The 57,560-nt window shown below is 49.3% G+C and overlaps 1 protein-coding gene and 1 non-coding gene across 2 annotated transcripts; both read left to right on the top strand.

Annotated features, from left to right (window-relative positions):
* The first annotated feature begins 9,793 nt into the window (after positions 1–9,793).
* LOC131924092 (IgGFc-binding protein-like) lies at positions 9,794–46,240 on the top strand. The gene is made up of 19 exons (XM_059279316.1): positions 9,794–9,848; positions 13,687–14,036; positions 17,556–18,126; positions 18,847–19,451; positions 22,758–23,325; positions 25,357–25,949; positions 26,906–27,488; positions 27,591–27,790; positions 28,981–29,122; positions 32,134–32,471; positions 33,017–33,590; positions 35,251–35,867; positions 36,379–36,922; positions 37,829–38,400; positions 38,724–39,297; positions 40,437–40,636; positions 43,336–43,719; positions 45,734–45,990; positions 46,080–46,240. Exons 1-19 carry the CDS (start codon positions 9,794–9,796, stop codon positions 46,087–46,089), a joined length of 7,737 nt encoding a protein of 2,578 aa, XP_059135299.1. The 3' UTR covers positions 46,090–46,240.
* A 5,131-nt stretch (positions 46,241–51,371) lies between these two features.
* On the top strand, positions 51,372–51,477 carry LOC131902862 (U6 spliceosomal RNA). The gene has a single exon (XR_009377144.1). It is a non-coding gene; the product is annotated as a U6 spliceosomal RNA (small nuclear RNA).
* Positions 51,478–57,560: the final 6,083 nt, after the last annotated feature.

Raw genomic sequence — 57,560 nt, 5'->3', positions numbered from 1 at the left:
TTCACAAAATAATACTTTAAAAAGAAAAATTAAGACCAGGCGCAGTGGTGCATGCCTTTAATCCCAGCACTTGGGAAGCAGAGGCAGGCACATGCCTGATCTACATAGCAGGCTGTGAGATCCTGTCTCAAAAAAAAAAAAAAAAAAACTTTTTCAAAAATCTTTTCAGTTTGAATTTTCAGAGTTAAAGAAAACTTCTAAGAACTGCCCACACTCTTAGCCCAGATTCTCTTCACACATATGTGTATGATTTGCATATTTCCATAATATACCAAAAATTCTGCTAGAATTTGTATGTGGATTGCATTCGGGAAGACTTGGCATTGTAACAATATTGGCGCTTCTGATCTGTATAATGTGATAGGCCTATGTAAGCCTTTGATTTCCATTTTTATTCTTTTTTCCCTTTTCTTATTTTAAATTTATTTATTTATTTATTTTGGTTTTTCGAGATAGGGTTTCTCTGTGTCGTTTTGGTGCATGTCTTGGATCTCGCTCTGTAGACCAGGCTGGCCTCGAACTCACAGAGATCTGCCTGGCTCTGCCTCCCAAGTGCTCAAATTAAAGGCATGTGCCACCGCTGCCCGGCTCTTTTTTTCCTTTTAGTATACAGATTATCCATGTAACTTGGTACACTTACATCTATTTCACTTTCTTAAATAATACCTTTATGAAGTAGCTACAACCAATCTGTAACAACTAATACATATTTCAGATTCTATTGCTTTTTATTTAGGGGTTGGGGGCGTGTGTATGCCAGGGCACATGTGTGCAGGTCAGAAGATAACTTGTGGGAGTCTGATCCTTCTGCCATGTGGGACCTCGGGGTAGAAGTCAGATTGTAAGGCTCAGTGGCTAGTCCCTTTATCCACTGGTCTGTCTTACTGGCCCAATCCATGGGCACATATTTAAAGTGTACAATTTGGTACAGTTTAATATTTTTATATATACATATCAACAGAATTAAGATGATAAATATATCTTCTACACTCTAATGTTCTTTTTATGTCCCTTTATATTTTCCTTCTACCTTTGAAACTACACCTTAGAAATTCATATAATTAAATAGCATGTGCTCTTTCACTCAGTCTAATTATTCTGAAATTTAATCATATTATTGTGTGTTAACAGTTCATTTTTATTGTTTAGTATAAATCGGCATTGTATTGGTTGACAGCTGCTGACTGTTAAAGCAAAGCTGATAGGGACCTGTTGGGACTTCAGTCGATGCTTGATGAACTGTGAATGTATAAATATCAGCAAGTAGATTCCTAATGCCTCTTTCCTTTGCTGTCTTCAAGCACTGGAAACAGGTATACCACTACTTGGACTAAGAGAGAATGTCCAAATAAGTAAAGTGAAAGGTGAAAGAGAGACATTACATCTGACACCACAGATCACTGTAGCTCTGACACCACAAAGGATCTTCGTAGATTAGTATGAACAACAGCATTGGTCTGAAAATTAAGTTTCTAACACATCCTACAAGGCCAGCATGCCACAGATACCAAGCCATAGATGACATGGACACAATGTCTAGTTACTTTTCTTGTTGCTGTTTAAAGAAATACTTGATAAAAGTGACTTCAGGAAGGAAAGCTTTATTTGGGCCCCTGGTTTGAGGGAGTGCAGTCCGTTTTGATGGAGAAAGCACAGTAGTGGAGTGTGAGGTGGCCAGCCACAGTGGGTCCAGTTAGAGCAGAAAGAGGTGAGTCTAAGACTCAGTCCACTTTCTCCTCTGTTCATCTTTGTTCAGCCTGGGATCTCAGGCCATAGAATAGTGCCATCTCATTAGTAGGGGGTGGGTCTTTGCTCAAATGAAACTCTAGAAATACCCTCACAGACATATCCAGGAGTGCATCTCAGCTGATTCTAAATCCAGTCCACCTGACAGTGAAAATTGACGGTCTCAAGTCCTCCCCTTGTCAACTTGGCACCCAAAACATCACTTTTAAATCATAACATTTCATTTTCAGCTCCTAAAAGTCTCATATTTATCTCACAATGAAAAATAAATTTAGATCATCACTAAAAGTCTCCAAAAACTTAGCAGTTTCTAACATTTACTCAAAATAGTAAAGGCAGGGCATCTGCTGAGACTAGGTAATTCCTTAACTCTGAGCATCTGTTTTACAGAAGTTATCTACTTCCAATATACAATGACATGGTAAATATTCCCATCCTAAAATGGGGCACGCACGGGGGGGGGGGGGGGGCGCCTTGGCTCATAGCAAGATAGAAATCCAGTAGAGCAAACACCAAATCTTAAGCTTTATGCCTGCCATCTTGGGCTCTTGGTAGCATCATCTCACTTCCAACAGCTGTAGGTAACCCTGTTCCTCCAGGTTCGCCACTTGTAGCCAATGTGATGATATCCACCCCCTCCATTGGGCCAGTTTCATTCCATGACTACAACTTTCCTGGAGAGACATTCCATGGTCCTAGCATCTCCAATGTCCAACATTGCAGCTTAGGTTTCACATTCACTACCCTACATAATGGAACTTTTTGCATTGAATCTGACTCTGTCACACATTGCTTGTGTAGGGTAAAAAGTCCAAGCTCACTTCCAGGTTTTGAAAACCCACCAATTCCCACTCTGGAAAACTCCACTCCCAAGAAACCCTATACAAGGCTGCCTCCCACTCAGTTCTCTGCTGCTCATCCAGGCAGAGGCAGCCACCTTCTTGTGTCTTTCCCAATATATTTCTTGTGTGAGGTTTGTTGTGCAGTGAGACTTTGTGGTATCCCTTGGCTCCTGACTGCCAGGATACCTTTCCCTTCAGAGGTTCAACACTTGCATTGGGGAATCTTTCCCCTCAGAGCTATAACACTTACAGCCTGAACTTAGCAGCTTTCTGGAACCTTGCAGTAAGGCTCTACGATCCCATCACTCTTCTGTTTTTTGGTTGTGAGCCTAGCCTTGAACGGCCGAGCCGTCTCTCCACCCCGTCTTGTATTTTGCCAGTACCATTTGGCCAGTGCTGCCGTCACCTTCAGATATGATCTGGCCATCTTCCACTGCAGCTGTGGTCTGTGTACCTTGGCAACTGAACCTGAGAAAACACTTAGGTGGTTACTTTTGAGCAGAAGATCCCTTTAGCTGTGTTCTTAGCTCAGTCTCTCAGAAGGAGTTTCAGTTTTACACACAGGAGCTTTTTATAAGGTAGTTCTTGTCCTAAAAGCAGCTTTCCTATTATTACAGTGAAACGTTCAAGATTTCTTCTTAATCATGCTAATTTCCCTAACAATCATGACTGCTTTCTCCTCACCCTACTTGTCTGCAACTTTAAACTTGTCCATGTCCTTGCCTTGCCAAGAGCATACTTTTCATACCATTTTGCCCCCTTTGCTGATCTTTCTCACTGTAAACCTGGATACGAGCCAAGAGCAGGGATCATACACAAACTGAATGCTGTCTTGAAATTTCCTCTTGTAAACAAATTAGTCTATTGCTTTTGAATTCAGCCTCACTTGAGTTCCCGAGGCAGATTTGGTTTTTTAACGGGGTGTAACACATGGGCCTCTGTTCCAGTTTTGGTAGTTTTATTCTCCCTATGAAATCTCGAGCACAGTTTTCACTGCCCACCTTTTTGACATCATTCCAACACGAGCCAGAATATCCTATTACACTCTGTTATAGCATCGAAAAAGGTTTCTCTGTAACAGCCCTGGCTGTCCTGGAACTCACTTTGTAGACCAGGCTGGCCTGGAATTCAGAAATCCACCTGCCTCTGCTTCCTGGGATTAAAGGTATGCACTACCACTGCCTGGCTTCATCTAGGGCTTCTTTAAACTGTCTTCCAAACACTTCCACATTCCTGAAGAAAATCAGTTCCAAAGACCCACAAACCACATGATCAGGTGTGTCACAGCAACAGCCCCAATTCTAGGTACCAAACTTCCGTGTTAGTTACTTTTTTTTTCATTGCTGTGAGAAAAGCAACTCATGAAAAAAGTTTATTTATCTCACAGTTTAAGGGAGTGGTTTGTCACAGTGGGGAAGACATGTCAATGGGACCATGAGGTGGCTGGTCACATTGCAGTCACAATCAGCACATAGGGACATGAGTGCTGGTACTCAGCGTATTTTCTCTAGTCCTTTTTAATCAGTGTTGGTGGCTGCTAACATTTATGGTAGGGTCCCAGACTAAATAAAAAGGAATAGTTAAAACACTCCTTGCCAGGCGGTGGTAGCACACACCTTTAATCCCAGCACTCGGGAGGCAGAGCCAGGTGGATCTCTGTGAGTTCAAGGCCAGCCTGGGCTACCAAGTGAGTTCCAGGAAAGGCGCAAAGCTACACAGAGAAACCCTGTCTCGAAAAACCAAACCAAACCAAACCAAAACAACAACAACAACAAAAACCCACTCCTTAGTAGGCTGGAGAGATGATGATGGCTCATTGGTTAAGAGCATTGACCGCTCTCCCAGAGGACCCGAGTTCAACTCCCAGCACCCACATGGTAGCTCACAACTGTCTGTAATTCCAGTTCCAAGGGACCCAACACCCATGGCAAAACACCAATACATATAAAATGTATATATACAATGTTTATAATGTATATAAAATGTTTTGCCCCCTTTACTGATCTTTCTCACTATAAACTTGGATAAGAGTAGAGAGCAGTAATCATACACAAACTGATATATATGTATATAGATATATATGTATATAGATAGATAGATAGAGAGAGAGAGAGAGAGAGAGAGAGAGAGAGAGAGAGAGAGACCCTTAGTTGAAACATGCTAGAAATGTCCTCACAGACACATCCAGAGTTCTGTTTCCTAGGTGATTCTAAATCCAGACCAGTTGGCAATGAAAACTGATCATCACAAATCATAATAAAAAAGAAAGGCAGAATAGCCTGGTATGGTGGCAAATGCCTTTAATTCCAGCACTTGGGGGTCAAATCTCTGTGAATTTGAGGCTAACCTGGTCTACATAGTGAGTTCCATGGCAGCCAGGGCTATGTAGAAAGACCTTGTCTCAAACAAACAAAAGGAAAGGCAGAAGAAAGGAATACCAATATTCTTGATAAACAAATACAAAAAAAAAAAAACCTCAACAGAAGATTAGCAAACAGAATCAGACATCAATTAGATCATTCTAATTAGTATGACATGTGGGGTTAATTTCAGAGATGCAAGGACGTTTCAACATATGCAACACAATAAACATGGCACAGCACATTAACAGAATGAGTGGCAACACCGTAAGATCATTTCAGTCGGTGCAAAAGGGCATTTGACAGTTCAAAGGACTGACAAGGACTAGTGAGATGGATTAATGGGCAGAGACCTTTGCCACATAAGCCTGATGACCTGAGTTTGCTCCCCAGAAGCCACATAAAAAGGTGGAAAGAGAGAACCAACTCTCTGAGCTCTGAACCATTCGGAAGACAGCAAGAATATGAGAAAAGGAAGAGAGATCAAATTTTGGGAAAAACAAGAAGGCCCAACTTGACAAAAACTGAATGTGTGTCTGTACACTAACAATGAAAGCGTGGACTCTAAAGTTAAAAGCATACTACCATTTATAATTGCACCAGAAAAAGATAAAATTCCGTAGTAAATCTAACAGAATAAGTAGATTTGTGTTCTGAGAAATTTCAAAATACTGGTGAGATCAAGATATAAATAAATGGAAAAATAATGTTCATGGATTGGAATACTCAATATTGTCACAAGAAAAGGCCAGTTTCAAAATAGACTGTGTTAAAATTAAGATCCTTTTTCATTCTTAGGAATATTAAAAGCCAGATCACAGAGAAGGGGGGAATATTTGCAAAATACATAACCAACAAACAGTTTATGTTCAGACTATAGAAAGAATCCATACAGATCAGTTAGACAAGCAATGGAAAATATTGGGAAAGATCCAAATGGCCAATAAACACGTGAAAATGTGTTCAGTCTCACTGACGAGCCCAGACTGAAACCGCAGGCAGGCCAGGGTCTGGAGAGGTGGCTCAGCTACTGACAGCAGCAGCTGCTCTTGCAGAGGAGCCAGGTTTGGCTCCACCACGCGCACGGTGGCTCACAACCCTCTGGAACTCCAGTTCCAGGTCAGCAGGTCATACACACTGGGCAAGTTGAAATTAGTGCCTTAGTTTTGAGAAAATATTGACAGAATCTAAATCTTAGTCCAGCAACCTGGGAAATTTACAATTTGGAACGTCACACTACTTTCCAAAGAAATTGTGTACATGCACAAAAACATTAGCTAAAGTAAAAACAACCCAAATGTTCATAGATAACTATGTTTTCATAAAACTGAATATCATGTCACATTGAAAATAAAATATAGTTACTTGGGCAAAGAAGCCACTGATTAAAAGTAGATAATCACAAAACAAGACAAACATGATTCTATTTATACAGAATTCAAAAACAAAATAACCTATGATATTAGAAGCCAAACTAGTCACTAGCTTTCAAGAGGTTGGGAGCATGAAAAGTGTCTCTGGGATGCTGGAATGTTCTTGCTAAAGACTTCACCTGGCTTATAAGGACTTCACCTGAAGATTGTAAGGGTGTATTTATTTGAGGTGATTTAATGAGCTATATACGTTTATGGTTTGTTTACTTATTAATATTGTATCTTATTTCAATCAGATACTGGGAAAAATAGACTCATGGATCACATCAGAACAGTTGTCTATAAGGAAACCAAAGGAATGAAAAGGGAATATAGAGTAAATGACTAGGTATGTGGATGGCAGAGCAAATAAGCATCCTGATGAGTAGATGGCATAGAGCCTGTGTAGTAACAGCTCTAGTGTTGTGTGGTAGCAAATGTGGACACTGGGTGCAGGTCCTCGTTTTAAATACACTAAATAAAAAAATCCAGCTCCTCCATTACACTTGCCACGTTTCAAGTGCTCAGTAGCCTCATGAGTTCAACAGCTGAATTGTCTACCACAGGCAGAGGAGAGAAAGTGTCCATCATCATTGGACATTCTGTTGAACAGCATGGGCAAACATGGTTGCATTCTGGAGAAGAATAATAGAAAGACCATAAAAGGAATCTAAAAGTTACCAGCATTGAAGATGTGCATGTAGGAAACAGACCAAAGTATCACAAAATCCAGAAAGTGATATGGAAGCCAAGACAGTTTCAATGAGGAAACACTGATGTTTGATATTACAGAGAAGGAGCTAGAACCGTGTGGCAAGGAACAGATCATTGGAAAACTTAGAGCAGTTTCTGTGCATGTACAAGTCAGATCATGGGATCCAGAGTGTGAAGGAATGCAATTAGAAACTTCCAGCAAAACCAGACCTTAGCTGGACACAGTAAATCATTTGCCCTGTGTCCTGGCTTGTAGAGCCCAGACAAGTCAGAGGCTCCCCCAGGGTCTCAGAGGCTCCCCCAGGGTCTGGAATGGTGTTGCCTGCCTCATATATAAGGAGAGGCTCAAGGGTTCAAATTTAAACACCCTTGGGCTCAGAGGAAAGCTGTCGTGGTCAGGATGAATATGATTTCTTTGACCATAAGGAAGTGTCCCTGTAGGTTATTTCCGGGGTTGTTAGTGAGATTCCTGAGAATATAAATAATCTGGGGTAGGGCACAGGACTGTATCATAATACACACATATGCATGAGTGCGCGCACACACACACACACACACACACACACACACACACACACACACACACACACTTTGAACCCTGAAAGGAGTAACAGACAAGGTCCCAAGGAGTTACCAAGTTACAATGTTCATGAGACTTGCTCCACCACCCTGTTTCTGAGGCATCCATCTGCGGAGTGCAGTGATCAAAGGGTAGGTTTCTCTTTGGTTTCAGTCAGGGGAGACACTAAGGCTTAGAGGAGTGCGTGGAAAGGGGGTCAGAATTATCTCTGAGAACACTGTGCCCTGATGTTTTCCTCCTCACATCTCATTTCTCTGAGTGTCTGAAAGGAGAAGAGAGGTAACCACATGGAGTGGTTTGTCATCTTCGTTTAACATCACTTTCATCCTTGGGAATCCTGGTACCTTCTCTTTCCAGGCCGTGTTTCCCTCAGGGACTCTGCCATGTTCTCTCCTGGCTCTCAGAGGGGTTCCCTGAGGATACTGTGCCTCTGTCCTCCCCAAGTCCTCACTCTCCGGGACTCCCACCCCTTGCCTGCACCCACTTGTCTCTGCTCATCTCTGGCTTCCATCCAGCCTCCTGTTGACTCACTTCTCTTGCCTGATTGACGTGAGGGCCCTATCAGTACCAAAGCTTTATCTTCCCCTCTGAACACTGGCCCTGAGTGGTTATATGAGAAGTCACAGCCCTAGAGGGAAGATCCTCCACCCACCCAGGTGCACACAAGTCTGGGCCTCAGCGATAAGGGAGGAGGAGCTGGGAGGGGGTGTTGACAGAGGATGCTAGGCTCTGCAGCTGCCGTTCCTGAGGAGACTCCTCGGCAAACATTGACCTCCAAAGTAGGGATCAGGAGAGTATGGCATGGCCCATGAGACATGCTGACCCCAGCCTAGAAAGTCCACACCACCTTGCCTCTCACTACACCACCTGCCCCCATGCCTCATCTCAGACCAGGTACAGGGTAATGGGGAGGCACAGAGTCACTCAAAACCTGTCCAGTCAGCCCCTTCTAAGGGTACAAAAGAAAGAAGGAAGGAAGAAAAAGGGAGAGGGATGACAAAACCACAGAAAGCAGAAAAATTCCAAACCAAATAATTCTCCAGGAAGTGAAACCCTCAAGGTCTTGTGGAATCAGGAAATAGAGACCTCTGGCCTTTGTCACACACAGCCTGAGTTCCAGGCCTCCCCGCTTTACCCCTTCCCTGCCCCAATAGTTAAAGAACACCTCAGAACATCAAGGAGCCCAGCAAAGACATCCATGTTTCCACTTCCTAGGTGAGAAACCCGGGAGACCTCGATGGACTTGGGGTAAGCATGTTAGGATACACATCACAGGCCTGGGTCGAGGCCTCACACCCCTGCCCACCCGCAGACACCATCCTCCACTGGTGACTGGAAAGAATGTGCAATGGCTCAGCTTGGGATCGCAAGGAACTAGGGCCCGGATATGAGTGCTTCACTGTTGTTTCTGGCAGGGGTCAAAGAAAGTAATCTGGCCAGTGAGCCAGCAAACATGACTAGCTGCCACCTCCCATCTCGATTTCAAACCCTAACCACTACCCTAACCCTGCCCAGGGACCCAGGATCTCAACATGCTGCTCTCCAGCTGTCTCCATAAGGACGCCGCCCTTCCAGGACTGAATTGATCCATAAGCTCCCAGGGTGTAGGCACCAGCTGTTCTCACACCTCTCTCAGAACACAGGCTACAGACTCATCCTCCACCCTTGGCAGGTCTTCAGGGCTCCCCATTCCACCTGGTCTGAGAGCAGGAAGTTGGCATGATGGGCTTGTCAGGTGACCCAGGGTGTGGCCGAAGGAGCCAGGAATCTCCACTATATAGCCTAGCTTTCAATCTGGTCCTGCAGCTCCGGGACCTGCAGGTGAGAAGGACTGAGGTTCTCTGCAGAAGGGGGACAACTAACACCCTCTTCTGGATCTGGGTTTTAGACCACCTCTTTACCGCTACCTTCAGACCCCTGGCTACCCCATCCATTGCCTTTGATCCTGACCTCCTCATCTCATGCCCAGCCTCACCCCCCACCTCAAACCCATCTGGTCCTATCTATTCAGCTTCCCTTCCCACTTGAGCCCTCCTTACACCCAGGTGGTCCTTGTCCTGAGACTGTCCCTTCTGTTCCACCTGGAATGGTCTCCAACAGGACAGCATCCTCTGACCTCCCTCTCCCCCTGCTGCAGGCATGGGATCCCTGTGGAGCTGGTGGGCCCTCTGGGCCGGAGCAACCCTCCTGTGGGGTAAGTCAGATCAAGCCCCCATTCATGTCTGGGAAAACTCTGCTTGCCCAGGTCAGCACCCTCAAGTTTTGGCCCCTCTCAGTGCCATCCCCCAAGGCTAACTTAAATGAGACAGAAGCAGCTGAAATTGAAGAGGCCCTTAGGTAATGCAAGAAATACGATAGAATTCATTTATGCTTCTCTCTCTCTCATTCACACACACAGACACACGCACGCACGCACGTATGCACGCATGCACACACACACTGAAGAGCCCCCTACCCTCTGGTTCTCACAGACACTCTGTCCACATTTCTACAATCCCTTTCCCCCTCCACCCGCTTCACACAAATCCCCTAGTCATATTAGGACAGAAATTATACAGATTGAATGGAAACTTCATTTAGAACTTCAGTTAGCCAAACAGCTTTTCTTGAAAAATGTAAATGTGTGCCACTTTTGAAAGGCTCCAATCTTTCATATTAACAACCAGAAAAAGCTGTTTCAGGTGGAGCGTGGTGCTCCAGGGTCCACAGTCACCTTCTGGACTATCTCACTCATTTCTAGGCCTCATCTGGCCCTGCTGCATTTGAGTTCAAGAGCACTGTGCAAAGCGCTCAGGTGTTGGGGCAGCGAAAGCCAGAACGGCGGCGTGTAGATGAGGGCTGCATGAGTGAGGAGGGACGTGGGAGCAGAGGGGGAGTTATTTCAAGAGGTTCTCAGGTACAGGCCGGCGGGCTGGGTTTGCAAGGGGACGAATAAGTGGACCCACACCTGCGTTTTCTTAAGGGTTGACCCAGGAGGCCACAGTGAACTCCAGGAACACTGGTGGGGAAGAATTCCTCACGGCCTTCCTGCAGAATTACCAGCCGGGGTACGGCACGGCCTCTCTCCACCTCTTCATCTCCAGTCTGTCAGAGAGCATCGCCTCTGTCACCATCCTCAGCCAGGCGGATGACACCTCACAGAAGGTCACAGTGAAGCCTGGGGAGTCAGTCGTGGTCAACATCAATGCCAAAGCAGAGATGAGTGGCAGCGGCACTTTCCGGCATGCGGTAGTGGTCCACTCGGACCACCCCGTCTCTGTGCAGGCATTAAATGCCAAGCCTAGAACAGCGGAGCTAACCTTGCTCTGGCCTGTTGGAGCCCTGGGCACAGAGTACTTCGTGCTCACACCCCCTGGCATCTCTGCCCAATATGTGAAGGAGTTTGCTGTGGTGGCTGGCAGAGCAGGTGCCTCAGTTACTATCAGCTTGAAGGCAGGAGTGACATTCCATGGCACTTTCCGTCCAGCTGGTAGTACGTTAACTGTGACTCTGCAGCCTTATGAAGTAGCCCAGTTACAGAGCACAGCAGATCTCTCCGGATCGAGGGTCACAGCCAGTAGTCCAGTGGCTGTTCTTTCCGGCCACAGTTGTGTCCAGAAGCACACGAACTGCAACCATGTAGTGGAGCAACTGCTACCCACATCTGCCTGGGGAACCCACTATGTGGTCCCCCCTCTGACCTCCCAGTCCCGCTATGATCTAGCCTATGTTGTAGCCAGTCAGACCACAAAACTGACATACAACCATGGGGGCACCATTGGTTCCCGGGGCCTCCAAATGGGTGATGTGGCTGAGTTCGAGATCCGGCCGACCCGGCCACTCTACCTGTCTGCGGATGTGGGCATCCAGGTTGTACTTTTTGGCACAGGGGCCATAAAGGACCAAGTGACCTATGACCCTTACCTGGTCCTGATCCCAGATGTGGCAGCCTACTGCCCTGCCTATGTGATCAAGAGTATGCCAGGCACTGAGGGTGTGGCCCTGGTGGTGGCACAGACAAAAGCTACCGGGGAGCTAACCATGGATGGGCAGGCATTGGGAGCCAAACTCACCTGGGTGGCTGTGCCGGGCAGTGAGTTCTCCTATGCAGAAGTGGACCTCGGCACTGCTGACAAGATGCACACAGCTGAGGCTTCCACCAGCTTTGGGCTGCTCACCTTCGGGCTGGCCCAGGCTGTGGGCCATGGGACAGGAGCTGCCTGTGGACAGAGTGAGTGATGGGAAATGACCCCTGGCCTCCTGGCCATGCCTTCCCTACCTGTTCCTCTTTGGCTTCCTGATTTAGTCCACCTTTCTATCTCATGTCTATCCTCCATGGCACACTTCCTTAATTCCTCTCGGCCCCTTCCTACCCCTACAGAAAATCATCCTAAATATTTACCAGCAAGAGTGACTAAAGGCACAACCATCCGTAGCACTGCATCAGGAAGCTCCTACTGGGCACGCTATCGGTTTGTGACGAGCTTATAAAAAGGGTCCTGGGGAGACCCAGGAGGCCAGGGTGGAGGGATCTTTGGGAAGGGGCTGGTCAATATTTTGATACCTCAGCAACTGATACAGTTATACCTGTTGCTAACTGCAGTACTGCACGCCTCATGGAGGACTGTTGATGCTCAAAGTCCGGAGATCCAAAAGTACTAACAGTGAGGACCCTGGGACGGGGGTGTCTCTGCACTCCAGCCTCCCCGGGTGCTTCATGTGCTTTGGCATGGTTAAGGGACAGGATCTGGCCCTGTGTGTGACCTCAGGCTCAGCCCATTCAGAAGATGCCAGCAGGTAGCTCAGGGGGGGTGAGAACCAGGGCCAGAGCCAGAGGGCCTGGGGTTAAACCCCAGCTGTGCCTGTGTGACCTTTGGCCTGTCACTCCACCTCTCTGGGCTTCAGTTTCTGTGACTCTGAAGTGGGGATAATGCCTGACACCCCCCCCCCCCCGACACACACACAACAGGACTGTGGTGAGAGTGGAACAAATTAATGCACTTCCTTGCGGCGGAAGGTCAGGGCGGTGCGGGGTGAGCTGTTGCCAGGGGGGTCAGAAGGAGAGAGTTCTGAGGGCTGGAGGCTCACCAGGAAGGGCTGCTTCTTCCCAGACTGTCTTCTTCAAACTGGGAACCTAGACCAGGGCTTCCTTATCCTGGCAAAAATGCCACCCCAGTTCAAAGGGCACTTACAACATGTGTGTATCTATATGTATGCACACCCAGGCATGCATGTGTGTGCGGGTTTGCATGCCCAGGCATGCATATGTGTGTCTGTGTATTTGCGTGTATGCAGGTGTGCACACCCCAGCACACATGTGTAGAGGCCAGGGATCATTGCCAGGCATCCTTTTCTGATCCTCCCCATCTTGTCCATTTGTTTTTGAGATTCTGCGCCTGGAGCTCTCCATCAGCAGAACTGGCTGACAGCCAGCCCTGGGACCTGCCTGTCACTGCTCCCTTCAGTCTCACTGAGCTAACACCAGTGCATGCCACCGTGCCCAGCTTTCACACGCTTTACCCACATCCCCCGTCCTGTCCTCCATTTCCTGTCCTTGTTCATTCCAGCAGATGGAAAGACAAGGAAGAGGGAAATGGAACCAGGAACAGCTGAATGTTTCAATGGCTGCTCCTGGTCCCTCTTCACTCCCTGCCACTCCTCTGGCCCAAGCTGTGTTAAACAGTGAAATCAGAAACCCTGGGGTGGGGCTGAAGAGATGGCTTAGTGATTAAGGACACTGGCTGCTCTTCCAGAGGTCCTAAGTTCAATTCCCAGCAACCATAAAGTGGCTCACAACCATCTGTAATGAGATCTGGTACCCTCTCTGACTACAGGCAGAACACTGTATACCTAATAAATAAATAAATCTTTAAAAAAAAAAAAGAAAGAAAGAAAAAGAAACCTGGGGTGTCAGGAAACCCAGAGAATCCCTCTCCATGAGACTGCAAACCTCAGTTTCCATGCCTGTAAAATGGGTGGTTGTGAGCCAACTGCCCATCGTCCACACTGAAGGAGGACCCCAGGTTTCTGACCTAACTCTCTTCCCTCCCCAGCTCGGCTCTCCCCAGCAGAGGCTTCCTGCCAAGGCATTCAGTGTACATCCGGGCAGCGCTGCCAGATGGTGAGTGGGAAGGCCAGGTGTGTGGCAGAGTCCACAGCTGTCTGCCGCGCCCAGGGTGATCCCCATTATACCACCTTCGATGGCCGTCGCTATGACATGATGGGCACCTGCTCCTACACCATGGCTGAGCTGAGTGGAGAGGATGAGACCCTGCCCGCCTTCAGTGTGGAGGCCAAGAATGAGCACCGTGGCAGCCGGCAAGTCTCCTACGTGGGCTTGGTCACCGTCTACGCCTACAGCCACTCGGTGTCGCTGGTTCGTGGGGAAACTGGCTTCGCCCGGGTAAGTGTTCAGAGTTGAGTACCCATGAGCCACCAGTCAAAACCAGGAGCCCAAGCCCTGCCCTCAGACTCCAGAGTCACGGCCTTTCTGTGGGTGAGGTGGTCGGGAACTGGTGAGATAGGAAATCCAGTAGCATTTCTTTAAAACCTTCCTTCACTAACTCCGCATCTAGAAACGTTAAGGACGTTTAGTTTAGTGACTGGTTAGGAAGACGACGATCAGACGCTCTTTGGAAAAGCACAAGGGAAAAGAGAAAATGGAAAGGGAATGATGTAACTGTCCAACAACGAAGGATCTCTAGTGTTAACAGTCACCACTGGTGATGCTGTGCTGGGGCCAGGTCTGCTTCTGGGTACATTCTTTTCTTTTCTTTTTCTTTGGTACATCTGTCTTTAATGCTTACAGCATCTTTTTGAGGTGGCATTGTATTGTGAGCGGGCACAGGTGAGGAAAGAGATTGAAGGCCCGAGAGCTAGGTCTTCCTAGGAACACTGGAAATGGACACATGCAGTTGGCGGCGGGTCTCTGTGCTCAGTCTGGTACACATTGCTGTGCGGTCAAAGCAGGAGCGGTTATCCCCCTTCCCCACCATGTCACCATGGAGCGGGAACGTCTCTAAACAAGTCACTGGGCAGGTTGAGATTCCCTTGTCTGAGATGCTTGAGGCCAAAAATGCTTCAGATTTTGAACTTTTAAAGATTTTGGAATATTTGTATGTCCATACTATGATGGGACTCAAGCCTAAACACAAAATTCATTTAGGTTCCATACATTCCTAACACAAAGCCTAAAGATAATTTCATACATGGTGTTCAGTGCACACATTTTTAAAATCTTATTCATCCTCCTTTCTGGTATCAGGGACTGAACCCACGTGTAATGTCTTCTTAATGCTAAAAAAGTATCAGATTCATCTCATTATTTCAGATTTCAGATGTTTGAACCAAGGGTAGGTAATTTAGACAGTGAGCGCTTGTATATCAGCCCCCTGCATAGACTCTCAACATTTTAATTATTCTTCATTTACCACAGATACCCATCTGTACATTCCTGTCAGATTGACAGGCTCATTTTTTATGTACTTGAAACTCAATTACAGACATCAGAAAACATCAACAAAATGACTTCAACATATGTATCATTAACTAGAATGCAGTGTTTAAATAATTTTTGCTTTATTTTCAGATAAATATATATATTTATATTCAGTGACACAGCACCCACTTAGACTCTGAAAAAAAATGAAGGACTGGGTGTACAGTCAGGGCAGAGCACTTGTAGTTTCTGTTTTAATTTTTATTTTAGTCAGAATCTTGCTACGTAACTCTGGCTGGCCTGGAACTCATAGTGTAGGCCAGCATGGCCTGAACCTCACAGAGATCTGCCTGCCTCTGCCTCCCGAGTGTACCACCACACCTGGAAAGCCCCAGTTTCACTACACACACATCCCCCCACCCCACAAAACCAAAATCATATACTATAAGTATGCACTTCAACTGAGTTTTGACAAACGTGTAACAAAAACCCCGTTAAGATAGAGAATCTTTTCATCACCTTGGATGATTCCCTACCGCAGCTTTCCAGATGGTCTTCAGGCAATGTCTCCTGCATATCACTGTCTTGATTCTTTTCCCTCATAGGTTAGTTGTGCCTCCCAGTGCTTGGGAGGCAGAGACAGGTACCTCTGTGAGCTTGAGGCCAGCCTTGTCTACATAGTGAGTATAGAGACTCACAAAGAACTTCATAAAAGGGCATAGTATAAAACTTATAACTTGTGCATAGACATCATCTGTTGGTTTTTTTCTCCTTCACACAAGAAACTACTTCTTTCGGTCCTTTTAAAAAAATATTGAAGTTTTTGAAATGTGATTATTGAATGCCCCCTCACAAATGCCAGCTGAGTGCCATACTACTGGGCTACATTCCAGCTCTCTTCCTTTCGTTTTGAGACAGGGCTCACTGGGTTACCCGCTGGCCTTACACTTGCAGGCCTCCTATCTCCTCCAGAATAGCCGGGGCTCTTATTGGTCCTTCCAGGCTTGACTCAACTCTCCCTTCTCTGGGGAGACTTCCTTGGCTGGCAGAATTCGGTACAGCCTTTTCTCGAGGCTTCCAGTCCAGCCGCAACCCTCTACAGAGCCTCCTGAGTCCTCAGCTCGCACTGTTTGCTCATGCTGTGTGGCTGCTTCTTCCCCTGTGGTCTTCCAGCACGGACAGGGTCAGAAAAAATGAGCTTATTTCATGGCCGTTGGCAGGGGTGAGGTGGAGGACAGACATGAGGCCCTTCTAAAGTGAAGGTGTGTCACAGAGCAGAAAGACAGCCAACTACTTGCTTCTTAGAGAGGGAGGAGGCATTCGGGAGCATGCACCACTTTGCCCACAGCTCGGAATGTGCCAGTGCTTGAGTTATAGCTGCCCCTGGGCAGAGATCTTACTATGCTGATTGATATGCCACCGTGGTGGTTTAATGGGGCCAGCCGCCCTCCGGCAGATTTGCTGGTCTTGACTAGTTCTGCCCACAGCCTCCCATCTCTCACTCCCTAGCTCAGGACCATGAATCCTGCTGGTTTCACCGGTTCCCTGCAGCTGCCCCCTGCTGCCACCAGACCTGCCAGCTTCCTTCCTCACACTGGCTTCATGCTTGTAGCCAGCCTGCTCTTCTGCCGGGCACTGCTGGAGGCGCTGCAGAGAAAGCCATGAGGTGGCCTTTAGTGGCTCAGACAGATGGAGGGTGTGGGACACTAGCACGCTGTGGGAGAAGGCGAGATGCTGTGGGGACTGGGAAGCAGAGGAGGAGAGACAACAGGAAGGGTGATCAGGGGTGGCCTCACTGAGTCGGGGACACCTCGGCAGACATTAGCTGGGGAGGGGGTCTCCATGCACATCTCGGGGAAGAACACCTGGGGAGGGGGTCTCCATGCACATCTCGGGGAAGAACACCTGGGGAGGGGGTTCTCCATGCACATCTCGGGGAAGAACACCTGGGGAGGGGGGGTCTGCATGCACATCTCGGGGAAGAACACCTGGGGAGGGGGTCTCCATGCACATCTCGGGGAAAAACACCTGGGGAGGGGGTTCTCCATGCCCATCTCGGGGAAGAACACCTGGGGAGGGGGTCTCCATGCACATCTCGGGGAAGAACACCTGGGGAGGGGGTTCTCCATGCACATCTCGGGGAAGAACACCTGGGGAGGGGGGTCTGCATGCACATCTCGGGGAAGAACACCTGGGGAGGGGGTTCTCCAGGCACATCTCGGGGAAGAACACCTGGGGAAGGAGTTCTCCATGCACATCTCGGGGAAGAACACCTGGGGAGAGGAGTCTTCATGCACATCTCGGGGAAGAACACCTCAGGCCACTAGAGTGCAAGGGCAAGCATCCCTGGGCTCCGCTGGGAAGGACAAAGGAAGGGCAAGGAAGGAGGGTGTCCTGTGTGACTAGAGCTGGGGACTTGAGTGGAGGAGATGAGGTCTGAAGGGGAGATAGTGCAGGGGTCTGACCGATGCCGCCTCTCTGCAGATCGACAATCAGCGCTCCCGTCTCCCTGCCTCCCTGAGTGAGGGTCGCCTGCGTGTGTACCAGAGTGGAACACGAGGTGTTATAGAGCTGGACTTCGGGCTGGTGGTCACCTATAACTGGGATTGCCAGCTGACAGTAAGCCTGCCCAAGCGCTTCCAAAACCAGGTGTGGGGGCTGTGTGGCAACTATAATGGAGACCCTGCCGACGACTTCCTCACACCTGACGGGGAACAGGCTCCGGATGCCTTGGAATTTGCAAATAGCTGGAAGCTGGATGATGGGGACTACCTGTGTGATGATGGCTGCCACACCACTTGTCCCTCCTGCACTGCAGGCCAGACCCAGCACTATAAGGGAGACCGTCTCTGTGGCATGCTAACTCTGTCCACAGGCCCCTTCTCTGCCTGCCACGAATTCCTGGACCCCAAGCCTTTCCTGGAGGACTGTGTGTTTGACCTCTGTGTGACTGGAGGGGAACGCCTCAGCCTGTGCCGGAGCCTTAGCGCCTATGCCCAGGCCTGTGCAGAACTGGGTGTCTCTGTTGGGAACTGGAGGTCAACAACCAACTGCCGTAAGTAGCACCTAGGATGTGAAACCCATGGTGAGGGCCAGGGAACCCCCTTGCATTTGCTCAATATCTGAGTCATGATTGTGATTCAGCCTGATGCTGGACAATGCCAGAGACACAGGTTGGCCAAGACATCCAAGCTTTGCCAAAGTTAGCCTAAGGTTGGGACAGACACATCATTGGACAGGGAGAGTTTGGAGAGATTGGGGGTTGAGATAGAGAAGGCACAGGCATGGGTAGAGGAGTAGGAGGGATGGGATGGAGAGAGTCTGGAGAAATTGGGGATTAAGATCAAGAAGTCAAGGGCATGGGTAGGAAATGAGAGGGATGGGGACAGGGAGGTGATGAGGGAAGCCCCTGGGCCTGGGCAGGACTCTGCTTTCTCCTGAGATGGAGGTTGGGGGTGAGGTACGTGTTCTGATCCTGCATTCCCAGCTCCTGTGGCTGCTGTGAGGAGCAGATTTGGGACAGGGGACCAGGACACCAGGCAGGAGTCTGTTGTGGTTCATGGGCTGTGGAGACAGATTCTGGGTGGCTTTGACTACGAAAGTCACAGGGTTTGCCCACTGACTGGTTGTCCAGGGATGGCATAGAGGAGGCCATTGGGACCTGAGCATCAAGAAGTTATGAGTGCCATTAACTGAGGGGTGTGGAGATCTGAGGAAGCGGCTTTGTCCGGGGGAGCCCCCACCCTTGCCTGACCCAACGTCTGTCCTTCCGCAGCCCTGTCCTGTCCAGCCAACAGCTGCTATGATCCCTGCAGCCCTGCCTGTCCAGCCTCCTGCAACTCAGAAGCTGCACCGGCCAACTGCTCTGAGCGCCCTTGTGTGGAGGGCTGCGTGTGCCTTCCAGGCTTTGTGGCTAGTGGTGGTGACTGTGTGCCTGTGTCATCCTGTGGCTGCACCTTCCAGGGCCGCCCCCTGGCCCCTGGTCAGGAAGTGTTTGCTGACGACCTTTGTCAGCAACGCTGCACCTGTGATGCAGCCACCCAGAAGGTGATCTGCAGGGACACATCAGGATGCCCTTCTGGGGAGCGCTGCCGTGTGCTGAACGGCCTCCTGGGTTGCTACCCAGACAACTTTGCCAGCTGCCAGGCATCGGGAGACCCACACTACGTGAGCTTTGATGGAAGACGCTTTGACTTTATGGGGACCTGCACGTACCTGCTGGTGGGCTCGTGCGGCCAGGATGCCGCACTGCCTGACTTTAAGGTGCTGGTGGAGAATGAACATCGAGGAAGTCAGACTGTGAGCTACACACGAGCTGTGCGGGTGGTGGCCCGTGGTGTCGAGGTGGCTGTGCGCAGGGAGTACCCCGGAAGAGTGCTGGTGAGCGCCCCAGGGTAGGGAATTGGGGGAGGGTATGAATCCCCTGGAAGGTTGGTGGCTGCAGTTGGGATGGAAGGGGCTTATTTAAAAAAAAAAAAAATCTTGTGGTTAAAGGGGAGGCCCAGGAGGCAGGCAGCGCCATCTCTCCTCAGCTCTGACTCTCTGTAGCCTTTGCATTTTTCTCTGAGAAAGGATGGGGGAAAGAGAGGCTTCATCCTGGAGCAGCAGCAGCAGCCATTGGCTGGGGAGTTGTGGAGCTCTGAGGACCTCATGTCTGCCTGGTCTTTAAAAGATGCCTTGGTGCCCATGAAGTGCCCAGTAGATGGTGGTGGTTGCTGACTGTCTTCTGAAACTTGAGAGTTGTAGACTTGTAGACTTTCTGGAAGATGGTGGCTCATAGAGCGGATGGCATATGGAATGTCGGTATCTAGCTGCATGTGCTTGTTGGAGGATAACCCAGAGCCTCACCCGGCCTCTGGGAGCAAGATGGAGCAGCATTGACAGTGTCAGGGTGGCCTTCAGAAGGGCCCAGCCCCACTGAGAGTAGAGAAGCACTCACTTTCTCTGTAGACACCAAAGAGGAACTGGAGAAGCGAGGTGCCGGGTGTCCACATGATGGCTGACACTTACAATAAAGACTCCACTAGTTGGAGTCTGGCCCATCCCCTGGATCGAGGAATAGAAACATTGGAAATGGTTGACAGAGAGGACTTCCTGTGCTCCAGGCCCCATGTACCCCTCACACGCTTTCACTCCTAGTCTCCAAAGCAATCTTAGAGCGAAGGAAATCGTGCCCATAAGTAAGTCCAGGGGCTCCAGATAAGGAGAGGGAATAATTACTCATCAGTATTTGTTCTCTCACCCCTCTGACGTGGCATTTGCCCAAGGCTTGTCTCCTAATACCTAACACACATCATGTTACCACTAACTTCAGTGGGCTAAAGGAACAGCACGTGTTCATTCATCTCCTCTCCAAAGGAAGCAAGGAAAATAGTTCAACTTTGGCTGAAAAAAACCCAAAAAACTGAAACACGGAGAGGTTGTGTTGTATGAATCCTAAATGGTCTTACAATAAAAACCCAGAGCCAGATATTGGGGTAAATGCTGAAAGATCAGAGAGGCAAAGGAGTAAAGCATAGCCACGTCTCACCTCACCGACTTCACGAATCCTCAGACTGAGTGACCCTGAGTCCTCAGCCGAAATGCCTCAGGTCCTGTCTCCTCCTGCCTTATATGCCTGTCTCTGCCCAGCCATTTCACTTCCTATCTCAACCCTCCTAGTGCTGGGATTAATGGCATGGGTGCTTCCCAAATACTGGGATTAAAGGATTAAACAAAGCCACCACTGCCTGGCTTTGTTTGTCTCCTAGACTAGATCAATCTCATGTAGCCCAGTGTGGCCTTGAACTCACAGAGATCCAGACAGATCTCTGCCTCCTGAGTGCTAGGATCTGAGTTGTGTGCCACCACTGCCTGACCTCTGTGTTTAATTCTGTGGCTGGCTCTGTCCTCTGATCTTCAGGCAACTTTCATTTCTTAGATTAAAAATGTCAGCACAAGGTTAAGTCACCTACTGAGACACAGTTGTGTGATACTGAGAAGACCTGAGTGAGTCTGAGATACCCACGAGCTAGAATTTGGAACCCTGCTGTTTTGCTCAGGAATTCATACTTTTAAAAATGATTTTATTATTTTTAACTGAGGGGCATGGGTTGTGAACATAAGTGGCAGAGGACCCAGAAGTATGGGATCCCTCTGGGCTGGAGTTACAGGCAATGTGCTACCCACCATGCATGCTGGGAACTGAAGTCAGTCCTTGAGTCCTCTGTAAAAGCAGTTCATGCAGCTAACTACTAAGCTACCTCTCCAGCCTGCGGGAGTTTATTAGGCAAGACATAGAACAGACAGGGAGGAAAGTAAAGCTGGAGTAGGTGACGAGCAGCAAGGATGCTAATGGAGCTTGAGTGGAGAGATCAGAGACAGTGAGCAGAGACGAGGTGGGACTAGCTATACCCGAGCTTTTGAGTTCAGGTACGGCCTGGAGAACAGGGAAGACACCACCAGGTCAAGGTGGCATCTTCCAGGCAGAGGGAAGAGCAGATAGGAAGGCTGAGGCTGGGTCGTCTCGAAGAGACTAGAGTAGCACTGAGATGAAGAGAGCGTTCCTGTGAGTAACACTGGGAGGTGGCATACAGAGGCAGGAGGAATTGTGGGTCAGAAAGGTAGGCATGAGTGGGCCAGGTGGGTAGAGAGCTTAGTTTTGAGTAGACTATCCAGGAGACATTTGCCGCTGTTTTAGAACTGGGATGTGGAAGCGAGTGAAAATGTTGCAAGCAGGGGTACAGCAAGTACAGGGGCCTCAAGTCTGGACTGAGCTCTGTGAGTTCGAGTCCACGCATGGTTGGAGATGCAGGGGCAGGGTTGTGCTGGGAGACTGACTAGGGAACATTGGGACTCAGATCATCTAGATCATTTGAGGCCGCCATGAGAGGTTTGGCAGTGAAAAGCTGGCATGCAGAGAGCAGGCTGGGAAGTGGTGAGTGCTGTTCCAGAAAAAACTCAGAGGAGGTAAGGGCTGGAAAGTCAGAGACAACAGAGGCTGAGTAATGATGGGTAAGGTGCTGGCAGGCCGAGGTCTAGCAGGACATTCCGTGTGAGAGGTCTGACCTGCAGGCAAGTCCAGAAGGATAAAGCAAAAGCAGCAGGGTTGGTGGATGGTGTTTAGCCCTTGGGGCTAGACTAAACGGGAAAGCTACCTGGTGGGTTAGTCACTCTTCTTTCCACGGCCCAGTGCCTGACAAGAAGCAGCACAAGGAGGGATTCATTTTGGCCCGTGGTTTGAGGGGATACGGTACAGTGTGGTAGGAAGACATGGCTGCTGGCTCCGTGCTAACTGGATGTGAGGAGAGGTCTGCTCACATCTCAGTGGGCCAGAAAGCAGAGAGAGGTCAGTGGGCTATATCCTGTAAAACGTTCCTCCCAGCTTTGTCCTTCTCTAAGCTTGGCCCACTTCTTAAAGGTTCAAAGCCTCCCAATGCAGCACCATCAGCTGTGGATGGTGTTCAAACACTTGTGCCTGTGGGGACGTGCTCAAGTAGGTACCAGGGAGACAGGTGAGGCCGGCTTTGAAAGCAGGAGGGACTTGGATCTCAGTTTAGAGGATAAGGAGCACTGGGTGATGTGCTAGGCAGAGGGAATGGCCGTTGTGAAGCCCTGAGGTGGAACCAAGGAGGGTGGGGTGGCTGGAGCCAGCTGAGTGAAAGCACGAATACACTGACCTGTTGTTCTTCCCGCATCTCTACCCAGGTGGATGGCATCCTTCAGTACCTGCCCTTCCAGGCTGCAGGCGGGCAAGTTCAGGTGTTCCGCCAGGGCAATGATGCTGTCGTGCGCACAGACTTTGGCTTGACTGTTACCTACAATTGGGATGCTCATGTGACTGCCAAGGTGCCCAGTAGCTATGCTAAAGCTGTGTGTGGGCTCTGTGGGAACTTTAATGGGGACCCATCTGATGACCTGGTTCTGAGGGGTGGAGGCCAAGCTACCAGCGCACTGGACTTTGGAAACAGCTGGCAGGAGGAGATAATACCTGGCTGTACAGCAACTGATCCCGGTGACTGTCCCCAATTGGACTCCCTTGTGGCCCAGCAACAACAAAGCAAAAAGGAATGTGGGATCCTTGCTGATCCTGAGGGTCCCTTCAGGGAATGTCACAAGTTGCTGAACCCCCAGGGTGCTCTACGTGACTGTGTCTATGACCTCTGCCTGCTGCCCGGTCAGCCCAAGCCACTGTGTGATGCCCTAGCTGCATATGCTGCTGCATGCCAGGCTGCTGGGGGCACTGTGCATCCCTGGAGGAGTGAGACGCTTTGCCGTGAGTACCAAGAGTGGCAACCTGGGATTGGGTCTGATGTTTGTTCATTAACATACGAGTAGCATCGTTTAATCCTTATGGTGCCTGGTGAGGAAGGTACTGTGATTATTCCATGGAAGAGTACCAACTTGCAGCTCTATGCCTGCACTTATGACAGCTAGGAAGTCACAACAGCATGCAATGACTCTGGGGACTGAGCATGTATGGTGATCTCAAGTCAGATTGCCGGCGTCCGTGGTCAGTCAGGGAGAAGCAGTGTGCTGCATTTAGAATGAGCCCGGACCCCTCTGCAGTTGTCCATGGTCCCGTCTCCACACTTAACCCATGTACGTCTCTGCTTCAGATGTGGGTGCGGGAAGGGCTGGCAAGCAGTTTTGCTTGTCTTTTGCAGAGATTTGGAAAGCCATGTACCCATTCCTGAGTTTTAAACTTGACTTGAGGATACCCTATACTGCACATGTTTAGTGGGTACATTAACATGCAGCTTGACTAGCTTCCAGCATGAGGCCAAACTGTGTAAATGCTGCCAGGTTCCCTGCCCTGGGAGGGAGATTTGAACTCTGTGAGTGGAATATGCACCTCCAGCCGCTCCATCTTAAGTGTAGATAATTGCAAACACTGAAACTCCCAGCAAGTGGTAATCTTTGACTTTTAAGAGCCTTTCATTGTGGGAAAAGTCGAACCTACCACAAAGCATGCTAGGACAGTAGACCCTTTACGTCCATCATCCATTCCACAAAGATCAACATGGTATTATCATTTAAAACTACTATTACAGTATTTGTGTGTGTTGTGTGTGTGTGTGTATGTGTGTGTGGTGTGTGTATGTGTGTGGTGTGTGTGTGTGTATGTGTGGTGTGTTATGTGGTGTATCTGTGTGTGTCTGTATGGTGTGTGTGTGTGGTATGTGTGTGGTGTGTATATGTGTGTATGTTTGTGTGTGGTGTGTGTGTGTGTGTCTGTGTGGTGTGTGTGTGGTGTGTCTATATGGTGTGTGTGTGTGGTATGTGTGTGGTGTGTATGTGTGTGATGTGTCTGTGTGTTGTGTGTGTGTGGTGTGTGTGTGTGGTGTGTATGTGTGTGTTGTGTATGTGTGTGTGTCTGTGTGGTGTGTGTGTGGGGTGTGTGTGGGGTGTGTGTGTGGTGTGTCTGTGTATGTCTGTATGGTGCATGTGTGGTGTGTGTGTGGTATGTGTGTGGTGTGTATATGTGTGTGTGTGTTTGTGTGTTTGTTTGTGTGTGTGGTGTGTGTGTGTGGTGTGTATGTGTGTGTCTGTGTGGTGTGTGTGTGGTGTGTCTGTATGTCTGTATGGTGCGTGTGTGGTGTGTGTGTGGTATGTGTGTGGTGTGTATATGTGTGTGTGTTTGTGTGTGGTGTGTGTGTGTGTGGTGTGTGTGTCTGTGTGGTGTGTGTGTGGTATGTGTGTGGTGTGTATATGTGTGTGTGTTTGTGTGTGGTGTGTCTGTGTATGTCTGTATGGTGCGTGTGGTGTGTGTGTGTGAGGGGGTGTATATCTATGTGTGTCTTTATAGTGTGTGTGTGTGTGTGTGTCTGTGTGGTGTATGTGTTTGTGTTTGTGTGTGTGTACATCTATAAAATGAAAGCTACTGCTGGAGAATGGTGGAATGCTTTGCTTGAATGTCAGAGGTTCTGAGTTAAAAGCAAATGTAAGAAGCAGGAGGAGAAGGGCAGGAGGGAGGAGAAGGGTGAAGAGGAAAGACAATATCCACAGATACACTGCAGAGATTACTCACGTGTACATGTGTGTGCATATTTAAAACATGCATTACACGAAATGTATACACAACTTGGACAGCCATTAGAGATAATCACAAATTTCAGTACTATTAGAATCAAATATCAATGGACAGGATCTAATAAAATGTGGTAGGAATTGTTCTTCTGGACCCACTGAACGTACAGACATCTTGCAGCTGGGTGACTTGCTTGTGTGTATAAACATGTATATGGGGGGCATCCACTGTGTCCCTTTGAAAGAGTTAGTGATCATGATGGCCCTCTCTCTGCAGCACTGACCTGCCCACCTAACAGCCACTACGAGCCATGTTCCTACGGATGCCCGCTGTCCTGTGGAGACCTGCCAGTGTCCCAAGGCTGTGGCACAGAATGCCGGGAGAGCTGTGTTTGCGATGAGGGATTTGCCCTCAGTGGTGAGTCTTGTGTGCCTCTGGCCTCCTGCGGCTGTGTACACCAGGGCACCTACCACCCACCAGGAGAAACCTTCTACCCTGGACCTGGATGCGATTCTCTTTGCCACTGCCAGGAAGGTGGCCTGGTTTCCTGCGAGCCCTCATCCTGTGGCCCACATGAGGCTTGCCAACCATCCAATGGAGTCCTGGGCTGTGTGGCTGTGGGCACTACCACCTGCCAGGCATCAGGAGATCCTCATTACATCACCTTTGACGGCCGCCGCTTTGACTTCATGGGCACCTGTGTGTATGTGCTAGCGCAGACTTGTGGAACCCGGCCCGGCCTCCACGAGTTCACTGTCCTGCAGGAGAATGAGGCCTGGGGCAATGGGCAAGTCAGTGTGACCAAGGCCATCACAGTCCTGGTGGCCAACCACACCCTGCGACTGGAGCAGAATCAGTGGAAGGTCAAGGTGAGAGCAGAGGCAGGGTGTGGATGGAGGCTCCCTTGTGGGGAGAGTGTGCAGAGCTCCCGGAGAAAATGGCAAAGTGGGGGTCCCAATTAGAGGAGGTATTGTGCAAAGTCCAGAGAGAGGAGGCCAGGAACTGGGGACCTTTTCCAATATGGCTATAACTCTTCTTCTGTCCCACTGACTCTTTCCTCTTTCCTCCCCTCCCTTTCCCTCCCCTCTCCTCCCCTCCCCTCCCCTCTCCTCCCCTCCCCTCTCCTCCCCTCCCCTCCCCTCTCCTCCCCTTCCCTCTCCTCTCCTCTCCTCCCCTCCCCTACCCTCTCCTCTCCTCCCCTCTCCTCCTCTCCCCTCCCCTTCCGTCCCCTCCCTCCCTCTCCTTCCCTCTCTTTCCCTCCCCTCCCCTCCCTTCCTCTCCTCCCCTCCCCTCTCCTCCTCTCTCCTCTTCTCCCCTCTCCTCTCCTCATAGGACACTTGTCATTGGACTTGGAGTCCAGCCTGATCTACGATTATCTCTCTTCAAGACAATAACTCTAATTACATCTGTTGATCTTTCTCCAAATATGGTTGCTTTCTGAGCTTCTTGGTAGACTTATCTTTTTATTTATTTCTCTGTGTGTGTGCACGTGCATGTAAGTGACCACAGAGGACAGAAGGGACATCAGGTCTGCTGGCATTGGAATTACAGGAGTTGGGAGCTGCTGGATGTGGGTGCTGGGGTCTGAATCCTGGCCCTCTGACAGAGCAGTAGATGCTCTTAACTGCTGACCCATCTCTCCAGCTTCTGGGTAGACTTGCCTTTTGGAAACCACCTCTCCACCCACTATAGACACTATTATTATACATATTTTTACAAATATGGAAACTGAGGCCTAGAGAAATGAGGTCACACGGACTTCAGTGTCAGGTAGGAACATTTAGGGACTGACTGCCTCTGAAGCTTGGCATTCCCTGCCTTCCAGGTGAACGGCGTGGACATGAAGATGCCTGTGGTGCTGGATGGAGGCAAGATCCGTGTCTCCCAACATGGGTCTGATGTTGTGATTCAAACTGATTTTGGCCTGCGAGTGGTCTATGACCTCGTGTACTATGTGCGGGTCACCATCCCAGGCAACTACTACCAGCAGATGTGTGGCCTGTGTGGAGACTACAACGGCGACTCCAAGGATGACTTCCAGAAGCCAGATGGCTCTCAGGCAGCCAACCCGAGTGACTTCGGTAACTCCTGGGAGGAGGCTGTGCCCGACTCTCCCTGTGCGCCAGTGCCCCCCTGCACAGGAGACAGCTGTGGTGCTGAGTGCAGCCCTGAGCTGGAGGACAAGTATCATGGGGTGCAGTTCTGCGGGCTGCTCACCAGCCCCACAGGGCCACTGGCTGCCTGCCACAAGCTGCTGGACCCCCAGGGTCCCTTGGAAGAGTGTGTCTTTGATCTCTGCCTGGGTGGCGGCAACCTGAGCATTCTCTGCAACAACATCCATGCCTACGTGAGCGCCTGCCAGGCAGCTGGGGGAAAAGTGGAGCCATGGAGGACTGAAACTTTCTGTCGTGAGTTACGGGACATTGAGGGGTAGGGAGCGGGGAGGGTGGCATAGAGAAGTAGACTCCCCACCCCCACCCTGCACTCTGATCAGCCTTTTCTTCTCACAGCAATGGAGTGCCCCCCTCACAGCCACTATGAGGTCTGTGCAGACACCTGTTCCCTGGGCTGCTGGGCTCTCAGTACCCCACAGCAGTGCCCAGAAGTGTGTGCCGAGGGCTGTGAGTGTGACTCCGGCTTTCTGTACAACGGCAAAGCCTGTGTGCCCATCCAGGAGTGTGGCTGCTACCACAATGGGGTCTACTATGAGGTAAGGACAGCCATCTTACAGAGCCCAGGACCTCTTCTGGGCACACCCTCCCCCCTGCTCATTAGCACTATAGCCTTTCCACCATTCAGTCTCTTGAACATCTATCTCTGTGTTCACTTCTGTCCACCTGCAACCCTGCTGTGGTCCATTTGTCCTTTCCAAATCTCCACTTTCGCTTCCTTTGCTATACCCTCCCACAACTGTGGAAAGATCTTTTAAAACATGATTGTGGGTCCCGAAGTTTTAAATCCTTCACTGCCTCCCCAGATCAACACTCACCTTTGAATCCCAGATCTGAGCAGAAGTGTTCTTCCAGGTCATGAGGATGAGATTGTTTGTTACACCAGGTGCTCACGCCCTCCGCTGCCCCATTCTCTCCCGCAGGGAACCCTTTGGCTTGAGCGTGTGTTTGCTCAAGTCTGTCTCGCTTGCAGGAGTGAGGAGTCTCTGAGGACAGTGCTCCCTCGTGAATCGCAATAGTCCTGGGAGCAGATGTGTGCATGGTGCTTATCATGAACTTATTTTATTATGTCTATACATCACACCACACACACACACACACACACACACACACACACACATTCATGTTGTGGGAATTCTCAAATGTGCATTTGCTGAGAGACTACTGGAAGGAATCACTATACTCCTTTTCATCACTTAGCTTCAGAAACAATCAGCTTTCCCCCCAAGCCTAGCTTCATCTTTACTCACTTTTCCAAACCAGTCTGCATTATTGGAGAGGTCCTTCTGTGGTTGCATCCCTACTTTACACATACTATTAACTCAGTTCTACTTCCTCAGATTGGTCCTGTTCCTAGCTGTCCCTCACAGGTGAGGAAGCTGAGGGATAAGGAAGTTAAGCTGTGTTGTTCCATCACATGGCTTGGAAACGGTGGAACAGGCTCAACTGGGCAATGCGCTCCGTAGCTTTTGCTCTGACTGACTAAACTCTGCTCCTCCTAAGCAGCGGCAATTCAGTGCACATTTTGGAAAGAATGGGTGAATAAATGAATGAAAATTAATGAATAAATGAGTGAGTTAGGCCTCAAAGCCACACTGGGCATCTGTTCCATTGACAATGGACCACACTGCTTAGTGCTGTCCCTCAACCCTCTCTGTCCCTGGAACACTGGTGACGCCAGAGTCGGCACCCCCTCTGGTTACTGATGGCATGCTCTCTGTCCCCACAGCCAGACGAGTCAGTTCTCATTGAAAATTGCCAGCAGCAGTGTGTGTGCCACTCAGGAGAAGGCATGGTGTGCCAGGACCACAGCTGCAAGCCAGGACAGGTGTGCGAGCCCTCAGGAGGCATCCTGACCTGCGTCACCAAAGGTGCTGGGCAAGTGGGGCTGGGCTGGTGTGGGGGACACAGGACAGGGGCTAGGAGCTAAAGGTGACATAATTTCATGGTGAGAGGTGCTGAGGGCTGTGGATTGAGGTATCAGACCTTGGACTGGGATTCCAGGAGCCAAGGGCAGGGGTCATCCAGTCTGGGTGTCAGGGAACCTTAAGGCATTTGAAGCTGTGGGAACCTCAGGGCAAGATTTTGATGGTGGATGTCAAAGGCCTTGGAGGACTGCAGGGATGGTGAACTTTTTCTCAAAGGCCCTATGGTAAACACTTAAGCTTGCAGGCCACAGAGCTTTAAGCACAACTTGTAATGTCAACCCTTATGATATAAAGCGACCAGAGACTATGTGTATGAAGGGACAGAGCGGCAACACAACTGTATTTGCAACAACAAGCACCAGGTGGCCCATGACTTCTTGCCCACTGGCTCATTGGATTAGGTTGGGCATTAAAGGGCAGTTAGGAGAAATTCGTCATTTTAATTTCCATTTCCCTGATGACCAAGGACACTGAACTCTTTTGTGTATTTGCTGGGAAAGCAGAGCTCAGCGTTCTCTTAGAACACAGGGGTACTGGGCCAAGGCAGAGCCTTTCAAGTGGGTCTTCAGAATTTCTAAGGGTTCTGTCTTGGAGGATTCCTAGTTTAAGGCTGGGACGTAGGGCCTCCCTTGGGCTCATTTCCTAAAATGAGGGGCAGAGAATCCCCGAGGAGTGAAAAGTAGGAACTGGTAACTGGAAGGCTGGGCTGAGACTCCCAGAATGATGAACAGGACAGCAGAGGGTCCTGTCAGGAGAGGGATGCCACCTCTTTATCTGGATGGAGAAAGCTTTAGGCACTGAATGATTTGTGTGTTCGGGTGAGATCCAGGGGAGAGGATTTGCCTGGCATACACAGAGCTCTAGGTCCCCCGCACCCCCTCCCCCCCCCAGCACACAGAAGCACAGCTTTTTCTTTTCTTTTCTTCTGTTGTTTGCTGGTTGGTTGGTTGGCTTTTGATTTTGTTTATTTGTTTGTTTGTTTTGAGACATGTTTCTCTGTGTAACCCTGACTGTCCTGGTAGACCAGGCTGGCCTCGAACTCACAGAGATCCGCCTGGCTCTGCCTCCCGAGTGCTGGGATTAAAGGCGTGCGCCACCACCGCTGCCCCGCAGCACTGCTTTCTTTATGTCTACATTTTACTAACATGTGTCAACTACAGAAAAGAGGAGGGTTTGTGATTTCATTCCAGACAGCCTTTCATTACTCTGTTACTCCTCTTCCCTCTCATTCCCCTTCTCTATCGGCCCCCATCCCCACTTTCAAGTTTCACGTCCTTTTTCTTTCCTAACTTCTACATGTGATAGAAGACTTAGACTCATGACGTCATTGACCTCCAGTTCTCTCCATTTTCCTGCAAGTGACATAATCACATTCTTTATGACTGAGTATAGCTCATTTGGGTGTATGTACCACATTTCTGATCCTCTTGGTTGATGGGCATCTACACCGATCCCATGATACGCCGTTTTGAACCGTGCCATCACAAACATGGATGTACAGGAGTCTCTCTTGTATGGTTTCTTGGACTCCTTTTGGTACGTACCCAGGAGTGGTGGAACTGGGTCCTAGTTGGGGTTTTACTGGGAACTTCATACTGATGTCTACAGTGGCTACATCAGTTGAGGTTGCTCCTAGCAGCTGCTTGTTTCCTGATGATGGGCCTTCTGACTGGGCTGATGTGCTGATTATTTGTGTCCTTCATTTGAAGAGTGCGTGTCCATTTCCTGCTCACTGGATTACTTACTCTTTTGTTTTAATATGGTTTTTTTTTTTTTTTTGGTTGTTGTTGTTGTTCTTTATATGGTCTGGATGAGAAAGAGAAAACTTACTTGACCAAAGATAGTGAATTAAAAAGTAGAGAAAAAGAAAAGAGGACTAAAAATTAAGGGTTAGGACTAGAGAGATGGCTCGGTGGTTAAGAGCACTGGCTGGTCTCTCAGAGACTCTGGGTTCAGCTTCCAGCACCCACATGGCTGCTGGAGAGAGAAAGAGAGACCCAGAGACAGACAGAGAGAGTTTTGTTGTTTGTTCACTACTGAGACTTGAGCATGTTTCTGCCATCGCCCACCTCAGAGGCCGCTGCTCTTCTGCCGCCCTGGTCATTCTTCAGAAATGATAGCATTTAGAGTGTGGGAGCAGTCCACCACCTTCCCTCTCAAGTCACAGTTCTAAAGGGGACTGACTGCTTCCAGGTGAGGGCAACACAAACTTCACTGGAATCCCCACTAATCCCAAACGCTGCGGGATTTAGAAGGCTTCCACCCTCAGCCTGCCTCAGACCCGGGGGCAGAGGATCCTGCAAGGCTGGAGATGCAGAGCAAACTCCCATCCCCCGAAGTGCTGCTGAAACTCAGCTGGAAGCAGCCACCTAGTGTGTCTGGTGACTAGCTAGAGATCCCGTGTCCACCTGCCACAGGCCCCACAGCGCAGCAGCAGCCCCTGGAAGAGCAGAGCAGGTTGTCAGGACAGGGGCCCCTCCCCCAAGACTCCCTAGTGCCCTCTGCTGACAAAGCTTCCAGGCTGGTTTTGAACAGGAAACAGAGGAGCAAGTTTGAAGGCTGGATGCCTGACACAAAGCTGGGGCCACAGAGAGAGTAACATAAGTGGGGTCTTGAAAAAAAAAGGACAAGCCCGCGGAAATGAGACTCCTGGGGCTGGATGTGACACTCAGGAATGGAGCTTTGCACTGTGGGATAGCCAAGCTGAGAGACTTAGACGTGGGGACCACAAGCATAAGATAGGAAATTCTTGGACCACTAGAGCTGGCTTCTCAGGGTCTGATCTTACACACAGCAACTTCAGGGTCTAGGGCTTAGGTGTCAGGACACTGAGATCTGATCACACCTACAGCAACAATCAGAGCTGATATCCCCAGCACAGACTTAGACGGATGCTGGGAGCAGTCATGCTTGTGGTGGGCAGTCCCTCAATGTACTCTCTCCTCTCCCCACAGACCCGTGCCATGGTATCACTTGCCGGCCACAGGAGACATGCAAGGATCAAGGCGGTCAGGGCGTGTGTGTGCCCAACTACAATTCTACATGTTGGCTGTGGGGTGACCCTCACTACCACTCCTTCGATGGTTGGAACTTTGACTTCCAGGGAACCTGCAGCTACCTGCTGGCAGGAACTGACTGTCCTGGGCTCAGTGCTGAGGGGCTGACTCCCTTTACTGTCACAACCAAGAATGAGAACCGGGGCAACCCTTCTGTGTCCTATGTGAGACTGGTCACTGTGACCGCCCTCAATGTCAACATTTCCATCCACAAGAATGAGATTGGCAAAGTCCGGGTATGTTAAACACGATGGTCCCAGGAACATCCTGGGGAACGAGGCCAAATGAACCCTGATATTATTAGCAGTATTAGGAGCTGAAAAGTGTCAGTTTTCACACAGACATTAACCACGTGGGGAGAAATCACAGGAAATTAAGCATAGCCCTCTGCTAACAGCTCAAAGTAGACCCACGATGTCTGCCTTCATTTAGACTAGTGGTTCTCAACCTTCCTAATGCTGTGACCCTTTAGTATAGTTCTGCATATTGTGGTGACCCCAACCATAAAATTATTTTCTTTGCTACTTCATAACTGTAATTTTGCTACTATTATTAATCATAATGTAAATATGTGTTTTCTGATGGTCTTAGGTGACCCCTGTGAAAGGGTCATTTGACCCCCCCAAAGGGGTCACGACCCATATGTTGAAAACTGCTGGTATAGACCTAGATTTGAGCCCAGGGTGTCTTCTGCTGGAGGGAGACATCTAGAGCAGAAATTCACAGAGGAGAAGGACAGTGGGAAAGGAAGCTGACCCCATTGGCCTCTCTCTCTCCCCAGGTGAATGGAGTTCTGAAGGCCTTGCCTGTCTACCTGGCTGGTGGGCAGATTTCAGTGGTTCATGGAGGCTCCAAGGCTGTGCTGGTGACTGACTTCGGGCTTCAGGTCACCTACGACTGGAATTGGAGGGTAGAGGTCACGCTGCCCAGTAGCTACCATGGTGCAGTGTGTGGGCTCTGTGGAAACATGGACAAAAACCCCCAAAATGACCAAGTCTTCCCTAACGGCACAGTGGCACCCTCAATACCCACCTGGGGTGGCAGCTGGCAGATTCCAGGGTGGGACCCTCTTTGCTGGAATGAATGTCAGGGTTCCTGTCCAATGTGCCCAGAGGACCAAGTGGAGAAGTATGAGGGTCCTGGCTACTGTGGACCTCTGGCTCCTGGTACAGGGGGTCCCTTCGCCAGCTGCCATGCCCATGTGCCTCCTGAAAGTTTCTTCAAGGGCTGTGTGCTGGATGTCTGTCTGGGTGGTGGCATCAAAGACATACTTTGCCAGGCACTGGCTGCCTATGCTGCTGCCTGCCAGGCTGCTGGCATCAGAATCAAGGACTGGAGGACTCAGGCAGGCTGTGGTGAGTGGTGGGGACCAGGGCAAGGCTGGGCGGGCTCCACTCCCACCGTTTGGGGTCCTTCTGCTGGCTTCTGCTTGTCTCTGTCTCCTGGCTTGCTACGGGCCGCAGGAATATAAGTACTCAGCTGGTTATGACAAAACCACTACCTGGAGGGATCAAGGAATTCCTTTAGAGGAAGCCAAATTCCAAGGAGCTTTTGATGTTATTTGGCTTGTTATATATCAGCTGTCTTCTATTGTGAAAATCATGTGTGCCTTCATAGTTTTCCCAATTCATTCTTTCCTAAGAATTGCTAACAGTGTGGACTGATCACTATTTGGACATATACGTTCAAAGTATTTGGAGAACAGCCTCAGGAAAGGCTTCCTTCCCCCTAGCCCATCCATTTTTTGCCTTTCAGCACTGAAATCAGATATCTTCCTTAACCACATTTAACGACTAACCGGAATAACAGTCCAAACCACCACATAATAAGTCTCCTGATATTAAGGTAAATTGCACACGGAGACATTGCCTAGGTCAGGTGTACCTTAAGTAATAGCTTCGCACATTTAGCTCGGACCCTCCCTTTTTTATACCCTTACTAACTTTATAGGCCTCTAACTCCTCACCTAACCACTTCTAGGAATATTTAGATAACTTTCTGGGCTGACAGCTATGCACAGCCACAACCCCGGGTCAAGCATCCGGCCAGGTCCATCCCCAGATGGAGGAAAGTACCTTATCAGAGATACCTCTGTACTCTCTAAGAACAGACTTAAGCGTCCAGACTACCCATTTGAGAAGACCTGGTGGATGTGCCAATTAAGCTTAACTTTCTCCTTTCCAAAGTCTTATCTCTAGCTTTAGATCCACCCTTAACAATTAACTCAGAACTAAGGGTTCCAACTTACAGGTACATCTAGCTGTGATGGAAGTTGACTAGCCAAGTTGCCTAGCGATGGAGCACACTCACCAGAAACAGTGGGAGCAGAAATAGCTTAGAGATAGGGGTCAAAGGGATCAAAAGGCAGTTTTATTTTCAGATAAGGACTTAGGGGTATAAGGAGACAGAGAGGAAGAGAGGAGTGGAGAACTTGAGGACAGAGAACTGAGAGGGATAAGGAAGATTTTGACCAGAGAGAACATGTGGACGAGATGGAAGATGAGGAAGAGTCAGATGGGGAAGTACTAGCTGGGTAAGAACGAGATGAAAAGGACCTAGATGAGGCAGAATTAAGACCAGAGAATTAAGATAGAACTTAGAGGGAGCAGTAGATAAAGGTAGAGAGAAATCAGACAAGAAAGGAGCTAGGCACGAGAACAGAACTGAAGCTGTGTAGATAGGATTTTATCCCAGATAAATTAAAGCAAGTGGACTAAGGAGCTTGGTGTACTTAGATTCTTTTCCTGAAAATAATTCTCGCAGTTCATAGTTTATCTCCTGAGCCCCTAGGAAGTATAATATTAAGGCTGGTCCTTTAAATATTATACAAGACAGGCTGTCTCTGTCTGTGTCCCAGCTCATCTCTCTCTCCATCTCACTCCATCTGCTCTACTGTGTCCCAGCTTCCCTCCCTGACTGTCCCCTTTTGTCTCTGATGATGTCTTTCCCACTCCATCCCCAGAGACCACTCCAACACCGTTCTTCATTTCTCTCTCTCCCTTCATCTACCCACAGAGATCGCCTGTCCTGACAACAGCCACTACGAGCTCTGTGGCCCACCCTGCCCAGCCAGCTGCCCACCCCCTGCACGCCACACAACCCCAGCTGCGTGTGACGGGCCCTGTGTGGAGGGGTGCCAGTGTGACCAGGGCTTTGTGTTGAGTGCTGAGCAGTGTGTTCCGCTGGATGGTGGCTGTGGCTGCTGGGTCAACGGCACGTACCATGAACCAGGCACTGAGTTTTGGACTGATGCCACCTGCTCTAAGAGGTGTCACTGTGGACCTGGAGGTGAATCCCTGGTCTGCACATCTGCCAGCTGTGGGCCGGGTGAGGAGTGTGCCTTGTTGCCCTCTGGCCAGCTCGGCTGCCAACCTACAAGCACAGCTGAGTGCCAAGCCTGGGGTGATCCCCATTACATCACTCTAGATGGGCACCGGTTTGACTTCCAAGGCACCTGCGAGTACCTGCTGAGTGCACCCTGCCATGCGCCACCCGCAGGGACTGAATACTTCAATGTCACTGTGATTAATGAGCACAGGGGCAGCCAGGCTGTCAGCTACACCCGCACTGTCTCTCTGAGCATCTATGGCCTCAGCCTGACCCTTAGTGCCCGCTGGCCCAGGCAGCTGCAGGTGAGTGGGCTGTGGGCCAGGAGCCTCTGCTGGACAGGAGAGAATGAGGGATGGGCCATTCCCCAAAGCACCTTTCCCGGCCTGGCAGGAGCCTGATGCTGGGTTCAGCCTACAGCCTGTGGGACCAGGGAGGCTGGAAGCAGTGTCTTCCCCAGGCTCCGCCTTCCATTATTCCTCTGTAGGGTGGACTGTCAAAAGCACCTACTTGACGGTAGCATAGAGAGCCAGTGAGATGGTGTGAGGAGGGTGGTTCACTTCTGTTAATTCAGCTTTCAAGGACTGAGGTCAGAGGGCTGCAGAGACTAGCAGAAGCCTAGCCTGCGATAGTCATTCCTTGTTACAGGAGGCAACAAACAGAATATAAACAAAACCAAAAGAGTCCATGGCACCACATCTCATTACCTTAACAATAGCAGGGCAGTAACCTGCTTTGAATCCCATATCTTATAAGTGGTGGAAACATGCAAAACTATCGGTGCGTCTTACCTCTCACTCTCTCCCCGCCCCTTAGGTGAACGGAGAGTTCGTTGCTCTGCCCTTCCATCTGGACCAACGACTGAGCATTTACCTAAGTGGAGCAGATGTAGTGGTGAACACTGCCTTTGGGCTCTCCCTGGCTTTTGACGGGGACAGTTTCCTGCGCTTGCACGTGCCTGCAGCCTATGCAGGCGCCCTCTGTGGCCTGTGCGGGAACTACAACAAAAATCCCAACGATGACCTGTCCGCAGTAGCCGGGAAACCCGAGGGCTGGAAGGTTGGAGGAACTCCAGGCTGTGACCAGTGCGCGACTGAGCCTTGCCCACAGCCCTGCACACCTGAGCAACAGGAACCCTTCCGTGGCCCCGACGCCTGTGGCATAATCTCGTCCCCCGAAGGCCCCCTGGCACCCTGCCACAGCCTCGTGCCGCCCACACAGTACTTTGAGGCTTGCTTGCTGGATGCCTGTCAGGTTCAGGGCCATCCAGGAGGCCTCTGTCCTGCCATCGCCACCTATGTGGCAGCTTGTCAGGCTGCTGGGGCCCAACTTGGAGAGTGGAGGAAGCCAGACTTCTGTCGTGAGTACTGACCCGTGTGGCTCCACACAAACAGGGTCTCCCCCAACCCTTTCCAGGGGCTCTAAGACAAGAGTCCTGGTGCTTCAGTGGAGCTCAAGGCCCATCCCCACCACCTCCTGTCAGAGATACACCCTGGCACCGATACTGAAAAACACCACCTGGGCAGGGAAGGACCTAGCTACACACCCAGAGTCACAAAGCCTGCGTGCAGACCCCTCTGGGAGCTTCATTTTGGTAGTGGACTTGGATATGACCCAGTGACAGTTACTCAGTAAGAAACCCTGTCAGAGGCCAAGTGACTTACACCCCTGGACCATCTCCCACAGTTAGACACACAGAAGTGTCAGTAGCCCAGCGGTGCCTGGGGAGATGCTACACTGCCTGCCACGCACTGGTCAGACATCAGACACCCTCAGCTGGAATCAGGACCTGTCCCTGGCAGATCCAAGCAGACTGAACAGGAGATGTGGGGCAGCTCCTTCAGGCAGATCTGCTGGGTCAGGTCCACCCTGTGAGTGTCACTCACTCACATACACACTGGCAGAGTCGCACCCTGAAATGGAGGATGTCCGAGAGACCAGCGGGTGCCCCGGTCCTGTCCGCACGTCTTCAGTCAGGCTGACTGGTCTCCCACACACCTGGGCCCCTAGTCAGGCGCTCACCGATACAGCCTTGGTGGGTTCTAGTGTGCTCTGGTCAGACGCATGTCGTCTCTCCCCCAGACAGTCACTTGTAGAAGTACTTGTCAGGATGACACACCCTTCTCAGGGAGACCTGGTCACGCCCATGCTCTACATCAAGTCCCATGCCAAGCCCCCCGGCTGTCTCCGCAGGCTCCTCTTACACACAAGCCCTGCTGGTCCCACCACTGCCTCTGCCTGACTCTCCCTTTTTCTGTCCCCACAGCTCTCCAGTGTCCTGCCAACAGTCACTACCAGCTCTGTGGTGACTCCTGCCCTGTGAGTTGCCCAAGCCTCTTGCCCCCAGAGGGTTGTGAGACCACCTGCCGTGAGGGCTGTGTCTGTGATTCTGGCTTTGTGCTCAGTGGTGACACCTGTGTGCCCGTGGGCCAGTGTGGCTGCCTCCACAATGGACGCTACTACCTGCTAGGTGCCACATTCTACCCAGGCCCTGAGTGTGAGCGGCTCTGTGCCTGTGGGCCAGGTGGCCAGGTCAGCTGCCAGGACGGTGCAGACTGTGAGCCCTACGAGGAGTGCCGGATAGAGAATGGCATCCAGGCCTGCCATCCCACCGGTTGTGGCCACTGCCTGGCTAATGGGGGCATCCATTATGTCACCCTTGATGGACGGGTGTATGATCTTCATGGCTCCTGCTCCTATGTCTTGGCACAAGTCTGTCACCCGAAACCTGGAGAGGAGGAGTTTTCCATTGTGCTTGAGAAGAACTCAGCTGGCGATCCCCAACGTGTGATGGTTACAGTGGACGGCCACGATGTGGTCCTGGCTAAAGGACCACAGGTGAGTGGACACAAACCTATCCAGAGTTCTGGTAGGACCTGACTCCACCTTGGCCTCACCCTATAGGGTCTCAGTAGACCTTGGAGAGCTCCAGAGTATGGGAATATCACTGCCCCACCCCAATAGTTCCGGGATTGTGGGTAAAGGTCCCATCTCAGAATCTGTTGTAGTCATGGCCTCAACCTGAGAGCTTAACAGGGCCTGATTTTAGCTCCTAAGACTTCCAAGAAGGTCTGAGATAGACAACACTCTATGCAGGAACTATGAGTACGTGCCTTACACTGAGGTGCTCACCCCTCATCCTAACTGACCCTTCCACCCAGGTGACTGTGGATGGTGAAACTGTGGTCCTGCCTGTGACGAAAGGCCACGTGACTGTGACTGCTGAAGGCCGAAACATGGTTCTGCAGACAAGCCAGGGAATGAAGCTTCTCTTTGATGGTGATGCCCACATCCTCATGTCCATCCCTAGTCCCTTCCGGGGACGGATCTGCGGCCTCTGTGGGAACTTCAATGGGAACTGGAGTGATGACTTTGTGCTGCCCGATGGAACAGTAGCCCCCAGTGCAGAGGACTTTGGAGCGGCATGGCGAGCTCCTGGCTCCTCTTTGGGCTGTGGTGAAGGTTGTGGGCCCCAAGGCTGCCCTGTGTGCTTGGCAGAGGAGACAAAATCATATGAGAAAAACGAAGCCTGTGGGAAGATCCGAGACCCCCAAGGTCCCTTCAAAGACTGCCACCAGGTTCTGAGTCCCTTGGAATACTTCCGCCAATGCGTGTATGACCTGTGTGCCCATAAGGGCAACAAAACATACCTCTGCCGTAGCCTGGCAGCATACACTGCAGCCTGCCAGGCAGCTGGTGCAACCGTGAAGCCCTGGAGGACAGACAGCTTCTGCCGTGAGTGTCTGTGGGCCCCTCTTGGGAACTCCTGGGCCCTGGAGAAATCCCTGCCCATGACAGGCCTCCTCTAACCCTGCTCCAGCATCCTCTGTGCCTTCCCCCATTTACTTGCGACTCTGGGATCTCAGACCCAAGTCAAGAGTCCACCCTCCCCAGACCTCCCACCCACCTCTTCCCAGAGCTGTTCCCAGCTCTTTCTGTAGTGACCTGGAAGGGAGTTGGTTGGATTGAGAGCCCACAAGAGTCCTGAGTTGTGACTCACTGGCCCCTACCTCAGATCCTGTGTCCTTTCACATCCTCAGGGCAAGGCTCCAGCTAACAGACGCCCCAATCCAGGTCCACACACTTCCAATTTGCAGGGCAGGAACAAGTCACGTCAGACTCTGCATGACAAGACTGTGGCCACTGACGTTTGTTTCATGGCAGAGCCATTTCTCCCTCAGTCCTCTGGGGGCAGGACCTAAACACAGGGCCATCATCACTCCATAGTATAGCAACTGTCCCAGTGATGACAGGAGACACTGTCTCCAGCTCTGGACTTCCTCCTGAGTACTAGGCTGGTGTATCCATGGCCTCCTGGGTAATCTCTGGTGACCCTTGGATCTGAATGCAGCATTTCATCCCAAACCTGATCCTTCTTCTCTATTCCAGTGCCCATTAGAGGCCAGCCTCACCATCCTGGGGTTACTTAGTTAGAGCCCAGAGTTTTGCCTGTTTTTCTACTGTCCTTGTCTCAACCCTCTGCCTATGATTCCCCATCCCAGTCAAGCCTCTGCCTGATTTTCTCAATGAACCCTGAGCCGTGATCACTGGAGCCGTAGCTGTTTAGCGCACTGGGCATGAGCTCTTTAGCACAAGGTCTTCAGCGCTTGTGTCCTCTACAACGTCGTGTTAGGTTTTTGTACTGTGGCAAATGCTTGAGAGAAACAGTTTTTGAGGATCTATGTTGATTCAAGTGTCAGACATTTCTGTTCAAGGTAACTGGATGCACCCTTGAGCCTGATGTAGGACAGGGTTGTGGCAGAGAGAAGCAGATGGAGGTAACAGAGCCAGGCACAGAGCCAGAAGCAGGGAGCGGGCAATAGACATTCTTAAAGGCACAGTCTAGCTGATCGATTTTCCTCCTCTCCCTCCAGCTCTCCAGTGTCCCGACCACAGCCACTACTCTGTGTGCATGAGCTCCTGCCAGGGCTCCTGTGCTGCCCTCTCTGGCCTCACCCAATGCACCACTCGATGCTTTGAAGGATGTGAGTGTGACGATCACTACCTGCTCTCCCAGGGTGTGTGCATTCCTGCCCACAACTGCGGCTGCACCTACAATGGCCAATATATGCCGGTGAGCAGGGACTCCAAGCAGGCAGTAGGGGCGGGGGAGCTGGAGGGACATTCAGAACTGCTGTGCTCTGGGTTTCTGTTCAGGGATTGGGACACCGGGGGCCACCACCTGTTCCCAGCTGCGTCTGCTGTGCTAAGTTACCCCAGACTCGGCAGGTCGAAGCAAGAGAGCTTAGTTGCCCACAGCTCTGGAGGCCAGGAGTCAAGGACCAGCTCACGGCACTAAAGTCGAAGCACTGGAAAGCTGACACTGTCTAAGAGGTTCCGGAGGGAAATCTCTGCCTGTGTCTCCCACCCTCTGGCGGCCTCGGTCATTCCTTGGCTTGGCCACACCACTCCAATCTCTGCCATCACTTCTCTGGGTGACCTGATATCTCCCTGTATAGTTCTTTCATGAGCGTCCATGGGATTCCCCACCTAGACGATCAGGATTAATTCCCCATCTAAACAGCATTAATCACACTGCAAACACACATTTCCGTTTAAGTAGCGTGCTTGGTCCCAGGACTTGGGAATTGCTATCTTTGGTGCAGGGGCATTCCTCCACTACCCTTCCCTCTCTGAACTTCTTCACCTGCAGAGTGGTTGAGTCAGCATCCTGGCTCCACAGACATTTGATGCTCAGGACAGCTGGTACCCAGTGCGCATAGGCCTCATCCTCCCATGCATCACATTCAGCAAACAGAACAGAAGTTATAATAGTGCAGTGGGTGGCTCCACTACCAATCATTCAACAGTGTGCTCTGGGATTTAAGAGTTAATTTATCCTTGCTGATGCTTTTTGAAAGCTCTTTGTGTGACTAAGTGTGTTTGACATGTTAATTCGTCCTGTAGTCACAGCAGTCCAGCAGAGAGATACGATTGCTGTTCTTCCCATTTTACAGAGAGACTGTTCCTAGTCAATGTGTGCCAGCTGCGAAGGGAGCCAAACTCTTCTTCCTTCCTTCCTTCCTTTGGGTCTCACTGTCTCCTGGAAGCCATCAGGGATCCTCTGGCTTAGGTCTGCAGCCTCCTAGGGCTCTCACAACCAGCTGTGCTCCCCATCCCAGTTTTGGACCCCTTCATTTACCTTTTAGCCTACTCCTGAGCATCTACCTGAGCCTCCTAAACTCACATTTAGAAATAAGGAAATGTATTTATATGACATAGATGACAATTATCCAAACCAGGAAAGCAATGTTGACTCAACACAATTATCTAATCTGTAGATTTTAACCATATTTCACCAGTTGTTCCAGTAAAGTCTTCTACAGCGATTACTTCTCTCTGGGCCAGGGGCCAAGTGAGGGTCAGACTCTGCATTGCTTTCATAGAATCTGATGAAATCACCAGATGTAGAAGGTAGCTAGAAGACAAAACTATCTGCAGAGCCTAGGACCAGAGAGCAGGGGTCTGTGAGAGCTGAAGGAGCCAGACACTGACATGGAGAAGGAGCAGCTAGTGAGGGAAGAGACACAGAGAAGGTTCATGTGTTGTTGAGGTGAGTCCTCTGGAGACCAGCACATAGACAAAGCTGAAAACCCAGTCGTTATTGTCAGCCAGCATCTGCATGGGGAACTTGTCCAAATCACTTAGCCTCAAGTCTTACAGCCCTGTGTTTTATGTACTAAAATCACATCCTGGTTGTCACAATTCAGTCAGTAAGAAGCAGAACTAAAGACACCAAAAAGCAAGGTTTAGGGACTTTTCTGGAACTATGGACCAGGTCTCTTCCATGGATTAGGTCTTTATTTCCATGTTGGCAGGCGTTGGGGCCTACGTGCTGGGTTTTAAGGTCAGAATGGTATCTCTAACATGGTGTCAGTTGTGTTAAAGTCTGGAGCCTGTTACACACGGAAATGCATTCCTAGGGCAGTGTCCTCTCTGCTCTCACACCAGCACACTGTGGGGACGTACTGCCCACTCCTACATATACAGTCAGCCTGTGCAGTGTTGCCAGTCACTTCTAATCAGTTGTTTAGGCCAGTTTTAGTTGTTTTTAGAACCGTGTGTTTCCAGTATGGGCCAAGGATTCTACCTCCTCACTTTGCTTTTGTGTATTATACTCACCTGATGGGTCCCATGAAGTTTGTTTGGTTTCTAGACTAATGCATTTGCTTTTTTGCTGTAAGAAAACAGCTAAGGGAAGCTACTTTGTGGAGAAAATGGGGTTATGAAGCTCGAAGTTTTGGAGGCTAGTAGTCTAAAAAGCATTCATGATGCAGACTTTCATGAAGCCCCCCCCCCCCCCCGCATGATGCCATGGCAGGAGCATGTGTATGCCTCTGTCAATGTGTGGTCCCTCCCTCTCCTTTAAAAGCCACCATGTTTTAATCGTGGGCATTCTACCTTGGTGACTTTATTATTCTAATCACCCCCAAAGTCCTCACTTCTAAACATGAGGTTTCCAACCTCTTCATACATAACACTTTGTGGAGTAAACTCTTGCATGAGTTCAGGTAGACAAGCCATATTCAAACCATAGCAAATACCCTGAGCCCGTAACATTATCTCCATGTGGTCTTTCATTCTCCAGTTGGCTTAACTCAGGCTTGTTCTCACAGTAACCAGGCACAATCTGAAGGGGGAGGCAGAGTGGTGATGGTATAGACTGCTTGGCCTCTAAGGACCATTGACACTCTACCACACACACCATTTCTTACTGGGAGCTTTGATGGGTTCCCCATGCAAATGCACATAATCCACCCTTTCTGTGCACAGGTGAACACCTCACTGATGACCTCAGACTGCAGTGAGCGCTGTTGCTGCTCCTCAAGAACCGGCCTGACATGCCATGCAGCTGGCTGCCCATCTGGCCACGTCTGTGAGCTCCAAGGAGGAGTCCGGAACTGCCAGCCTGCCCGTGGCCTCTGCTCCATCTCTGTGGGGGCCAACCTCACCACCTTTGATGGAGCTCACAATGCCATCAGCTCCCCTGGTGTCTATGAGCTTTCTTCTCGATGCCCAGGACTCCAGAAGACTGTGCCCTGGTACCGCGTGGTTGCTGATGTCCAGCCTTGCCAAGGCAATGACAATGTTGTGGACAAAGTCCACATCTTCTTCGAGGATGGAATTGTGACTGTGACCCAAAGCAAGGGCGTGTGGGTAAGCCTGGGCACAGAGGGCAGGGATGTCTTCCCTGGGCTTTCCTTCTTCCTGTCACAGTGGCCAACATCCTGGCTACCCAGTGGCCTTGCAGTCTGTCTCCTTCATCCAGGTCTCTGCACTTTTTTCTGGATTTGTACCTGTCTCTATCGGTCAGCCTGGGTCCCTCTCCTTGGCCTGAGTTCTTACATTCGAGTAACAGCATAGCTTTGCTGTTGATCTTAATCAAGCCTCCACTGGTTACCAGTGACAGGAAACCAAATGCCTCAGGGGGAAACGAATGGACTGGCTCCATATCTGGGAAACCCAGAGACGGCCCCAGACACCCCAGCGACACCGTCAGGAGTTACACCTGAGGTTTCAGACTTGTTTACCACTTAATCACCTTCATGCTCAGAGTTTCCCCTTATGGGGGCAAAGATGACCAGCATCTGCCCTAGGCCTGTCGTCTACCATCTTTGCCACCCGAGCACAAAGTCATCCAACAAAAGTCCCAGTGTGCACCTCACTAGGCTGGTTTGGACCATATGTCCCCTCCTGGAATTTGTCGCTGTGATCTTAAGCATAGAATGCTATGATTGGCCAGGCTGAGGTCACATGTCAGGGATCCCCCTGAGCCATTCGCAGGGAGGCACCGTGATTCCCTCAGAGGATTCAGTGTAGAGTTGTGCTAATAACTAAGAAAGATTACAGTAAAAGGACAGGAGGCAAAACCAGCAAGAGGGAAGGAGCCGCCCAGTGCAATCCTAGAGACACAGGCACTGACTCCCAGGAGTCCCCTACTAGAATCACAGAGTCCACACATCCTCCAGCAGTAGTCACAACAAAACCTGGGAAATATGTTCAGGGAGGTTCGTATGAGCACACTTCAAGTTTCCAGTGATGCTGGTTACATCGGCACTGTCTGCCTAGCATGGGCAAACATGGCTGCCACTGCTGTCCTCCTGAGATTGTAAGCACAGCAGACCAGGGACCCAGACCATCCAGATCACCACTTCTTCCAGTACCTGGATCACAGCCTGATAGCCCGGAGGTACCAGGAAATCTCAGCTTTTGTGAATAAACTCAGCCCTCCTCAGAGCCCTGGGCTGGGTCACTGACATGCCTGAACCAATTCTTACCGCAAAGCTTGTAGCCGGTAAGACTTCCCATCCGCCGAGTCTCTGTGTGTCCTTTTCTGTATCCATCCTTCTCAGCTCCTTGCTTCCAGCGTCTATAGCCACTCATACTCCATCGAGGGGAACAGACAGAAGTTGGAAAACGATCACAAGGCTGCTGAGTCTGCAGCCTCTGATAAGAAGCTGAAAGTGTCCCACGGTTGTTACACTGCTGGGATTATTATCTTCATTCAGACTCGCCCTCCAAGAAGAGATGATACAATTGCTTCTGCTGGAGATCCAGTTACTTACAGGCAACCTGGGGGTCTTCCACTTTAAAAACTAGGACTTCATAGTCTAAGTCTGGAATTCCTGCTTGGTTTATCTGTCTGGTAAAGAATGTTTTGCACCAGACCTTGGAAAGTTGTGGAGAAGTTTTGATCCATGCCTCCACACTTTTTCTTTCTATCCTTATCAATGTATACAGAAAGATATTCTCCAAAGATTAATAAGTTACTATTGGGCCAGGGACATGGTTTAGTGGGGAAGCGAACCTCCAAGCCAATGGGACCTGAATTTGGTCCCTGGAGCTACATGGTGGAAGGAGAGAACCAATTCCCACAAGTGCCAGCTGACCTCCACGTCTGTGTCAGGGCATGAACGTACACAGAAATTCATTCATTAATTTTACATTAGAGCAGCATGAGCATGCACAGTGAGCTGTGTGTGGACACCCATCTCCAGCTGTCTTCCCACCTGTCCATCTCTCCATGTAACCCTCCTCTCCAGGACCCATCCCTTCCGGCACCTGTCCCTGCCGCTTTGCTTTGTTCTTGTGCATGAGGACTCCAGTGTGGTGTTCCCTCAGCTATTGTCACTCAGGTCTCACGTCTCCGTTTCCCCTCCCCCTACACCAGGTGAATGGTCTCCGAGTGGATCTCCCAGCTGATGTGTTAACATCTGTGTCTGTGAGGAGGATGCCTGATGGCGCCATGCTCGTCCACAAGAAGGCAGGGGTCCAGGTCCGGCTTGGAACCGATGGGCAGCTGGATGTGATGGTCGGTGATGACCATGCAGCCCTGCTGTGTGGGGCCTGTGGAAACTTTGACGGGGACCAGACCAATGATGTGCTTGTCTCCCAGGAGAAGTGGAAAGCACAGGACTTCTCCTCATGGTGAGGATGGAGAGTGGAAACCAGAAAAAGAGGTGGTGTGGTGGGTGCTCAGGCTGCAGCATGAAGAGCTAAATGTCTGTCTCTTGCAGTTCCAACTGATCAGTCATCACTGGCAATGGACACTTCAAGACCTGCCTCTTCCAGAAGTTCCAGTGACTGAAGGATGTCCTGTGTGTCCCCTCCCTGTCCCTCCCCTTTGCTGAGCCGCTAAGGCCAAATCTGGAAGCATTGAGTAAATATCTAGACCCAAGTTGCATGCCAGTGTGTCTGCCTCCTGCTGTCTCCAGCTTCCTCCCCACTGTGGGAGACATGGATGATGATGAGTCTCTTAGGAGAGGGCAGGTGGCTGCATGGTGGGTGCCCGGGCAGATGAAGAAGCAGATGGCCAGAGGGGGGAAAGCATTGAGGAGATTGGGAGTCCCAGAGACAGATGATTAGAAGAGTGGATGGATGAGATGATGGATGACTGGATGGGGGAAGACCTGGAAGGAGGAGAGAAAGACAGATCTTGGCTTTACCATTGACAAGTCTGGTGAGTTGCCTGGTTCCTCTCTGACTCGGTTTCATCACCTTTAAATAGAACAAAGGCTAGTATTTTCTCACAGAGTTGGTAAAAATGAACAGGGAAGCTGATGGAGACCATGGAAAGCTAGGTAGAGAGCACATACACTAAGCAGAAGGGCACGTCAAACACCACTGCTTTAAGATGACAGAAAGTGCACCTCTGGTTTTAGTAACATGGAGGTCTTTTGTGACTTTTGGTCAACTGGTGGAAGGGAAAGCTTTGTTGGAGTGAGTCCAGGAAGCAGAGATGTAAGTGCAAGGATCTCTTTTGAGGAGCATTATTACAACCTAGCTGGAGTGGTCCTGGGTTTTATCCTCTACATTCAGCTTCTAGGGGTGGGCACAGAGTAGCTGGAGAGCTGGAGTCAGTTTACAGTTTGAGGATGTGTGTGATGATGGTGGGTAGGGATGTGGATGGATGCTGAGGGCAGTGTAGTCATAAGTAGGTGCCGGACCAGGAGTTTATGGACAGCTTAATGGAGGTTGGGACTGAACGGTATTTGGAGTATTCGTACTAAAGAGAATAAGGTGGAGATATAGAAGCTCGTGGGCAGAAGGTGAGGTGCCTGGAGCTGAGGCTCTGGAGGGACTGTAGTTCAGGAGCTGATGCTATCTAGAAATGAGTAATTCCTTTCCAGTGGGCTAGGACCTCCAGGGCTATCACCAACACCACTGAATTCCCATCACAAAGCGTGGTGTGACCGTGGGACTGACAGCTTGGTTTGGGGACATGGTCACTGGACAAGAGGAAAGCAAGGTACTGAGAAGCCACAGTGTTCATGGGATCTGCTTGATTTTGGAGAAGAATCGTGATTGGAGGAGCATGTTGGGAGAGCTTGGGAGTTAGTGATGCTAATCATAAGGATGGGAGTACGTCTTTCATTATGACTGTGGACTTCAGTATTAGAGGTGAAGGGGCGAGGGAGAAAGGACGCCAACATGGCGCTGAAGAGCAAGGGCTGGGAGTCTTACCCCTTCTACCTGGGCAGTGCACGTGAGGGTGGAGTAGAAGTAAATTGTTTCTTCACAGGGCAGCAATGCCTGGTTAGAGCAGCAGAGTGAAGAGAAGCTGCAGACGCTGTACTATTTGGATATGAAGTGTCCCTCAAACTGTTGCATGTTCGTGGCTGAGCCTCGAGCACATGTTCAGAGGTGGCCTTTGGGCGGGTGATTCTGTTACTGCACTAGAGAGTTCCTGTTTCTTTTCTTCTCAGAGGAAAGAATTCAGCTGAGAAACATTAACACCTTAAGCTGAAGTGTATTTGGCAAAGCAAAGTGATGATACACATCAGAGTGCTTACAGTGGGCTGTCCTGAGACGGGGATAGCGGCAAGAGATGGCAGATTGGCTATGGTTGTAAGAGGTTTATATAAGTGATATGAGATATGAGTGTATATATGAGATATATTCATGAGAATAAGAGGACGCTTTTCTCTCCCAAATCATGGTGCACCCATTCATCCTTTAAAGGTATTTCTTCCCATGATTCCTTGAAAAGCTCTGGGGAGGCAGGAGGACAGAGTTGCAATGCAAATTATATTATAATGAAGTCAGGGTCTTTTGACCATGCAAACCCTCCACTAATGTCCAAATGTGGCAATTGGGAAATTCCTCAAAGTCTCTGTTTTTGATATAGTGGGAAGAACCCAATTGTAGCATCAAGGATGTTTAGTCACCAAAAGACATTTTTGACAGTCAAAAGCCACAGCCTCCAAGATACAGCTGCTGTTTCTTCTACCATGGCCAACGATGATGCGTGATCCTAACTAGTCATATCAATTAGTCTTATCTGCCTACCTGGTCTCATTCCCTCCCTCAATCAATATGGACCCTTATATTTTTATAAGAGGGCAAAGTAGATGTCTCTTTCTTCAGTAACTTCCTAAGACATAGACCCTGCCTATGGATTCAGTATCATTGCTGTCTATGTTGGTAACCAAGGCAGTTACATAAACTGTTGATATAAATAGCTGCATATTTTGTTGGCTGGAAAGTCCCACAGAAATTTTGTCCTGTTTGATCTAGTGTAGAGTATGATGCTTCAAGATCTGGTCCAGGAGAGATGGATCAATATTTTCATCATATGACCACCTGAAGCTGAATTTATTGAATTCTGAAAGAACCAAACCAGGGCAGCCATTATAGGAAGCAGGGACCAAAATTGCAGAGTGAAATACAGTTTACCAGAGGAACATAGAGGCCAACCATGGTCGCATCCATCCACGAAATGATTGGGAAATTCTAGCAGTGAGAAAAAGGCACCCGGGGACAGGAACAACTAGGAGGGAAGAGAACAGGAATCAAAAGCCTGTTGTGTCATGAGGAGAATCTGGATGTTTAGTTTTTGTTTTGTTTTGTTTTTCTGGAAGCCCCCATAAGGCAAAGGGAACCTGGATGGGAGATGGATTGAGCTATGACCATTGAGTATGTGCTAGCTACCCAGTTACGCCCCGAGGGTCCCAGGGCTAAAAGTTAGTGGATATATTTTGAAGATTGGAATAAGGTGGAGACTGTAGCTTGAGCCTAAGAATGAGTTTGACAGACCTAACTGTGGTGACATTCCCCTAAGAGAGTATCCCCAACAGAGGAGATCCTAAACAGAGCGGATTTCCATTCACTCAAAGACAAATTAGTTTTGTTTTGACAAATTAGTTTAACAGAAAAAAATACAGTATCTTAAAAGAATTTTCAAAGCAGTCAAGAAAGGATTTATTTAGTGAGGCACAGGTACAAGTGAGCATAAGTATTATCAGACACATCCCATAAGGAAAACTCCAAACTCAGGAGTTAGGATCAAGAGTCCATAGGTTGTTCATTTGACGTTGGCCCTTGAGGTTTCTTTTAAAGAAGATATGTAAGTTCTCAGTTGGTTGCCTGCTCTGAATAGGACTCACCATGAGCACTTTCTGAAAAATGGGGTTTTCTGAAGGACAAGTGAACCAAATTAGTAATGCCCTTGATGCTTGGCAGCCATTGGAGGACTTAGGTAGGCTGGAACTGACAATCAGAAGTGCTATCCTCTGAGGGCCTTAGGAGCACTCAGCTCAACCAGGCCAAGGTCAGAAGCCTGGTTGGGCACTTGTAGAACCTTTACTATTATCAATTAACTTTACTTTCTATTACATACGGGGCGGGGGGAGGGGGAGAGCAAGAGAGCACATGTGGAGGTCAGAAGACAACTGTGGGAGTTGATTTCTCTCTTTTTTTATTTAAAATTTTTCATTCATTTTACACACCAATCAAAGATCCCCCTCTTCCCTCCTCCTGCCCCCCAACCTTCTCCCCAACCCAACCGCCTTTTGCCCAGAGGGTCCCACGGATTAAACTCGATTAAACTCAGGTAGTCAGAGTTGATGGGCAGCACCACCCCCTGCTAAGCCTTCTCACTGGCCCTAACTTCACTCTTGAGTTACACTTTCCTGCTGGGTGTTTGAGACCATGCAGGTGGCTGACAATCTTTCCTTCTTTTACTGTTAAGACAATCCTGACTCAGTAGAGTTACTCTCTGGGGGTTTGAAGGTGCTCCTCTGTCTCTTTGCTGAGGTATCAGGATCTTGCTGACATGTGGTTTCTCTGGGACACAGAGGGGACATTTCTTCCCTGGGTGACTCTCCTCTTTACAGGATGTGCACCATTGGCATCTAACCCCTGGTGACCCCACGCCTCTCTGATCAACAGGACAGAGTTCTAGTGCCATGTTACCTCCTAGGTCCTGGATGACCTTCCAGGGCAAGGACCAAAATACTGGATATCTTCTCAGTCCCTTTATCCTCCTCAGGTTTGACCACCAAGCTTTGGTTGAACACCCCGCCCTCCCCCACAAGGAAACTTGCATCCATCCCAAAGAGGAAGTGGTGGGCCCTCATTCCAACTTCTCTGTAACATTCAAAATAAACATGTAAATAGGCCCTGATTTTTTTAAAGACTCGGGTTCCTACACAGTTAAAAAAGCCCGATAAACAATAGAAAACACAGTAATTATCTTGATAAGCATGAAACATTTGTTCTTTAAGCCGGTTCTTATAAATGTTACAAAGAACAGATCAATATCTTAAGAAAACCTCCTTGTTCTAAATAAAGAGCCGGGTTTCTGTTTTATATCAGTATGCTGAGTTTTGACTTTATGAAATTTAAACCCTTTTTTGTTTTTGTTTTTGTTTTTCAAGACAGAGTTTCTCTGTGTAACAGCCCTGGCTGTCCTGGAACTCACTCTGTAGACCAGGCTGGCCTCTGCCTCTCTGGTGTGGGATTAAAAGCATGCACCACCACTGCCCTGCAAGGAATTTGAATTCTTTAAATGTGTGTGTGTGTGTGTGTGTTACATATAATCCTCAAGTTTCATTGTCCACTTACCTAGACCTGCAACATCCTTAAGGTTTCTGGTTTGCCTTCGTCTTTCCTTTTCCATTTTGGAAAGAATCCAGTCATTTCACTTTAAAACAGCAATCTCACTTTACTGTCTGCAATCCTTCCTTGTTCATAAATATTGTCTTTTCTTTTTATGCCCCCACTCCTTTTTTTTTTTTTTTTTTTGATGTTTTGAGACAGGGTTTCTCTATTAACAGTCCTAGATGTCCTGGATCTCACTCTGTAGACCAGGCTAGCCTTGAACTCACAGAGATCCAAGTGCCTCTGCCTCCCGAGATTAAAAGCAGGTGCCACCACACCTGGCTCTTTTTGCTCTTTCTTATCAAAATCACATCCTATACCCTTCTCTATGTCTGTTCCCTGCTTGTTGGCTCCTTCCTATCCTGCTTCCTTCCTTAATGAGGCAGAGAAACATGACAAAGTCTACCAGCATATTCAAAGGAAGTGGAGTGCTCGCTTCAGCAGCATGTATACGAAAATCGGAACAATACAGAGAAGATTAGCCTGCCCCTGCATAAGGAAGATGCACAAATTCATGAAAAAATTCTGTATTTTTTATGAACTTGAATATGGAAAAGGGAAGCTGAACAGCAGAACAAAATAAATAACAGGTAGCTGTCCAGATACTGTGAGAGCGTATATTCTTGTCTATTGTGGGCCTTGGGTAGTATCTGCCTTTTCAGAGTCTAAGCTATGGGCTAAGACATCCAGCACGTTAAAGTCCAGCAAGAATTCCCATGACAATGAAGCTTTCCAAGGACAAGGGACACTTGACTGCAAAAGTCACTTACTACCAACTACCAGAAGAAAAAGTAGAAGGAAGAGAAAATACACAGAGGGGGGGTAAAGGTTTTATGTGTTACCCCTGTACTGCAGCTTAGGACACAGCAGCTTTCTCTGTGGAGCTGGAGGTCATAGCAAATGGTTGTTTCCTCATAAGGAGCCAGGGGAGAGAGAACACAGTGGTACAAGCTGGACAGGAGCCTGCAGTTGGGTGTTTTTGTTCTTTTGGGGACCTGCCACACAGCTCCCAAATAAATCACACACGGAGGCTTATTCTTAATTATACATGCTCGGCCTTAACTTGGCTTGCTTCTTGCCAGCTTTCCTTAACTTAACTTATCCTATCTACCTTTTGCCTCTGGGCTTTTCCCATTCTCTTACTTCTATAAATCTTACTCTTACTCTGTGGCTTGCTGTGTAGCTGGGTGGCTGGCCACTGGAGTTCTCCTCCTTCTCTGGCTGCTTCTTTTCTCCTTCCAGATTTCTCCTCCTATTTATCCCCTCTGTCTGTCAGCCCTGCCTATTTCTCTCTCGTGCCTCAATTGGCCATTCACCTCTTTATTAGACCATCAGATGTTTTAGGAAGGCACAGTAATACAGCTTCACAGAGTTAAAAAAATGCAAAAATATAAACAAAAGAAACACAACTTAAAATAATATTCTCCAACAGGAGCCTCACTGTTGAGGCCATGTTGGAAAGATGAGCCCAGAACATTTGTTCTTTTTACAGTATTTTCCACTTAACAGAGAACTAGCTAGTGGTAACCCATGAACTTGTGGATCCCAATGTCTTAAAATTGGTTCCCTGATCCCAGCATCTGCAGGCTCCAGAGCCAGTCCTTTTTGGGATGTAGATCTCAGGACTTAGCATCTAATTGTTCATCCTTCCATTTTCCCATTTGGATGATCATCCTTTACAACCAGGAATAGTGAAAAGCTTTCAGGAGCAGGGGTGGGGGAATAGTCTTAGAGGGACCTTCTAATGCTTTTCAAATTGTACCCTTGTAAATGAGATTATACTTAATTTCATTCTCTACCAAATGTTTATCCAGTGATAAGTATGGTAAGTCATGGAACAGGTTTGCTCACAGGAATAAAGTATTTGGATCAGGATCCAGCTTACAGATTTACAGTCAGGGCTGTCCTTTAAGGCCATAAAGATCTGAACATGAGGAACTTTCATCCGTGGGCCCGAGTTCTGGGAAAGGAGATACAGGCAGAAGATGGTGTTAAAACCTATACTCCTGTTCTTAGGCCAGACCTCCACAGCATTCAGACAGTTGCATCCAAGCTGTGTTACAGAAGAAGTGCAAGTGGATTTTGTTTTTTTCTTAAGCAACTGGGGATCAAATTTGGTTCCATTTTTAAATGATGTAGCCAAGGGGGTGGATGGTTGGTTCCACATCCAGAAGAGAAAAACAGGACACTGGGAGGAGAAAGGTGTCCCTTACTCACGCCTTGGGCTGGGGAGGAGAGGTGAGAGCAGCCTCTTCACCTGGGGAGCCTCAGATTCCGTCCCCTCTCCCTTGTGCTTCCATCTATACATGCTATAACTAAGGGACCAGGCTGGGTACGATCCCAGAGACTGGGCATCCTGCCAGTTCTGTCCCCTTAAAATGGCAAGGCATGAGAGTGCTCGCTCACCTGGGGCCAGAGACTGAAGGACCTAGAGGAAGAAAAGTTAGAGTCTGCCCAGGCTGAACAGAGCCACACGCACTCCTCGGCACGGTTGATAACTCCCCCACATCAAGACATCCAGGCATCTGACTCAGCCTGTGAGGAAGGGATGAGTTTGAGATCCTGGGCCTGCTTCAGGTAGGGCTTATAGCCAAACTACTCACACTTGTGTGCGCGCGTGCATGTGCACGCGCATACACACACACACACACACACACACACACACACACACACACACACTATGAGACTTTAGTAAAATGTGAGCATCTGCCATTCTGGGGGTTTTATGCCTGGGGGAGAAAGAAAAGACATAGTGTGGCTAGGTGGAAGTAGAGATCAAGCAAGGGTGGTATTTAGTGTCCAAAGGTGAGGCAGACAGGGTTGCAGGCAAAGGACTGCAAGACAGGTTCTGAAGAGCAAGCCTGGTCACCATGATGTGCTAATTACTATAGTGTCCCTTCAGGGTTGTCTCATCTCCACAGGGTCTCATGTGGCTGGTCTAGCTTTTATCAGACGCAAGAAAGTGACTCAGGGCATTGCAGGGAAGACCAGCCTCTGATGGCCGTGTCCTCTCCTGTGGCCATGTCCTCTTTAGCAAGACATTATTATTCCATATAACTCGGGAGTGGGAGTGGAACTCTCCCCACAGTTCCCTATACTCAGCATAGAGACATTCGTTAAACACTAGGTTGTTCTCTGTAACAACAGCAGGTGGATGGAGCGCAGCACTGCTGTGGCCCGTGCCTGAGAAGTTCCTCCATAAGAACTGCAACTCACACAAAGCAAGGTCCTTGAAAACCCCACACAGAAAAAAGAACTGCAGAGCCAACCAGGATGGAGAGCGCACACGGAGCCTGAGACTCGCACAGAAAGCATGGCCCTGTGCTCATACTGCTACCTGAGTTATGGCTAGGATGGACTTTTCCCTCAGTTCTTTGTTCTTGAAGGAAATCATTCTACTCGGAAACACGGATAGTTTAAGAAGTTTGTTAAGTAAAGCAAGGCACAAGGATGGCATAGTCCGGAGAGCTTGGGACAGGCAGACTCAAATGAGAAGACAGCAGCATGAAATCTCAGATTTGATATTTATAGAAGAGGTTTTTACGCATAGTTACGAGGTGGATAGAATAGTCATGGAGTAATGTGGTCCTTTCATAGTACATTGGATCTCCCTTTTAGGGCTTTTCTTCCCATGATCCTCTTGAAAAGCTCACAAGAGAGGGTCAAAATCGCAGTGCAGGGGGATAAGTAAGCCAGGCTCTTTAGAGGACGCAGATCCCTCACTGGTGTGCACGTGTAGCAGCTGAGAAGGGCCCCTGGCACCTCAGCTTCTGATACAACAGAAAGAGCTCAACGGTACCTCCTCAAAACTGGACCTTCAACTCAAAGAGCGCGTTCGACGGTCGGAGACAGAGCTGCAAGACCCCGCTACAGTTTCCTTCACTTCGCGTCTGTCTGCCCAGCCTCGACTCCCTACGTGAATGTGAGGGGGTTGACATTGTCAGTGGACTGATCCATTAGCACGTTTGTAGTTTTATGGAATTATTGGCAGGTGGTGGAGACTAAGAGGCAGGGCCTGGTCGAAGAAAGTTGGTCACTGAGGGCATGCCCTTGAAAGCTCCCTCCCCAACCCCCACTTTCTTCTGCCATGTCCCACTGCCATGATGTGAGTGACTTGCCACTGGCTGAACAGCAATGGACCCAGGTGACCATGGACTAAAATCACCACTCCTGTGAGCTAAAAGAAACCTTCAGCTCCCCTCCTTAGGTTGTGTATTTCAGATACTTTTGTGACCGCAGTGAAAAGTTCCTTATGCAGAGGTGTTGGAACGCATCAGTTGGGGGCATTTCAGGTCCATACCACAACAGTCCACCTCTGGTCCCAGTGGATGCCTGGCCATCTGACCACGCAAAATGAGTAATCCAACTTCAAGAATCCCCCCACAGCTTCAACAGTCTCAGTATTAGTCACAAGGCCAACAGTCTCTTCTAAGACTCAAGGCACTGTTAGCTATGAGCCCTTAAGTAATAAAGCATTTACATTCTACCAACACCCAATGGCGCAGAGTAAATATTCTTGTTCTACAAGAGAGGAATGCAGTAGGGGAGGTGGTTAGTAAGGAAGCATTGGAGCAAAGCTGTACCCCAAACCAGTAAGGCAAATATTTTATAAACACTGTAGCTACAGCCCAGAATTTAGAGCGCATGGTTGCATCATTGGCACCATCTGGGTTCTTATGGGCTTGGTCATACTTATCCCTATGACTTGGCACACATGACCTTTCACTCTGGCTCCAGTCAGTGCCTGTAGCTTTTCTTAATATACATGCAGTGCTTATGGCACCACCACCATCCTAGGGTGTCCATGGCAACTTGGACCTCACTTCTACTGACTCAGGCATTGCCCTACAAGGACCGCACTCCAAGGATTCTGTCTCTGCCACATAGAACCTGACAGGAGCTTTTCCCTGGAACCTTGTGCAAGCTTCTGCAACCACATCGCTACTGCATTCTTCGTGCATGCCTGCAAATCCAGCACCACGTGCATGATACCAAGTTCTGGCTGCCAACTCAAGATGTAGCCCAGTTCATCTGGATCTTGGCTACAGTGGCCTCTTAGTTCCTGTGCCTCTGAACCAGAGAAACATTTCCCTGCATGGACATCTTCAATCAAGGCACCCCTGTGGCTGTACTTTTCTCTTTTTAAAGAAGATCCTTTCCATGCATCTCATAGCCTGGAAATCAAGCGTGGTGGGAGCAGTGTCTTCCTTGAGGCACCTTTCCTACGGTGTGAAGCGTCTGTTTAATTGCACCAGTATTTTGAACAATTACATTGGCTTTATTCACACTCGCCTTGTCTGTGGCTTCAAATGCTCCCGAGCCCCGAGCTACACACTGTCCCTGCTTCCCTGCCCCACTTTCTCGCTCCATTCCCACCACAGGCCTGATTAGGAGCAAGCAGAGATAATTCCTCCAGCAAACAAATCACTCCATTCCTTTTAGATTCAGTTCATGAGTAGCATAGAGCAAGAGTCTTTGCCAGAATGTAGTGTAAATGGCCTTTACCCCAATTTCCAAGTCCTTATTTCTGCCTAAAACCTCGTGAGTACGGTCTGTATTGTCCATATTTCTGTTGACGTTTGGGCCTTCAAATGTTCCACCACATTAGCCCTATATGTTCTGCTACTACCTTCTGGGGCTTCTCTAGCTTCTGTCTCCAAATCTTTCCATGCCTATCTTTTTAACCAACCAGATCCAAAGGTACAAGGACCACACGGTCAGATTTAGTTATATAATGACTCCTCTTCTCTGGACTAATTTTTCTGTATCTGTTACTTTTGTCATTGTTGTGATAAAAAAAAAACAGCCTAAGAGAAGTAACAAGAGGAATAAATTATTTGGGCCCATAGGACAGCCTCTGGGGGTGCACAGGGCATCATGGCTGGATGCCATCCAAAGCGGGAGCAGGGGTGCCTGGGTACATCAAGCAGGCACGCATCAGAGTCGGACAGAAACAGAGGCATGGATAACCTTCAAGGCCTGTCCCTAGTATCTTGCTTCAATTTGTGAGGCCTCATGTCCCAAACCTCAGATTCCATAACCTCACCAAACAGTACTAGTTGCTGGCAACCACATATTAAAATATAATAACCTGTGGGAGACATTTCATATTCAACCAATAACATCATGTGTTGTACCAGCCTTTTGGGAGACACAGATTACATCCCAGAAAGCCTATGTGCCCTCTGCTACTTCCTCTGAATCCTGAGACCCCCATATCACATCTCAGGAAAATACTAAGGTAGGCGATGAGAAGACATAGATTCATCCCCAAATCAGCCAGTCCCTTCTTCATAGAGAGAGGTGGAGGACAGGAATATTTCAAATACCAAACCAAATAATTCTCTGGGGTGGAAACATCATGCCCTACACAAAAACCCAAATCAGGGCTTCAGACTATACATTCCTAGAAACTGCCCTCACTGGGATTTGTATGTGGGTGGTTTGGGACCAGGGATCAGCCCATGGGGACTGCAAGGAGCCAGAAGCCGGATATGGACCTTTAGATGTTGTTATAGGTAAAGACCAAAGATAGGACTCTGGCCAGCAAGCCAACAAACATAATCAATGCTACCTCACCCTTCAGTCCCCACTACCTTACTCAATAGTATCTGCTG

Source organism: Peromyscus eremicus, chromosome 1 (genome assembly GCF_949786415.1).
Source record: "Peromyscus eremicus chromosome 1, PerEre_H2_v1, whole genome shotgun sequence".
Lineage (NCBI taxonomy): Eukaryota > Metazoa > Chordata > Mammalia > Rodentia > Cricetidae > Peromyscus > Peromyscus eremicus.
This window is presented reverse-complemented; position numbering and strand designations above follow the sequence as displayed.

What these genes read in the sequence shown, in the direction of transcription:
- LOC131924092 (XM_059279316.1), top strand. Translation starts at nt 9,794, where the DNA reads ATGGGATCCCTGTGGAGCTGGTGGGCCCTCTGGGCCGGAGCAACCCTC. An exon ending in GAGGACTGAAACTTTCTGTC is followed by an intron (nt 27,489 to 27,590) that starts GTGAGTTACGGG and finishes TTCTTCTCACAG; the next exon opens with CAATGGAGTGCCCCCCTCAC. An exon ending in GAGGACTCAGGCAGGCTGTG is followed by an intron (nt 33,591 to 35,250) that starts GTGAGTGGTGGG and finishes ATCTACCCACAG; the next exon opens with AGATCGCCTGTCCTGACAAC.